Raw genomic sequence first — 72,089 nt, 5'->3', positions numbered from 1 at the left:
TGTCCCTGAATCTTCAATGTGCTCAGTGTTTGGGCTCTCATTTTCCCTTTCATTTCTAGAATGAAGCATGTCAGAAGCATCATGGAATAATTTTTGATTTCTAGGAGTCCCCAGCACCATTTTAGTTCACATAGACATCTCACCCTTCGGTGCATATTCAAACACACCCCCAAACCTTTGTAGATTCACCATCACTGGTCCCATAGAGAAGGCAGGACTTCAAGCAACATAGTTAAAAGTGGTTTTAAGCCTAGTGTTCACATGTGTAATGCAACTTCAGCTGTTGCCAAGGGAATAGTGGATGCTGCTGAGATATGAAACCAGTTGACAAAGAGCCGATGCTGATGTGGCCTGTCCAATGCGATCCACTGCAGACCAGCCTTTCCTCCTCGATGTGATCGCTGAGGCACGGCAAGGTATGTTCCCCTGCGGGCCATGGCACAGTCATCTCCCAAAGGCATCCCCCGGCTGCTCGGCTCGTGCTGCCACCCAAAGAGACTGATGGAGCAACTTGCACGTGGAAAACGGCATCGCACAGACACATGCACACAGGCACATGCACACCCTACAGGCATCTGTGAATTACGAGGTGTTAAACCCCTCACAGAACTCTGGTGACTTCATAAACCACAAAAATGATGAAATTATTACTACATAATAAGAAATGTTCCCATCTTTTAATTTTATACCCTATATGGAGCAGGAGCCCTGATTTGTTCTCATTTCCTCTTCAGAGGCTTCCAGAAGTTTCTCTCCTCTGCTCTCTGATGTGTAGGTTATCTCACACAGTTTCACCTTCTCCTGGTACTTTCACTTGCAGCGAGATCGCTCTCTATTGCCACCAGTACACTCAGATGTACCCTACAGCTGTTCCTGAACAAGTCTCTCCAGGAGAAAGGTTGCAGCCAAGTGAGAATTTGGTTCCCTTATATTGCCTCTGGCATTTCCTCATCTTGTAGTAATCTTCATGCAGAGGAATGGCACGTTAAACTGAAATTAAAACAGAGGAGAAGTAGCACTAACTGTTCAGAAATTTGTCTTAGTGTGGTTCCTTGCTTAGAGCCAGCAGCTGAGAGCTGAGTCACAGCATTTATTTCAGAAAGAGATCCAGTCCTGAGAAGAGAGAATTTACTTCCACCCTCAGGAAACCATTCCAATATCTAATTATGCTCAGTGTCAAAAATTTACATTTTATTTCCTATTCAGCTTTTTCCTGACTTCAGCTTGCAGCCACTGGACCCTGTCATGCTTGTGTTTGTATAATTAAAGAGGACTGAACCTTCACATACCCGTTGCCTTTATAGGCAGCTGTGGTCCGTGACGAAGACACCTCTTAATCTCATCCTGATCAGTGAACTAAAATAATTTAAAATATCCTAGAAATGCATACATTAAATAGAAAAATCAAACCACAGGGAATTTGGAGCTATATTGCTGAGGTAGCTTAATACTGGATCTCAAATATTCAAGCTATACATAAATATGTACATTTTAAAGTTTAAGCAATTAAAATACCATAAAGACAGAAACTGCAAAATAAATTTAACAGCACAGACTTTTGTTTTGTTATGCTATGACTCATTTCACTTAGTTAGGTACTTTTTGCTGCTGTCATTTTGTTTTGCTTGGGCATTTCCTTAAACCTTAAAAATTTAATTTCAGTCAGTGCTGTCAAACAAACCGCAGCCACACACAGGCTGGGTTCTAGATCGACACCCTGCTCTCACATGGCGCAGGACAAGGAAAGGCCTGCAGAAAAAACAAAATTTTCCCTTTCTGCTGGTTATTTCTTCAGGGCAGCGGTCAGTAACTTGAGCATCAGCATATGAAAGCTCTTGGCATGCCACTCCCTCTTTACTGGCGATCCATAATGGCTCATGAAACCTTCATAGAAAGTATGAAGAGCTGTCCATAATGAGTAACTCCGCTTTCATGTAAACTACTCAAAAACAAGATTTCTGTGCCAAGATCAACAGCTTACAAAAGAATGGAGTTTACAGAACATATTGTTTCAAAAAGATAAAGAGACAGAAGAAACACAGACAATGTTTCAGAACTGAAGTCCATTTAGATTTCAGACTTACCCACATTCTCTCCCCTCTTCTTTACTCTTACCAACATCCCTCCATGCTTTTTGCAGTTCACAGTGAGCTTTTCTTCTATCCTAGTTCTGCCTAAAACCACCTATTTCAAAGGTCCAGTTCGAGTTGCACAAAGCAAGGAATGAATCTGAAGGCTAAAGTGCTAAAAGGTCTTCCATTAGCCACAAAAGTGACCAGGCTGCTCCTTAGCAGAAAGTGGTACTCATTAGCTTTGATGGCAGTTCACACATATCAGTTTGCAGCCAAAAAGAAGAAAAATGGCTAGAAATGCAAATATCATGGACAAGTTCTAGATCTACTGCTTTCAGAACTGGAGATTCCCAGAAGTGAACATATTGCTTATACATTACTCCTTAGTATTATCTGGGGTGGGGCTGAGGTTTCTTACATGATTTACCATGCATTCCACACTGTAATTGGTTAATTGCATTTCTTTATTGGTTATTCCGCAAACCACATTTAAAAATCTTAATGCCAGAAGTGGTAAGGTCATTTCCAAGTAAATTCTGGGAAGCAAAAGCCAAAAATGGGATAAAAATACTAGTACCAGTCTAGTACCATATATTTTCAAGTACTACAACTTCCCCTAGAGCCATTGCTGTGTTCTGAAAAATTCATTAGGACATTGTAACACTTCTCTACGTGGCATGATTCCTGTTTGCGACAGCATGGGAATATACAAAAATCAATGAAAGACCTTCATATCCAAGTTACGCAATTTTCAACGTGTTCATATTTTAGTCAAAATTTCCTGAGTGACAGGAATGTGACATCCCTTTTGAACTCATTTCCAGTTATTTTTGTTTGTAAATAGTTCGAGGTCATTAATCAACAGAGCTTCCTTGAACCATTAACAGAACCACTGCTCTGCTTAGTTGTTTCTCTTTGAAGGGGATTGCAAAACCATTTGCTCTAGTTTCAATCCACATGGGTTCCTGCTCTGAATCGCGTGCTAAGTTTTGGGACAGAGCAAATTCTTCATCTGGTTTCATGTCAAAACCATCTGAAGTCACAGAGTTCTGCACAGAACTGATGCAGAGCCATAAATTGTCCAAGTTCACTACGGATTGGCCCAACTGTATTTGTTGGAGAAAGGGTGGGAACTGGAGCAAATCCTTGAGGGAAAATGAGCTAAGTTTCAAACAAAACTCAAGACCAGGCAAATTTTACATCATTTCAGGTTTCACAGCCAACATATTTAGAACTCTTTTCCCTATCTTTTTGTCCAGAAAATGGGACCTGGCCCACAATGTTCTTCAGAAAGGCTAGCAGATCAGATGAGGCAGGAAAATATGCCAAGTTTCTCTTGTAAATGCACGAAGTTCCACATATTTTTAATCCAGAGTAGTCATGGTTCTTTTATGTTCACTTCCCTAAACAGCCACGCATGCAGATTGGTGGACCTGACATTTCATTTCCTGCATTCAAATATTCAAGCTACGTACAATCACAATTAGAGACAGAAAACAAAGGAGGATGCCATCACTTGTTTGGGTAATCACAAAGCTAGCCAGTGTGCATTGGGTGCTGAGGATCAGAGACTGAGAAACAAGTGTTAATTTCTCAAAAATAACTCTGAAAAAACAATTCTGGAAAAAAATCATCTGATATTTGCTAGAAGAGTACATCTGAGGAAACCACAATCTGATTCTGCTAGCAGGAAAAAAAAATATTAAGCATATATCCTTGTTGGATAAATCTACTTTGCCAAATTCTCACTCATCAAACCAGAGTTCAGCCTGGTTGGAGCTAATGTAGTATAAATCTTAAATTATTGTAAAGAAAAATTTATTCTCAATAATTATTTATTTCATGTTCTTTATGAGTTCTTTCTTCTCTTTCAGATGTTTTATTGCAAGGCAAGAGCTGAAAGTTTTAGAGAGGATGTTTAAACCCTGTCTGTCTCATCTTCCTGAGCTGCTTCATGTGGGCAAAGTATCACTGTTTGTCATTTCAACTTACCATGAGAAGAAAAACAAAGTTTTTATTAGTATCTCCTACTAGAATAATTGGTATAACTGGAAAAAATATATAAGCTTTGGGGTGTACAAGCAGGATCTTTAAGTGCCAAAAAAGGCATATTTAGTTGATAAAAGACATTACTCACCAACGTGTCTTCTTTTGCTTCATAAAAAACACCATTAATCTAAAAAAAATCCAGCTAACACTGCCTGAGAACAGATATGTTCAAACACTGTTGCAGCTTGTGCCCTCAAGGATGATAGGGCAACCCTGAAAACTGTGGCCATGATTTGATTTTCCAAACATAGTCATCCAGTGTCATTTGAGACAACTTAGGATCTGTAAGACACCCACAGGGGCTTGCCCAGTGTCACACAGGAGCTACAGGAGTCCATGCTCTTCTGGAGGGGCAGATGGAGGCCAGGCGAACTACAAGAGGTATCTCAAAGACACTAGGTTACCACATTTAAGCAACTGAATTCCACCTGTGTGTGACATGCAAAGGCCTTTGAAGCTGGAGCAAGAGTTTGTAAGAGAAGAGGCATACAAAGGTGGTCATTTACGTATATTTACCCAGATTTATTTCACCTCCCATTAAAATGGCATGAGAGAACTGATATAAAACAAAAACATCTCCCTTTCTCCCAAACTTTTAATAAAGGAAGATGTTACTGAAGTATTGGAAATATGATGTTGAAGGTTGAGCTTCCTAGACAGACACATGTACAGGGCAGTGTGTAAACCTGACTATTGCTGTACCAAAAAAGCTGGAAAGTGATTTGAAAGAAAGCAAATATCTTATAAGTGCTGAGATCCAAACCCAATAGAGTGCTTGGGCTCCCAATGCTTATTTGGGCACCTAACTTTTTACTGAGACCAACAGGAATGAACCGTTGGTCCCATGCCCATGTGATCTCTGGACAGCACGAGTATGTCTGGATGTCTTCACTCAGTAGGAATAACCACGCAACAAGTGACAGTTCCTTTTTTTTTTTTTTTTTCAAAACCTCATCTAAGACCTGACACTTCCAGGAATAGGAAATATGATCAGCGTATTCTCCTACAGTTTATAACTGCTTGTTTTTACTGGTCATGCTACTAGTGCTGATCATCCTAAAGCTTCTCCAGAGCTAATCCATGGCTCTAGGGGACTCCTCCACAGCATGAAATCTCAGGGCTTCTTGTGGATTTGCAACTCTTGAGTTTGGGATGGAGAGTTTGATCTGAAGTGAGCTTCTGCCCAGCTTCAGCTGGTGTCAAAATTGTGCAAGTTTTTGCATGGTATTCATGGATATGAATAAGGTACCTGCTAGAGTCTCAACAAATCTAAGGCATGTTTTGGACTTAGGACAAATTCACTTTTGCAGGGTTTGATTTTCTTTAAACTTCTTCCGCGACCAAATCAGAGCTCCACTCTCCACGCACACCTGTGGGTCTCCTGCTGAGCGACTGTCAGTATTACGCAGTATTAAATTAGTCTTGGCATTTCACAGTGTTCACTAATTATAAGCACATCTGTTGAAGAGCATTTAGAGTCATTTTGTAGAGGGATGAAAATCCAAACGTCAATGTGTTTGATGCATGTGTTTGTTTCCCCTTAGAGTGAGGGTGGGATAAACACTGCTTTAAAAATCTGTAATCTTCATTTCTCTTCCAAACAAATGTAAACGCTCCCTCAGCTCCCCTGGGGAACATAGCTGGAATATAGAAGACTCTGAGGGAAGACGAACAAGCCTAAGGGCAAACTTCTTTGTGAATCTCTTCATGCCTGTTAAAACTGATTTAAAATAAAAATAAAATTCGGAAAAGGCAATCAAACTGAGGTCTGCACAGAGGTCTTGCACCTGGGATCAATGGGAAATGGCTGTCACTACAGCATCAGCAACCTCTGGATGTGCGCATCCCTTCACACTTTCATCAGTCAAGGGCCATGCGTGGCTGTAGATGATGTCTCCTTTCACCTCTTGAACCCTGACTCGGGTCCAGCCTCATGTTTCTGGCATTGCAAGAGAACTGTCTTGCTCAGAAACAAATTCGTGAGACAGAAATATTCTGTTGTTTATCTGTTTTAGCAAAGAAAGCAGTGAGAGTAAAAAGGTTACCATTTCATTTACACAACCTTCCTCACTCACAGTAGACAGTCTTAGCAATAAGATCTCTTATAAGACCGGGTTTCATATTCAAACAAATATCACATTACCACAGACAATGGGATATAACTACTTGGTGGTCTGAAATCCTGTACCCTGAACCTTTTGTATTAATGTGGATAAGGACTAATGATCGTGGAGTCAGTAGGGCTGTGCCGGTGTCACAGTCAACTGAGAAGGGGATGCTTTGTCCTTGAACTTCAGACTCTCATGAGACCTTTGCTGTGCTTCACAGCAGTCCCTCCTTGACCCAAATACTTCTTGTCTCTCTTCACATGTCCCTTGTAGTCAGTTAAAAGCTATCGGCAAAAGAGTGGGTTCTCCAGAGATAATGCTATCTGTTAGCCTTTGGTTCCGTGAGCAACACCAGCCCAAATTTCATTCCACTGATCTGTTATTTATCTTGCATTTAAATGTGTTTAGCCACCAACAGAAACTGCTTCAGCCCCTGGTGTCCAGCAGCTATTTTTGGGGAGAGGGTACAGCTGGTGCAGAGCATGCAGCCGTTTTGCACCACGGATGGGTGAACTGCAAAGGCCCAGCAGCTCATTCAGCAGAGACATCAGCCCACTGATAGCTTCAGTGCAACATTCACCATTAAATCAGATATCCCAGAATCATCCTGTGTGCCTCGCAGTGGTGAGAGTCCTCGCAAGCCAGTTTATCTCCTTGCACAGATACTTGCAGCCCTGCTGGGACTGAAGCTGTGTGCCACTTTGACACATTAGCAGAGCTGAGAAAGAGACCTTAAAACCTTTGATGACTGGAGTCTGGTACTTGGGATGACCAGACCGCTGCATGGGTGGGAGGCAGGGGCAGAGGGGTCTGGCTTTTGTGAGTCGCCACCGCTATCGGCAGCGTGTTGCTTCAGTCCAGGGGATTTTCCCTGGCACTACTCTTATCCCCACCAGCTCTGCAGTGCTCACACTTTTCTGGGAGAGAAACCCAATGACCCTGGGATGCACCTCCTCCGAGCTGGACTGAAGTGTGTTTTAGCCATGCCCCTGGATCACACACAGCTGTGCAAAGCAAAGCCCTGTGCAGTTCAGGGACACAGCTGAAGTGACGTTCAAGCTGATCCATGCTGTGGCTTGCAGGATAACTGCATTGTAACCAAACCTCGGGCACAGTTATCTAATAGTGTAAACAGGCTGGGTGTTAGTACCCTTCCCAGCAAAGGCAGTTTATTTGCAGGGTTGTGACAAGCATGTAGGCAATTGAGAGCAATCCTGGCTGCAGCTGCAGTGGTGGCAGAGGACAAGAAAGAAAACAGGCTGTGAGGCTGGCACTGTTTCATGTGCCACACAAATAGCAGCGTATCCTCCTCTGGGTCGCTGCATTGGGATTAGCAGAGGGACAGACTTGGCCTGCTAATGACTCAGGTGATGACTCTGAACGACGCATGCTCTGCTCCTGTGCTGAGACCATGAAGTTGGATGTGAGAAAAATTGCTGTCTGGTTAAAAAAGGATGGACTAGAGGACAAAGAAACAGGGCTGCTATTATGTAGACCTCCAGATCATATCCTTAGAGGCTGTGATGCAGCTTATTCAGAGGAGGAAATAAAAACTGCTTGGATAAAAGTTTCTTGCACATTCCCATGCTCTACTCTCTTGTGAAAGTGTTTTTAGTATAGAACTACACCACTATAATAATATGCACTTCTTCAATAAAAAAGCATGACTCACGCCTCTGCACAAGAGATAAAAGACGTGTGGAAACCATAAAAACACTAATCCAGCATGCAAAGCCAGCAGAGTCGCTTATCTTCATGGAATATTTTAATGTCTGTCTTTTTCTTCCAGGAAAGCTATGGGACCGTTTACACCTTTAAAAAGCCTCAGCCTGTAAATAGGTATCTAAAATATCTTTCCTAAAGCTGGTTCTGTAAAACAGTTTTAAAAGAACTGATACAGGGTTTAATAGGGTATTCTTGGTTTCAGCATGCTTAGTGTTATATTAGCCATATCTTCCTCACACATAAATATAATTGTAAGGAGACAGAAGTGCCTCTAACAGAGATCGCAAACAGAGAGGTGCTGACAGGGCGTCTTCCTCAGTGTGCATCCTAAGGGATTAGTGGTCCCATAAGTAGTGCAACTAGACCCCAGCTCCCTGCTCCCATCTGCCTTGTCTCACCTCGTATGGAAGTCATGTGTGTTCCTTCGGGCCCTCTTTCCTTCTGGAGTCATAAGTTGCACCCCAGCAAGCCTTGTCCCCTTCCCCAAATGCTGTGGAGCCTCGTGGTTAGGGCCCGGCTTGGCAGACCCATATCTCCTGCCTCCTGGGAAGCCTCTAACCATGAGTCTAGCATGCAAAAGCAAAATACTGTCACCATCTGTCTTTGACCTAAACTGTGCAAAGCCTGAGGACAGTCATAGTCACTTGATCTCATCTTTGGGTTATCTCCCAACGCAAACATCTTCTCCCTCATCCTTAGGTCCTAGTGAGATGGGGCTCCTGGAGCAGACACCTCAGTGGCTGTTGGTACCATCTGACATGATAAAAAACAGCTGGGAAAGTCATCAGAGTCTGTAGTGAACAAAGGGAGGAGTCTTTGGGATCCACCTGACTGGAAACTGTATGGATGGGAGCATTTGGGACTCTAACTGTCCAAAAGCTTGAGCTTCCTGAAGATGCAGGCACACAGCTGGTCACCTACAGATCCTTACACACACACACATGTGCACACACACACACTCGCACACGCGTGCACTCGCAACAGTTGCTACATATTCAGTGATCGACCAGCTTGTGTTGAGGATGACCTCAATTAAAAGGTGTCTTTGTAGGCCTGATGGAAAGCGTGGTGATGCGCAGGGGTCTAGAGGGTGGTGAGAGTTCCTGGACTTTGATGACATTGACTACAGGCATCTGTGCAGCTGATGCAGACTTTGTTATTCATCTTTAGCTGTAGCACTCTTAATTGCATGTCTCACTCCTCAGCTCTAAATTCATGCAAACTGCACTTTAGAGCAGTCTGATCTCAAAGTTGGCTTTTGCAAATACCAAATATGTATATTAGTGCTCAGGAATGTCATCTGCCCATGCAGTGACCTTGGTCACTTATACCCATGGAGCCCCCCATTTTCCACTTTGTCACCATCTCTTCTTCACCCACCAGCCTGAGATTCACTAGATACCATATCATCTAATATTTTTTTAGAAATGCCTAGTATATTTTACTGGTGTCATCCCAAAGCTGACCATGCAGCTGAGTCTGCAGACAAGGAGAGAAGGTGATTTACTGTGATGAGACTCCTGTGGTTCTGGCCAGCAGCAAGTCAGTAGCAGTACGGAGCATGAGCATTTAGTGGGGGCAACCCATATTTCTTGAATGTTCTGCTGAAGCATAAAAATCATATCCAGCCAACCAGGCTTGTGTGCATAAATCTCTGTTGTACACTGTTCTAGTTATGGAGCTGCTCCAGATATGGGACCACTTAAGGTCAGAGATGCCCAATTTGCATGCAAAAGTTAGGATTTTATGCCAAGGCTGAAAAGCAAGCATCTTCTGGAGGTCATTTAGGATGCTGAGTGAGGAGGCTGACTAGGACTGCAGCCAGTGCAGAGAAGTTAGGGCCTCCAGAATTGAGCTAAGCAGCCCCCACGAGGTGCCCACCCAGCTTACAAAAACCCTACAAACCTCTAATCACCAGTGTTTGGTCAGGGCTGTGCAGAGAGGCAAGGTCTATAACCCCACAATTAAAATCACCTTAGGATACTAATTCTAGTTCCTTCCCTGGTTGATCAGCAATGTAAATCCAAGCTAATTTATATTTTGGAATAGCTGAAAAGTGGAGGCTAAAAGACACTTTTAAGAGATTAAAGTAATAAATATCTCTTCAATTTGTCAAAGGTCCACACTCTTCTGTTCTCTCCCTGTCAGTGAGCATGACTTTGCTCAGCTCCCACCCACCACTCCTTTATGGTGCATGGAAAAGGGAATTCAATGAGGTTATTAAATAATTTTCTGCTTAAAAATTGCTTCCATCATCACTTTTGTCTCTCTAGCTGCCAAGCATTTGACCGCTGCTTTATGTATCCCAAGAGATTAAAGCATGTTTCTAACTCCTTTTAAGTAAGGAGCAAGTAATAGTCAGCAGTAAGGACTCCTGTCACTGGCTGTTTTCCTGTTCTTCAAGGTTTGGACAAAATATTCATTGGTCCCCTAGAAACAGTCCACACAGTTGAAGAGGGAGACTCATGTTAACCTTGAAAACAGGGCTGCCCTGTGCTCCTGCAGAGACCTCTTGGAAAAATTAAAATAGGAGCCTCTGCTTAAAGCCCAGTAGACACAGATGGTTGAAGGAGGCACTGTCTCCTAATGGTCTTTGGGGTGGTTTCCTCCCATATTCTGTAACAATGGGACTTTTAAAGTGAAAGACAAATAGTAATTTGAGTACCTTTTAGAGCATGATCCAGTGCTTCCAATGAAAGGAGAGGCCCAGGCTTGGACTTCTATTAAATATGGGGAGCTACTTTCCACACAAGTGTGAGGGTGAGGAGAGAGATTATTGATGCCGTAGCTGAAAGGAAAGGTCTTCAGCTGGTAACACAACCAGAAACAGCATCTCCCAGCTCTGGGTCATGCCACATACCATGTCGAAGTGACTCATGTACATCAAATGGTACATGGAGAAGAATTTGGAAACTCCTCTGTGGAGGCTTTGTAAAAGTGACAAGGAGTAGATTACTATGTGGTTAATAATGTTGTTTGTTGCACTATAATTTATTGATTCTGAAGAGTAATTTCATCAGTCATTACTGTTGTGCAATTTGCAGCATTACATGGAGAAGGAAACCTTAGGCTGTTCAATGGGCAATAATATTTAGCAAGGGTAAATGCAAGAGTAAAATTGTGTAAAATCGTGTAGCAGCCCTTGTCAGCATTAGAGCACAAGTGTGATTAGAGCCATCTCTGCTTGATATGATGCTTGAACATATTAAGAAACTTAAGCACATGTTCTTGATGAGAACGATACTGTCTTGAATTGCACAGTAAAAAGGAAAAAAAATCATATGGGGGGAATCAGAGTCAGGCTATGCAGGGAGGGGAAATTTTTGAAGGCTCTTTCCTGCTTCTTGGTTCTCCAGCAGAAAGCCTGCTATGAAAGTCTCTTCACAAGAATATTAATGGTACTTGTGTTGGGACACTTATTTTAATTAGATGTTTATTCCCTGTTCCCCTCTCCCCCCTCAATAACCTTACTGGCATAACAAACCTTACCTTCTTTTCAAAACCATTTTAAGCTGCTTGAGCTGCAAGCATTACAGAAGAGAGGAGGGTAACTACCCCTCCCTCAGAGGCTGTTGTGTGCTAGAGGATTTTACACTTGGTGCCATAACTCTGAAGAAACTACGTTTAATGCACTCAGGAAATGAATAATCCCTGTCAGACTGCAACACGCACATGCACATGGAGTTGTTCTTCTGCAAATGGTGTCATTGTGCTCAGCACGTGGATTCAGGAGGAGGAGGTGAGACCCACAAATATTGGCCTGGGGGATGGTCTGGCACCTCCCAGAATCTGTCAAAACTTCTAATGCCTTGTCATCATTTTCCGCTCTAACAGATATCTTTCCATCCGTCTTTCTTTCTATCCATCTTTCTTTTATTTTTCTTTGTCTCTTTTTTCTTTTTCTTTCTTTCTTTCCTTCTTTTTCCTGCCTCAGCTCCTTGCCTTGCCTAGCCACCTTCCTAATTCGAAGACACCCAACTTCCAAAGTTTATATCTGTGAACAACATCTTCACATGCACAAATAAAGTCACTTCCAAGCTTTGGCATTTGCAGGAGTTGAGCCTGAAGTGTTAAAGTACAAACACTTTCTGATCAGCCATTCCCTTGAAAACAGATGGCCCAATCTATGCTCCAAGATTGTCTTTAACTCTGTCTGACCCAACATAAAACCAAATGTTCATAAACTGCAGTTCTCCATACCCCAAGATGTCCATTTTTGGCTGTAAATCTGGAGCACATGCTGTTATCCGAGATTTGTAACAGTCATGTGCGATACGGGGAGGCGCGTTAGTTAACTTGGGGGGAATCTGATCAACACAGGCAAATCAGTGCTCCCTCCAACAGCTTCAGCTTCTTCTGAGAAATTTTCTCTGCCAATATTTTCAATGTGATAAAGTTATTTTTTTTATTTCCCTGGATAGTACCTCACTTTATAGCTTAGGTAAATGTACCAAGCCCAAGCCATAGGAATTATATACATTAAAGGCCAGAGGAATCACACTGCACTTGGATGGGAAGGGACTCCCTGTATAACACCAGAATTTGGGTACAAGATCTGCAAGGATGAATGCTGCCTCTTTCCTTTTCCTTTTCCTTTTCCTTTTCCTTTTCCTTTTCCTTTTCCTTTTCCTTTTCCTTTTCCTTTTCCTTTTCCTTTTCCTTTCCTTTTCCTTTCCTTTTCCTTTTCCTTTTCCTTTTCCTTTTCCTTTTTTCCTTTTCCTTTTCCTTTTCCTTTTCCTTCTTCTCCTTCTCCTTCTCCTTTTCCTTTTTTCCTTTTCCTTTTCCTTTTTTCCTTTTCCTTTTCCTTTTCCTTCTTCTCCTTCTCCTTCTCCTTTTCCTTTTTTCCTTTTCCTTTTTTCTTTTTCTTTTTCCTTTTCCTTTTTTCCTTTTTTCCTTTTTTCCTTTTTTCCTTTTCCTTTTCCTTTTTTCATTCTCATTTTCATTTTCCAACGCTAATTGGCATTAGTGTTGCTTCAAGGGCAGGAGAGCACAGAAAAAAAACCAGATGCAGAGCCCATAGAAGCTACTGAAGTAACACCTTGAAGTTAATGAATTATGAGGAATCAAGCCATAGCTCAGATGTCTGGCTGAAACCACTCTTCCCCAGCATTCATTCAACGTGCTCCTAATGGGTTGTGATCACACACTGCTACTGCGAAAGGCACAGGAAGATAGCTGTGACTGGATGCTTGGCACCCATCATTTCAGGAGGAAAAGGGCTGGACCTGCTATTTTTTATAAAGTCGGAAATTCTGTTTATCAAAAGGATGCAAAAAAAAGATTACCTTTCTTATAACCCATGAAACTCTTGTATCAGGCTTCAAAATAAGAAAATAAGAGATAATTTGTTTTTAAGGAGTCCATAAAATAGAAAAATGTTCAGGTTTCATTGATGCGAAAAAATGTCTTTTCACAGGCATTATTTTTTGCAGGGCAGGGGGAAGGGGATCTTCTAATCTGTTTATACTAGGATTAATATTAGGAGTGAGTTAGTTTTTCCAAGGTTCAGCAGAGCATGAGGGGGAAAACAAAACAAAACTTATTTTCAGGAATGTTTACCAATGGGTTCTGGTCATGACTTGTGTTTTGAAACTTGGGAGGCCAGTTTTTGAGCCTCACTGTTAGTGTTTAACTTTAGGATTAGGAATTATTGAGTTAGGTTCATTAAAATAGCTGGGTTTTGTCCTTCGAAAATTTAAGAAAACATGGTGTAAGCCTTGGAAGCAAGGTCTCTTTCTGGGTAACAACAGTCTCATTCAGCTCTAAGCATATGGCTGTCTTTGTTTTAGAAACCTGTGTTAAAATAAGGGTAACGCTCCCCATTCCAGCAGAATCATCAGCTCTGTTCTCAGGGATTTATGTAGCTCTCAATAATGCCAGCTTAAAACCTTGAGAAATCTACTGAGATCCCAGCATATTAAAACTACTGTAAGGGTGATGGGGTCAGTTCTTCCCTAAATTTCATGTTCAGTTCCCAGTTTGAAGGGGGGGGGGGGGGGGGGGAAAGCACCATCATCACAGGCAGGATAAGGCTGGCAAAGGGCATCTCTGGACTCTCTCAGCTGAGTAATGGATGAAGATACTGAAATATTTCCCCAAAAAAACCTTGAGGAGAGACTAGTCCCAAATGACAGCAGGAGGACATCCTCCTGGGAATGCATGAAGAAGCCAAAAGCGGTTGTCCTGCTGCAACGGGTTATTCTGCAAAGGGCAGGCTTCATTCCCATGCCCTGGTGCAGGCAGATGACAAAGGCTCCTTTGGGGGCAAACCTCACTCCTTGAGCTTCCCAAATGACTTGTAGCAGTCTCTGTGGCTTTGTGCCGACTGCATGGTAGGGTCTTTGCATTTCCATCCTCAGCAGGACCAGTTCTGCCTTCAGCCACTTTAATGTAACTGAATTCAAAGCAGCTGCCCCGTTATAGCACAGACTAAGACTAGCCCCAACTTGTCTATGTGTGGTTGCGCTCACAAATGTCCCATTAATTGAGAACAGTCCCTAGTGGGTTTTCATTTCAAGAAGAGTTTTAGAAGTTTGGGTCACTGCAAACAAAATCGTGCTCTCCTCTGTTTTGGGTGTTTTACAGCAACTCAACACTTTTTTTAATCTGCAGCCCAACCAGCTGACTGGAGCTGGCAGGAAGACAATGAATCCATTTTACAACAACTTTCAAGGTTTCAAAATGTGTTTTGGATCTGCCTTGGAGTGAAAACAAAATCTTCTGAACTTTTTCATACAGTGAAGTCATGTCAAGACCATTTTTGCCTGGGAAGGCTCTGAGATTGCCTCTGTGGTGCAGACTGCAAAGACAGCCTCGTTATTGCTGCTGGAGGTCAGGTGGCTGCTTATTACTCCAAAACCAGCAGCTCAGCAATGTATAGATAAACCTGGATGCCTTCAGCCGTGGACACACGACAAGCTAGTTCCTACTCTGGATGTTTTCTTCTAGGTGGGATATCTGCTGTGACTTTTCTCGGGAATCCTCGGGAATAACCCAGTTCCTCCTAACGATGGAAGGTCACAGTGACCTTGGATTTCTGTGACAACAAATGAGCCATGGGCAAAGTGGGTTGGGACCCGGATTCCCAGCCTCACTTTTCACTTTTACAGATATTACCAGCTTTCTGATGTAGATACCACTCATCTCATGTTTCTACACTTACCAGGGGGAGATATTGCACTGTACCATAAATTAAAAAAAAAAAAAAAAAAAAAAGAAATTGCCTTATCAGTCTTGAAAGAACCTCTTTTTCCTTCCTTCTTTTTTACTTCTTCCAACTGCTCTGCTTCATTCATTGTTTAAGACAGATAAGCTCACTGACAAATGCAAGCCCTGGTCCAGAAAATACCAATCCTAAGTAAAGTTTGCCAAGCAGAGACCCTGACTATGCCTTATTTGCACTCAGTGGTATATGTCAACTCTCACATAGTTTCAGACCTGCCAGGAATTACACCAGTGTTGGATTATAGCACACTTGATTTTGAAGAGAGGAGAAGCTATGCTACTCTAATCATTATTTAAACCATATCCCTTTGCTTTATGGAATGGCAGGCTCCCATTCACAGATAGCATATCATGCAGACACAAAGAAAGGGGCTGCCTTTGGGAAGAAAACATTTTTTTTTCAGCTGAATTACTCATTTTTTGCATAAAACCCCATGATTTTAGCTAAAGAGGGGGCAGAAGAAAATTGTGACGTGTATTTATTGATCTTTTGAGCACAGAGGCTTCCTGTGAAACTTGACCCCATGTGTCAGGTGAAAGCACAAAGCTTCTCCCTGAAGAACTTTCAGTTTGAATAGAAAACAGTAAGAAAAAACATATTTTTGGTATGTAACCTTATTTTACTAATGGAGAAATAAACCAGTGAGAGAGTGGGTGTTTTATCAGAAATATGTCTGGTTGAAAAGAAACCCTCTCTGGGAAGGCAGTCAGATTCACTAACTGCAAGATTATCTTTCTTAGTTATTATCTTTCTAAAAGATTTCACATAATAATTTCTGCCAGTCTGGTTGATACCACATTAAATGGAAAAAGCAACCTGCTTGTCACATAAATTACTAGAGCAGACCTGTCACCAATTACCCATAAGGATGCATTGCCTGTTTTTGATTCTTCATGATATTGTGAAGGTCATGAAGTCCACATGGTTTACCCATCCATTACCTCCACACGTCCATTACTAGCTCTTTCTACCTCACATACCGATTATTTCCATACATTGCTGTAGAGCTCATCTTATATGCTAGGATAAGCTAGGTATGCAGAGTTGGATGCAAACCTGGTATCCAATCAACTGGACATCAAGGCATTGTCCAAAGAGCTGTCCTTACAGCAGGCAAACACCAAACGCCCAACAGTCCTTCCATGCATAGGTTAGTTATTTTCCCACTGCCTATCCATCTTCTTTTTTCCCCATCAAACATAACTGGACACCTATGATCTCTTGGCCACAGAATACGTGGTTTGTATTTGAAGAGAGACATTTGTAATAAAGATGACAGATTCATGTAAGCATCCAGTGAACTCACACTGTCTTCTTCAATGTTTATATTGACTCATTGTGCTCTACTGTTCTCAAATAATTACATAACTACCCACAGCCGTTTCAAACAGCCTTTCAGCCCACATCAGCCTCGTGTATAAACATTGGTGCTTTATACAGTCATTTTGTATTAAATTTGTCTGCAGGGCAACAGTTTGCTGTACCATATTCATTTTGTGAGATGATTCATGCAGCAGTTAAGACTCAAAGTGCTTTTGATTTCCTTGCAAACTGTCTGTCTGCCTTCCCTGTTATCTGTAGCCCAAGATCTAAGAAGGGGTTGCCCAGTATGGTCTGTGTCTGGAGTCCTGCTAAGAAATCACTGAGCTGCATATAACAGGCACAAACAGATACCAGGCATCTGGACCTGCATCAGGCTGCCCAGGGAAGTGGTTGAGTCCTCATCCCTGGAGGTATTTAAAAGATGGGTAGATGTAGTGCTTAAGGACATGGTTTAGTGGTGGACTTGGCAGCGCTATGTTAATGGTTGAACTTGATGATCTTAAAGGTCTTTTCCAATCTAAACGATTCTATGATTCTATGACCACTCACTCTGTAACTGCAGGCACAGTGTCTTCGATCATTTATTTTAAACAGGTCCAATTTCAGCTCAAGCACCCACTGCTAATGGGTCAGAGACTGCAAGGCTGCATTAATATGGTTCTGTGCCCAAGCAGCAATAATTTGTGTCTCATTTTGGGTCATTAGCTTGGGCTCAGTCCTGTCCTGATCATAAATGAAGGAAGATTGAGTCTGCCTGCAAAGGCTTGGTGGCTTTCTGCCCTGTGAGGAGCAGTCCCATGCAGTTAAATAAAAAAGAAGTGAAAACCATCCTACTCCAGAAAATTATGCATGGAATCCTAGCTCTGATGGAGAAAAAGCTGCCTCTTTGGAAATACTTCAGGCATTTTTAAAATCAAGAGTGTGTAGGATGAGTCACCATCTGACTCCGCACCCGGCTTTTGGGCAGGAAGGGTAATGAAATGGTCCAGTAGAAAAAAGTGTGTCATCCTGACGAGCCTGTTCACCTCACAAAATAAAAAATGCCTGGGAGGCAATGAATCCCATCACTGTGAGCAATTAGGCACTGTGGGTAAGGACTAGCAGAAGGCCTAAGCATCTTGTAATTCCAATTTCAGCCCTTTTTAAACATTGTTAGAAGAGAAACCTGAGTAAACATCTTTGGCATGGGGAGACATTCATGTCTCTCCACCTTCATCCTGAAGCGGTGCAGTGGTATCGCAAAGGGAAGAGGATATTGCACAGCACCAGCCCGTGTTCTTGCTTGAAAGCAAAGCAAGAAAGAAAAAAATCCCAGGAAATTGTGCAGATTTCTCCCTAAATGTGAAGAAATGGATATTTCTGCCTTTCCTCTTACTGGCAAGAGGAGTTATAATCTTTGTTCTTTGAAAGGAAGAAAGTTGAAAACCTCTGACCTGAATAAAGAACATTTTTTTAGAAGATGTCTCTCTCTCAGTGACACACCCCCTTATTGTGCATACATACAAACACACACACGCGCACCACACACACACACATGTACACACACGTTTTCTATTTCATTAGAAAACATTCTGGTAACAATCAAAGGCAGCTCATAAATGTCATATCTCGAAAAGCATAATGCGCGATTCCCTCTTTAGAGCAGTTTTTATGACAAACAGTATACCAATGTTTGTGTATCATTCCTAGGACTATAAAATAACTTTTTATAGCTCTTAAGCTAATATCTGAAAACTAGAGTACATTTTCGTATGAAATTCTTTCACAGTATTTAAAGCACAATACCCTTTGCCAGTCCACCCTGCCTCTCCTCATTTCTCTTTCTATGCAAAACCACGTGACAAAAAGCAAAGTGCTTTTAAGAAACATACCTCTGGCATAGAGCCAACCCCTCTTTTTCTTTTTTTTTTGGTTTTGCCAGTTGAAGCTGACAGATATCTATAGCAAACAGTTAACATATATAAACATGTCAGATATAAAACAAATACACTTTGAAAGAAAACAGAGAGCTGGAATGGTTCATGCTGCAAGACAATGTTGGTGCAATTAGCGGGAGCAGGGTGTGGGGTCTTCAGGGTGGGTTTGGCAGGTCTATCCAAGGTAGAAGTACCTTTCTTCTTCACTCTGTCAAGGTCTGCATGGATGGCATGGAAAAAAGACAGGCCCCCAGTGTCACAGCCACCATCTGGTATAGATGAAAAGAAAGCATAGCAGTTTTTTATGATGACCAGTGAGGCAGTGTGTATGAGAGATATCTGCAGGCGTGCGTTTCTGGAATACGTTTCATGGCTTGAATAAGCTGGATCGTCACTGAAATGCAACCGCTTAGAGGCTTGATTCTGCAAAGCTTCTGTCAGATGCTGAGCCCTCCTCCCTCCGCTCCAGCAAGGCTTTCCTCTGCTGTTTATTATCACATAGCACTTAATGAGATTATAAACAAATAAAACTGAATTAATTAGAGTTAGGAAAGAAAAAACAAGTAGTAGCGTCATCTGGTGCTGTATACAGTGAGCAGGCTCATAGCACCCCACCAGTGAGGAGTCACCCCAGCACCAGTCACCTATAAGGTCATGGGATGTTGACCCTAGAGGGATGCACAAGGTTGGGGCAAAAATGATGAAAGGATGATGACCATAGAGCAAGGGAAGGGCATCCTGCTTGGGTCTGCTCCCTGCTCTGCTGCAATCCCAGGGCCACATCTCTTCACAAAATCATTTTTCACTGCCTGCTCCCATTTGATGGGGCAGAGGTGTCCCATGGACCCAGACTCATAATTTTTGAGGTTCTTCTTATCAGACTGAATGAGGAAAATAGCCATTTTAGCCTGCCAGTCAAGACAATGGGACTGGCATCCTTAGACAGCAGTTCAGAGTGGGCTTTGGCATCCAAAATGTCACAGGATGAATCCAGGCTCTGCTGTGCCTGTGTCCAGAGGACGTCCTTCTTGGTGGGCCCTATAAAGCAGTCTAGCACAGACCAGACACCAGGGTGGCTCCTGGCCATCAAACCCTAATAGGTCAAGAATAGACTAAACAGATAATTAAACAGATTAATTCAGCTCTCAAATAGACTAGGAGTGCAATTAAATGGGCTCAGATTCTTCAGGCTGGGAAAGACACCGCTGAAGGGGACATGATAGAGATCACAAGTAGGCTGGAAAATATGAATAGAAAATGACTGTTCACTGTCTCTTCTAATAGAAGAGCTAGTCAGATGAAACTAGTTAGTGGCAAGTTCAGAGAAAAAAAGAAACAAAAGAAGGGCCGTTTTCCCCAGTGTGTAGTTAAGAGGGGGAACTCTTTGCCATAGGGCTACCAGGCACATTCACGGAAGAAAAATTATTTAAGGGCTATTGAAGACAAAAATGCCTCCCCTGGCTCAGGGCAGAGCTGATGCTGCCAGCAACTGGCGAGCGCAGAGGGGGACATTGCTGTGTGCTGGCCCTGCTCACACCTTGGCATCTGCAGGGGGAGACAGGCCAGGTCTGCCTTGAGATGGAGGGTCAGACAGGCTTAGGGCCAGCATCTGCATCCCACCAAAACAGTTTAAAATTCATATTTTAAATCACAGTCAAAAAGGCTATTAGCAGCACAGATGCTGCCTTTGTCTGGAAGGGAAGGCACACACCTCCGCGTGCTCAGAGTCATTTAGAAAGTCCAGCCAGCAATACCTGAGCATCTTGGGAGCTGAAACTCCTCAAAAAAATTAAAACCGGGGTAAGGAGGGGGTTCGTCCTTCTGATGCCTCCCAGGGACACAGACCAAACCTTTATTCTTTTGTGAGCAGAAGAAAGGAGGGATTAACAGCAGTGATGGGTGAAATTGAAACACTTTGCAGGTTTCGTTCAATTTGGGTAAGTCTAAAACAGATCTGGATTGGAATTTAACCAGTACACAGATTTCAGAAAATGCATTCTATTGAAATGTATCTCAGCTCACTTTTATTTGATGCAGAAATAAATAAGGATGGATACAAATGTTTTTGACTACAAGAATACTCAAGATGTGATTCACCAATAATGAAATATTTTGCAGAAAACCACTTGTCAATTATGTTGTTAATTTTTACAAAAAAAGGTGAGACTTTTTGAAAAGCTATTTTTAAACGAGTTAAGATTTTTTTTCCCTTTCTTCTTTCCTTCCTCCCTTCCTTCCTTCCTTCCTAATTGCTACATTTTTTCTGCTCATTACTCTCTCACCCTACTCTGCCTGCTGCTGAGAAAAGGGTGCAAGAGATTTCTAAACCCTTAGAGAAAACTGCTGTTAATTTAAACCTACTGAAAAAAATAGAAGAAAGAAATTTAAAGTATGAAACTGCATGGAAAACAAAGCTTCTTTTTTAATGCCTTTCTACCTGAAATATGGGTGGAAAAAACATGTGCAGAAATACTCTGAAAAGTCGGATGCCTCTACTTTTGCCTTCCTCACTGCAGGCACAGGACATTCGATAGGTCTCACCTGGCAACTGAGGCATCATTCGCTAAAGGATAATATTAGAGGTGCCTTGTTCCTTGGTTAGATCTGCTTTTACAGACACACAGGAAGTCTGCAGCAGAAAAGGGATTAAGAGCAAGTCTTAAATTAGTGACCTCTCCCACCCCCAGACCAGCCTCTCTCGTTTCTTTCTCCTTCCCAACAGAAAACACGCACTACCAATGGGGACAGCAAAAGGGAAGGCAATCCCAGAAACCAATGAGCTATTCTGGGGAGATGAAGTAGATGCTGCCATCCAAAGCAGAAGCAGCATTGTGATTTTATTTTTTTTGCCCCTCAAATATTTTCAGCAATAAAAAGTCACCTAACTTCCACCGAGCTCCAGGTCTGGCATGGGACCTGCCAACCCCCCCCCAGCATCTTGGAGGGTCCTTGTGGCAGCAGTGTCTCCTTTTCTGGGTCCTTTTCTGGTCCTCTGCTGCACAATGACCACCCCCATCCCGGGCCCAGATCCTGAGCCAGCACATGTCAAGGTGATGCCGATTGACACCCACTGAAGATTAGTCCTCTGAGATTAACTGTTAACTTTATAGCTCCCGTTTTGGGGTGGGATTTTCCAAAGCACCTGTTTGGTACATATATGTAACAAAGCAGGAGAAATTGCATAGATGGTTTTATCCCCCTCCACAGTGTAACATAAACAAGTTCAGTCATATATTTTAATTCATGAGAAAATCACCCTCCAAATAATAAAAATATCCAGAGAAACTTTCTGTCAGCTGAGCAGAGCAGTCTGCTCTGGCAATGTGCTGCAAGAGCTGCTTGTGCTGGGCTCCTTGAGAAGAGGTTTCAACCCCAAGGCAAACATCTGTGGAAGTTTTATGAGAGCCTAGAGCAAGAGAAAAGCCAGCAGCAGACATCTGTAGGCTTCTTTTGGGCCAAGGACAAGAGATTGTACCTAGTGTATGAAGAAGGATCACTGGACTTTGTGGTCTTTGTGGCTAGCTGCGAGGAAACCCTCATGGCTCCCTTATCTCAAACACAATTGCTTGAGGTTCCTGCGTCTTCCAGATTCATCATTTTCTTGCGTGAAATCTCCTTAAAGAAAAAAAAATAAGGGGATGGTTAATCTATAGACAGATGAACTGGATTGCTCATTTAACACCCACAATAAATCAGGGCACTACTCAGAATTGCATCTCAATTGGTCACAAATTTCCCTGTCTTAATAGCAGCAGGTAATGGCTGTAGGACATGGCATACAGCTTCCGAGTTCTGGGGATCGACAATCCTATTCTTAAACATGTTGTGCTTGTATGGATTTTTTTTTTTCCATAAAATATTGGATTGATTTTGCCTCAGTTGCACGGAAAAAATCTGCTGCCTTTAGGACTGAGCTTTGAGACTCTGAGGTCAGAGTCTCACTTGGGGCCACCAACATATGAATTTGTCCATGAGCTTGTGGGTGACATTGGCTTAACATGCTGTAAGAGATTGGGATGGTTCAGAAAGCAGATGGGTGAATGCAAGGGAGAGAAGAGGGATGTGTGGCTGGGGTGGGACCTCCGGGGCCACCAAGCATCATAGCTCAGGCTGCTGAGGAGCCACGGCTCCCAAGAGACCCTGAAGAAATCGTGCTGACATCTTCTCCCTCGCGCCGGCTGCTGTGCCTGGGCCAAAAAATAAAGTGGTCTAGGAACTGAGCGCAGACCACGCTGTGCTCTTGTTTACTTTACAAGCATAGATGTGACCAATATGTCTCACCACAAGCCTGAACTCTGGTTCAGCTGAACTGGAGCCTGCGACAGCTGGAGGAGAGGAAATGAGCTTGTGCGGGTATTCGGCTGCCGGTGTCTCCTTTCAGCTGAAATTAATGTCAATGGTTGTTGATGCTACAGGTCATTTCCTGTATCCCCCCTTAAATCTGGAACTTCAGTGGATTTCCCAATGGTAAAGAGAGGTCTGGCCAGCTTTCCAGCCAGCTTTTCAGGCTTAGTAGTGTTCTTGTGAGCACTGGAGGGAAATTTTGAAGTAGGCTGCAACCCACATCATGCAAAAGTTCAGAAAATAGATTTACAGGAGTAAGAACGGGCTGCTATTTGCATGGGGTGCTTCCTACATAGCAAGTAGCAAATGTTATCTATGGATAGGCAAATCAGAGTTTGCTGCTGTTATTCTCAAATACACAAACAAAATTCTATTAGCTGGAAATCTTAACGTCAGGGATCATAATGCCAGATTGCTGCAAAAGACAAAGAGTTATTCCAATGCCGTCACCTTTGAGGCTGAACTTGGCCTCTGGATTATCTTCCAAAGCTGTTCAGGCACCCATGGACACAGTCACCACTGCCTGGAAGGTAAGCTATGCCTCCAGTTCATGGCTGTTGACTCTGGCCTTGATGCACACATGTTGTCTCAGTGTAAGGAGCACAACGATGAGTGACTGTGGAAGACTTCATGGGGAGCTTGGCTTCGTTTTGTAATCAAGTACCCATTTTCTGGGAATGTCCCCTCATTCAAAACACATGGTCAACTGAACCAGGACAACGGGAAAAATAGCCATGTCCAGAAAACTCTGGACAGCTCTAGCTGCAGCTGTCCCCCAAGGACCTCCAAATGCTTCATATGTTAATTAACCCAAGATCTCCATGAGGCAGCTATAACGCTGGGGCTGGGAGCTCTCTGCAGTAGTGCCCAGTGTTGCACAGAGGTTGTCTGCTTGTGTGCAGCACAAAGTGGTAGTCTTGGAGTAGGAAGACCAAAGTCTGCATCCCAACACCACCATAAATGTGGAGTGGCCACTCTGTGAGCCACCAAGCAGCCATGGGGCTCTTCACTGTCTGCAGACTTACCTAATCCAGCTGGATACTAATGTTTGTTCAGTTCAATTTTTGTGCTTCTCCCTGCCTTTGCTCCACAAAATATTCTAGGCGTGTTCTCTTCCCACCCATCCTCTACCCATTGCCTTCCCACCATTTTCATTGTTCTTCATAAAGTTTCATCTGTGTTGGGGGAAAGTGCCTGTGGGTGTATTCAGAAACCCAACCTGAGGCACTTAACTGAGGCAGTTGATCCTGTGGCTCCCGAGTTTACTAGGGAGAAGCTCTACCAGGGGGATGAACCATTTCTCTCATTTCTCTAGAGGAGCCCATTTCTCCCAGGTTTCTGTGGAGGAGGCCTCTGGAGAGCAGCTGGCTAAGTTTGGTTCCTAAATTTGGGTGAGGTGAAAACTGCTGCCCCGCAGATGTCAAAGGGAGTTAAGTTTGCATGGGACCGGGAGGCACTTGTGAAAGCACAACCCTTTCTGCTGATTCCTTTGTTTGCTGTGCCATGACCGTACAATGAAGGCTGGGATCTCTCTGTGCCAGGCACCACATAAAAAACAGAGGGAGAAAGTTTTCTCACCCTGGAGTTTGCAGTCTAAACAGACAAAGGAGTACTGCAGAAGAGTGAGCAGAGTTTGGCTTGCAAATATTATGTTAGCTCCCTGATTTCTTCATGGTTGGTTGGGCAGCAGATGTATTGCTTGCTTTGAATGGTTTGGGAGGGGTATCCGTGCACGCCTAGGAGTGGAACAGGATCTTGTCTTTATGGCAAATTTGGCATGAGGAGATGTTCCCAATTAAATGTGGGCATAATCAGATGAGCACTTGCAATCCTAGCAGAATGATTTCAAACTGAATTGGTTTAATTTGCTATATACAAAGGATCGTGTTCTTTGGAAAATGCTTTTATTCCAGAATTAGGGCATCTCCACGTGGAGTTTTTCAGGGATAGCTATTCTTTCTGAAATCCATCCCTTCCCTTAATCTAAATTAACTTCCCGGGATAGAAAAGTGTGTGTGTATATGTAACACAGAAGGGGCCAGGGGAAAAGCAGGAAGGGATTAGCTAAAAGGAAAAACAAAGGAAGGGGCAGAGATACGGAGGGGAGGGAGATAAATTGGCTAGCGAGAAGGAAGGAAAACGAAGAGCAGCTGGAGCAAAGAGCCCATCGGGCCAGGACCTGAGCTGGGGGATCCCCAGCTGACTGCAGCACAAGGCAGCCTGCCCGCTGCCACTGCCCCCTGCACAGCGTGCAGGGACCTTGTGGTCCCCATCAGGCTTTTATCCATGAAGCCCTCAGCTTCTGGAGCCACCATTTGCTAGGGAGCTCAGCTCTGGAGTGGTTGTTTATTTTCTTTAAGAAAAGGAAGTGTCTCAATTGAAGGAAAACATTTTTTCTGTAAAAGTTGTAAACAACCTCAGCGTATTTGATGCACCATTGCAAACTTTTGCTCATTACACTTCTGGAATCAAAGGCAATGACACCCAAAACTAAAACAGAAATAAAATAAAATAAAAAAAAAACAAATCTCTTCCTTGTTAAGCCAAGTTCACCGTTACTATAAATGGGGTGAGGAAAAGCTTGCCCCTAATCCTGGCCCACAACAAGCTGGCAATGCTGCATGTCACCAATACCCCATGAGGAAGAGCCATCCTCCCCCATAATGCTGTGCCACGAGGCTTTCATGGGAGGGACACTCAGCTCTGCTCTCGTTTTGCAGCACTGCTCTTGACCCTGAAACTTTTTCAGGTCTTGTGGCAAATCTGACAACTCAGTGCAACGAACAGGCTACTGTCTTCAACTCAGTCACCCCTCCTTCTATACAGTATATACCTCCTATGTCCAAGGGGAGTGAAGACAGCACCCTATACTTGAGGGTTTAAATCTCTGCTCTGCCACAGACTTTCTAGGTAACCTTGGGCAAGTTCCTTAGCCTCGGGAAACCCAGCCCCTGTGCTTACCTGCTGGTCCTAATGCTTCCTTACCTCGTAGGAGTGTCTCGAGGAGGTCAGCACCAACAACTGTGAGAAGCCCAGTCCCACGCCAATAGGAGCTGCACGTATTCCTCAAGTGGGTCCACACTGTGATGACAATGGTGATATCTTCATTGTTATATTTCCTAAAGTGTGCTCTTTAAAGAAGAAACAGGAAGATGCAGTACTTGCCCTAGACTATATCACCTGCATACCCAGAGCTTTGTTTAAATGAACAATACTGCTTGCCAGATTGTATTTCCTGTGAGCAGAAATTGTGCTTGGTGTGGTACAAAGCACAGCCAAAGTTCAGTAAAAAAAATAAGAGAGGGAAAGGAATAATAACATTTTATGCATGAATTCACAGAGAAATAAAATGAGGCACAGAGTTGTTGAGTGGTTTACACAGCAACAGTGTTGAACATTGAAATATTGAACCCAGGAGTCCAACTCCGACAACCTCATCCTGCTTCAACTGCTAGCAGACTGTTTTTTCATGTTTTTCTGCCACTGCTATATGCAAGGACTTTTATCCAAAGAGCATAATTTTCTCATTAATCTGATTTTGGAAATGTGGAAGATTTGCAAAGGAAAGGAACCAAAAGTTTCAAGATGAGAGCAAGCACCAATAGAGTTCAAAGAGGAGAGCAAGACTGTAATGAAAATACGTCTTTGCTCATGCATCCAGATCACCTGCAGTCAGTAGCCCAGAGAAGGCAGTATTTGCTATTGCTGGTATGCAGAACTCTGGGGATGCTAAAAAGAGATAAGAAACCACATGTATCTTCATTGGTCTGTCTGTCCATCCATCCATCCATCCTTCCTCCCTTCCTCCCCTCCTCTGGGTAGGACATGGTTTAGTGCTGGACTTGACAGTGATAGGTTAACAGTTGGACTCAATGATCTTAAGGGTCTTTTCCAACCTTAACGATTCTATGATTCTATGATTCCTCCCTTCCTTCCTCCCTTCCTTCCTTCTTTCCTTCTGCAAAAAAAAATTAGTGTAGCTCTAGTGTAAATGAGGATTTTGAGTCAGTCCTTTACATCAGGAACCAGAGGTTATTAAGATAATGTAGACACTTGAGAAGCAACTTAAACACTAAAGCAGCACCTACTGCTTTCCTCAGTGCCTACAGAGTAGGGCAATCCAGTACGATGAGGGAAGGCTACATTCAGATCCTTCCATCCTTAGAGGATTCATCCCACACCTCTTGCTTTTCAAGATATCATGATATTGTTTCAAGACATTAAGATAACTCCTTCCCTGATGTTTTGAGTAGGGAAGAAACTTTAGCCCGATCTGTTGAAATTATGTCACCGCCTTCAGAAGGAAGTTTTGCTGGACTAGAAAGCAGGTAGTGAGTGTGGCTGTCCAGACCCAGGTGTGAGCACCTTCCCACAGGACTTCAGAGTCCTGACTTTTTTCCAAGAACTGATCAACACAAAATACTAAAACAGCCCTTGAAAGACAGATACAGCCCATCTTATTTCAGGTGAGTAACATCATTACTCACTAGAAAATCCTATTCTCTCTAGAGCCATGTGTTTTTTTGGCATGGTGGGACAGTCTCCCCCCGAGGCAGGGGTGTCTCCTAGGATGGGCTGTGAGCACCCAGCCCTCCCCAGCAGTGCAAGGAAGCCCAGGAGTGGAGCTTAGACACTGGGCTCTGCTGAGAGGCCAAATGCGCCTGAAATACTGGTTTCTCAATACTAAGTTCTGTGGCTCCTGAATCCCTTAATCTGGATCTGGCATATGCTATACTCTAAGCCTTAAGGGCAAGTCTGAGGTCATCAGTGGGAATTTCACCATTGGTCTTGATAAAAGGAAATTCAAAAAGACAGCAACCAAGCCAGGGTGCATGTCTCACTGTGAGAGCTGTCATACATGTCATACATATAGGATCTGCATTTCTTTAAATGCAGATTAGGTGAGGAAAATCTCGGAGGTGTTTGTGATCCCTCCCGTATGGTTTGACTGGAAGGAGGGGTGATCCTCTAGACCTGCTCCAGGAATGCAGAGGACCTGGCTCCTCCTTGTTGGTGCTGCACATCCAAGGGCAGGAATCGCACCCAGGGCCACAGGAGATGTTACGTCCGATGGACTTCACTTTACACGTAAAGTAGGTTTGTATTCTATGGAGTAGTTCATGTTCCTGCTCTGTCAGGTAGAGCGTGGTCTACTGGAGATCCTAATACGCAGTATATTATGTGCAACCATTCGGACAAGGCTCTTGGAACTTGATCTTACACTCAGCAAACCAGGGTTTGCTCCAGCTCTCCAGCGGGCTTCCTGTGTGGCATTTGGAAATGTGTTTATCCATCCCACACCTCAGTTCTCCCTGCCTAAAAAAATGAGAATCATGTTCTTATCTCCCAAGGAACTGGGAGGTTAAATTGTTATGGACTGGGAAATGCTAAATCTGAGGGCCAGTGAGGTATAGAGATATTATTTCAGTCTCTCTCTCTGTTATTAGAGCATGCTGTATGCAAGGCAGCTGCTCATATCAGCGTAATACAAAAGCAGATGTGTGAGATGCGCAGCTACATTTTTTAATGTTACTTTTTACTGTGCCTGAATTTTTCTTTTCTTTTTGTAAAATTATGACCTTTTAGATATCAAATAGACTATATATTATTACAGAACAGTTGCACAGTTTCTTATGAGAAACAAATATGTTTTCTATTATATTCACCAGGTGCATTCTATAAAGGGGGCGTTTATGGTAGAATCATATATATTTCAATAAAGGCTTAGTAGTTTTATGTCAGAGAGAGGTAGCCCTAAAACCAAAACCATACATTTCAACTTCACTGAAATTGCTTTTTTGTCTGAAATAAGGTAAACCCTCAAATGGGAACAAAACATATTGGGTATTACATAGGTTTTAGAGAGAGTCACTTAAGAGTTAGGGCTGAAAAAAAAATATATTGGTCATTTAGATGGGATTAGGGAAAGTTGGAAAACATAATAAAACCCCACAAAAATAGGCAGAGAGTTACATAATACTACAAAACCTGGAAATTGATATCCATGACCTGCACTTTTACTATTTGGAATCTTCCTTGGGAAAATGGTTAATTAAAACTCAGCCATTGAAATGGTAATTTGCAGCCCTGTTTGGAGCAGAAGCCTGGAACAGCAAATTCTGGAGCAAGGCTGTGCATCACAGAGTTACAGCACAAAACTACTGTACAGACATCGCTGGAAAAACTCAGCTTCTGCTGTCTTGTGTCTCTGTGTACACAACTCAAACCGTTTTACAAATATTTGTCATTTGTAGGAGAAGATGTTGCCAAGACCTATCTTGATACTGCAACCATAAATAAAGTGTCCCGACACAGAGCTCTGAATTTAAAACAAACTGCTTGAAGAAGGTGGGCACAAACTATCTTTTATGAAATATGAACAATCCTTCAATGTTAAGCCAAACACAGAAGGAATCTTTGATACTGAAACAACTAAAGAACAAGAGAAGATTTTGGGTTCTACCCATTTTCTGTGACTCCTGCAAGTGTTTTCTACCATCACTGCTTTATTCAAACGTCTTGTTTCATCACTTTATTAAACCCACCTCATCCTCGGTATCCCAGTGCTTTCCAGAAAAACATTAAAAAAAGTGGTTAAGTTCTGTCAGGAGGTGTTTTGTTATCACATCCTCTCCCCAGCAGGAGAAACAAGTGAAACTGTCTTATTTCATGCAAATTTAAAAAAAAGGTATATCCATTACTTATTGAGAACATCCACAGCAGGTAAGAGCCAAAATATTCCTTTTCGGAGGGGATACAAACTCCTAGAAATCCAAGCGAGAAACTCCCACTAGCAAAGAGAGCTGAAGCTTTTCCTATGCATAAATTATTTCATGAGCATTTGCTGTGCATTTCTTGCGTTTTCCCCTGCAGCTCCTGGAAGGAGCTGCTGTCAGACATAAGATAACTCCACAGATATCAGGATTTGAACTGTCATGGCAGAAGACTTCAGGTTCATTAATGTACTGGACTGGCACTTCAGGCTGATCAAACCAGTAAGCATACAGCATTAGTCTTGAAATAAGTCAAGATACTGTCTTTGACTCATGCCAGGCAGGAGATGTGGTGACCACGGCAGTCGATGCCTTACAGAGTTAGCTCCCTATGGAGAAGAAAAACCTGTGTCCCTGCTGCTTATAAACCAGAGCCAACCCTGGCACATCTGCGCTGTCTGTAAGGAGCAGATCCTGGAATAATTTATTCCCTCAGTCACACTGAGCATTTTTTTTTTTTATTCTGGAAAGTGCTGAGGTCCTCTCCAAACAGGAGCCCAGAAGCAAGCCACAATTCATTCAGTGACAGTCAGAAAGCAGAGACCTAGAAGCAAATGAAACTAAGGGTATAAATGCTTTTTTTTTTTTAGCATGGGTGGACTACATGCTGCCTTCTGATGCTGTTCTGTGCTCCGTCTCTCTGCTGATTTCAATCTCTGCTGAACTGACTGTTGGCTTTCGGAATAGTTTGCTATTCCACATCTGCAGATATCTTGCACAATATTAACTTTAAGCAGCCTTGGGCCAGCGTGCTCTTTGTGTGCCTGGTACATTCTGCTGGCCTTGAACCGTGACTGCAAATAATGAAGCTGTGTTGACTCAATGTTTATTTCTGATAAATCTCAGCCCCCCCCGCCCCGCCCTTTTCTTTATGCCAAATACCTAAATGGTTTCTCAAAGTCTTTAGTGAAATCACATCCAAACAATACGTCTCTTCGCTGGTAAAGGTGTTCCAATCCTGTGTGTATTTCTATGAGAGCAGTTAGCAGCTGGGGAGAGCAGTCCCGACTTTATATCATTGTGGTAGGTAGGAAATTTGGTGTGTTGGATACATTTCAGTGCTGGGCATACAGGTACGTATCTCACCCTTGCCTTTTTCTTGATTTATTAAAATATTGTTAAAATTGGCACAACTTTCACTTCAAAGCCAGGAAAGTTACACCATCCAGTCTCTACTAAATTCACATACTATATACCTCTGAGCGCTGAAAAAGGGTATTTTAGCATAAAAATCTATATTGCTATATGATGATGGAGGTCTTTTGGAGGGAGAGGCTGGGAGTCCTCGTGCTCCCTCGAGGCAGCCGGGGTGGACCGCACAGCGGCAGGGCTGGATGTAGGAGGCCAGGGAGAAACACCCTGAGCTCACACCGCTGTAAGCACTACCTAAACTGGGACCAGTCTGACCACTGGCAACCACTGAGACACAGGAGCAGGGAAGTTCACATCTTATCCCTTGGTACGCTGCATGCTGGGGATGCTGCAAAAACCTGGTGACTCGGTCTCCTGAGGCTGCTTAGAAACTAAGCCTTGAATAAGAAACAAGAAAGGTCTGACCAGAACTGATTCAAATTCCTGCTCTACTTGACCCAGACCAACATCTTCATCCTGGATCACTCCAAATTAGGCAGGGAAAGGATTAAATCTGATTCTCCACATTCCTAGTCAGCCTCTAGCAGTTGAGCCTGTCTCTGTCCGCCTGTCCCAAGCCCTCCCAGCTATGAACTGACATATCTCTGCAAAACGTTTCAGCTTTGACCAAGCCTTCTTTCTGGGAGCAGAGGAGAAAGGGATCATTGCAGCTCTGGCTGCAGCTTCTGACTCACCACAGGACAGATGTTGATACCCTTTCCCCATGTTCTCTACCACCCTCACAAAAATCAGGGTGTGAATCAAGCCTGTGCTGTTTTGGACTCACACCATTGCCTGAAATAGTCAGAGCTATCAAAGTTTCTTGGGTTTCTTTCCTTCCTTTTCCCCCCATGCAAAGGCCTGTTCCTGCCCTGAGATACAGAAGATTGAGTCCAGCACAGCTCTGCATGGCTATGATTTATATCAAGTGCTGCAGATGTGCTTTTTAAAGTAGGCTTAAAAATTATTCCCTCTAATAGAGATTAAATATTGATTACCTAAGTAATAGCTCTGTCTGCAATAGGAAATAGATGTGTAGCAACCCCCACACATCAGTCACTCACATTATCTGAGGAAATAGCATACTAGGGGAAATACAAGATACTTGCAAATCCTTTTCTAAAACTACATAGATGCAAATAAATATATATATACAAAGACACATAAAAATATATATAAATATTAAATATATATATATACACACACACTCACACTTATCCTTTGACTTTCTCTGGAAAGCTAGCTAGCTCCTCACTTTTCATTTAACTTCCTACTGATTATCTAACATTTTTAATAGTAATGTTACTGCATCTTCCCTCATGGCTTGCCATACTGTGTGTGCTTACTGATTTTGAAAACAAGTGAGCCTCTGACATGGACAAGCGGGGCTTGCCCCACAGCATGCCAGTCGCATGATGTGACCATGTCCCCTGCCAGCGGTGTGGCAATGCCATCAGTGTCAGGTCATGCAAGGAAGGGGAGGGATGGAGAGGACATGGTGTGAGATGACCACAGTGACCAGGGACAAATAGTCCTGGGGTGCAGCACAGTGAGCCCTGTGGATGTGTCTGCTATGTGGCATTGAAGAGCTGGAAAGAAAACATCAGCCCCTCAGCGGTGAAGATGAAGACCCTTTCCTTCCCTTTTCTCTTTTGTTCTTTGATTTACAGGTTTTGGGGTCTCCAGTGCTTCAGCTATTCTGCCAGCTGGCCGTGGCTGTCACACTCAGACTGAACCCCAAGGCTAAAGCTCTATAACCACTCACAGCCTGGGCCAAAAGGGACTTTTGCCTCACATGTTTGCCACTACATGGGTCATGGTCTCAGCTCTTATCAGCTCTGCGGCACTCAGAGCTGTTCAGCCCAGACCTCCTCATCAGCTCCGGTGCTTGCAGCATTGCCAATGCGAGTGGCTGACTCTAAAGGGGCAGTCTTCTGTGCCAACTAGTATTGCAGGACGTTGCTTATCTGCTCAATTTGTTGGGAAAAGATAGCAATTTTCCCTGACCTTCCCCTTCTGAGATAGCATCAAAGCAAGGTTAGATGTTAGATAAAGCCCAGGGACATGTGTCCTCCAGTCTGGTTTGCAGCAGCGTGTCCCTGCCTGCAGAGTGCAGAGCATCTTTGAAGCATATGAACATTACAAAGAAACTGGAAAAATGTCTGTAATGGCAGCATCTGTCCAACTACTCTGTTCATCTTTCCTGAATCATGAGACCATAGATTCTTTTTCCCTCCGTAGGACATCTCCTTTGACTGTTGCTGCAGCCAGCTGAACACCTGTCTGCTGGGAAAACTCCAATATTCATGGGAGAACTTCATCGGGCAATAATACCATCCGACAGTGTAGCAGGAGTCTTGGACTCACCAGCGCTGTGCATTCCCATCCTTAGCTCCAGCTTGCTGATGGAGGTTAAAAGGTGACAGTTTTACCCCATACCCTGCACAAATGCTATCGGCTTTATGGTTGATAACAGAGTGTAACATGGGTGTAAACTGATCAAACCAGATTTCTCTCTTGCGGATGCTTTATTTGCAGTTTTCCTTATTTAGATGGAGGGGGTCCAGAAGAAAACTGCAACCCTTGTCCCTGCAGAGATCCCCCTTTGGGTTTCCAAGGCCTAAGCTAGAATCATAGAATCATAGAATCATAGAATTATAGAATCATTAAGGTTGAAAAAGACCTTAAAGATCATCACGTCCAACTGTTAACCTAACACTGCCAAGTCCACCAATAAACCATGTCCCCAAGCACCACGTCTACCTTTCTTTTAAATACCTCCAGGGATGGAGACTCAACCACTTCCCTGGGCAGCCTGTTCCAATGCCTTTCGGTGAAGAAGTTTTTTCTAATATCCAACCTAAACTTCCCCTGGCGCAACTTGAGGCTGTTTCCTCTCCTCCTATCCCTTGTTACTTGGGAAAAGAGACCGACCCCCACCTCGCTACAGCCTCCTTTCAGGTAGTTGCAGAGAGCAATAAGGTCTCCCCTCAGCCTCCTCTTCTCCAGGCTAAACAACCCCAGCTCCCTCAGCCGCTCCTCAGACGACTTTTGCTCTAGACCCTTCACCAGCTTCGTTGCCCTTCTTTGGACACGCTCCAGCACCTCGATGTCCTTCTTACAGCGAGGGGCCCAAAAATGAACACAGTACTCGAGGTGCGGCCTCACCAGTGCCGAGTACAGGGGCACTCTCACCTCCCTGGTCCTGCTGGCCACACTATTCCTGATACAAGCCAGGATGCCATTGGCCCTCTTGGCCACCTGAGCACACTGCTGGCTCACATTCAGGTGGCTGTCAACCAACACCCCCAGGTCCTTTTCTGCCAGGCAGCTCTCCAGCCACTCCTCCCCCAGCCTGTAGCGTTGCATGGGGTTGTTGTGACCCAAGTGCAGGACTCGGCACTCAGCCTTGTTGAACCTCATACAGTTGGCCCTGGCGCATCGATCCAGCCTGTCTAGATCCCTCTGTAGGGCCTTCCTACCCTTCAGCAGATCGACACTTCCACCCAACTTGGTGTCATCTGCAAACTTACTGAGGGTGCACTCAATCCCCTCATCCAGATCATCAATGAAGATGTTGAACAGGACCAGCCTCAACACTGAGCCCTGGGGAACACCACTCGTGACCGGCCACCAACTGGATTTGACTCCATTCACCACCACTCTCTGGGCTTGGCCATCCAGCCAGTTCTTAACCCAGCGTAGAGTGCACTTATCCAAGCTGTGAGCAGCCAGCTTATCCAGGAGAATGCTGTGGGAGACTGTGTCAAAGGCCTTACTGAAGTCCAAGTAGACAACATCCGCAGCCTTCCCCTCATCCACGAAGCAGGTCACCTTGTCATAGAAGGAGACCAGGTTAGTCAAGCAGGACCTCCCTTTCATAAACCCGTGCTGCCTGAGCCTGATCCCCCGGTTGTCCCACACTTGCTGCATAATGGCACTCAAGATGGCTCCATGACCTTCCCCGGCACCGAGGTCAGGCTGACAGGCCTGTAGTTCCCCAGATCCTTCTTCCGACCCTTCTGGTAGAGAGGCGTCACATTTGCTAGCTTCCAGTCATCTGGGACCTCCCCGGTTGACCAGGACTGCTGATAAATGATGGAAAGTGGCTTGGCAAGCTCCTCTGCCAGCTCCCTCAGTATCCTCGGGTGGATCCCATCTGGCCCCATAGACTTGTGAGCATTCAGGTGGAGGAGCAGGTCAGTGACTGCCACCTCTTCGACAACTGGGACTTCATTCTGCATCCTATCTCCATCTCCCAGCTGAGGGGCCTGAAAACCCTGAGGATGACCAGTCTGACTATTAAAGACTGAGGCAAAGAAGGCATTAAGTACCTCTGCCTTCTCCTCATCCTTCATGGCAATGTTTCCCTTCGCATCCAACAAAGGAAGAAGATTAACCCTGGCCCTCCTTTTGTCGCTGATATATTTGTAGAAACATTTTTTGTTACCTTTAACGGCAGTGGCCAGTTTAAGTTCTAGCTGGGCCTTCGCCTTTCTAATCTTTTCCCTGCATAACCTCACAACATCCTTGTAATCCCCCTGAGTCGCCTGCCCCTTCTTCCAAAGGCGGTAGGCTCTCCTTTTTTTCCTGAGTTCCAGCCAAAGCTCTCTGTTCATCCAGGCCGGTCTCCTCGCCTGCCTGCTCGACTTACGGCACATCACTTTTCTGAGGTCAGGGAGTAAGGGACACCCATTGCTGACTCACTGCAAGGTTTCTCATGGCCATCTTCTTACCAAAGAGCTGTGGATCTCAGTTTCCAGAAGCTCACTAATAATGAACTCTTCTGCGTCATTCCCAAAGAGATTAGCATCGTCATGCTGCCCTTCAGGCAAGTGAGCCATAACATGAAAATCATTACAAGTAAAACAAAGAAAGCAGGAGGCTTTCAGAGATGAAACATCTACTTGGTACCTGGCCCTCTTTCATCCTCTACAGGAACGAAGCATCTAGCTGGCACAAACCCATAGGCAGGCAACAGGGTGAGCGTGCTGCCAGGAGATGCTGAATTACACTCAAATTGTGTGAGTCAGGCCAGTGGGCTGAAAATCACTGTGCTGCCAAATGCTTTGGCCGAGGCTGGGGTAGTGACATGGTCCTTTTTAGCACTTGTCTGAAACAAGCTATCTGGCAGCAAGGAGTTCGAAGCAGTTCAGAAATTGGAGTTAAGACTCAGCAAGTCCCTGTGAATTTGAGTGGGACCCAGGCTAAAGAAGCAGTTTGTCAAGGCCGAATAGCAAATACATGTGGTTGCATCAGGAATACTCTTTCTTAGCACTGCTGTACACTGCTGGGGGAAACAGAGATAGGCAAGGCAAGGAAAATAGTGAAGTAATGCAATTAGCTGGGGGTTAGAAATATCCTTCTGCTTTCAGTGCCTGTGACTGCACCTACAAAACTCTCAGAGTGGCCAGAGCTCTTAAAACACCACATTGCCTTTTGTTTGGCTTGCATGTTTGGGACGAAAGTTTTTGAGACTGTTGCTATAAGGGTAGAATGGGACTGCAGCAGTGTCTACTGATTCAAGGGCATTTTATATTACCAAAAGTCATTATTCACAATGCAAGTACCCAAAAATGGGATGAGAGCGTACCTCCATCCTGCAGGCATCCTACAGACTCTGTGTGGAGAACTGTGACTGTGGCCATGAAAGTACAAAGGGTTACAGAGACTGCAAAGTGATGCAAAAATCCATGTATGCACAAACTTGTACATAATGGGTGTGTTTTCAAAAGCCAAGCACAAGAGTGTGAGCTAAAGATGAAGTAACAGCCTTTCAGCTCAGTATGTCTGCGCATATGTTGACTTGCTGTGACTCTAGCAGTTTAATGTTGCACCATTTGTATTAGTGTGCCTTTATGCCTAGTAATTTTTTTTTTTTTCACATCCCTCAGAGCCATTGCATGCCCCTTAGAAGAGCTCTGAACATGTAAAACGACCACCCTTGGAGCATCCAGAGCATGTGCTGAGGTCAGTGGTCTTTGAAGGGCTGCAGGAAAATGTCACTGCTCCAAACAGATGTATGGCAGTAGTGGACCAAGAGATCCTTCTCTTGTTAACTACTTCTCTAAAGTGTGTGATAAACACCTGCAACTCAACTTCGATCCAAATTCTAGCGGGAGAAAAGAACTTCTCTCTGGTCAGATGTCTAAAAACTGATGTTTCATTAACACATTAGCTCTGTCCTAGCTCATTAAAAGCATGTATTCATCTTCATTTTATTAAACCTGTCTGTGGCACCACATCTGGGTTATAAATCTGTCATCTGATCTGCCCATTTCCTTGCTTTTAATATTTCAAAACCATCATTAAAAATGAATATAGGCAGAAATTTCAATCTCGGATAATTATCACTAACTATTAATTGGTTTTCAGCTGGCATATTGTGTGCCAGGTGAAACATTCATAAAAGAGAAATTCCTTGAGCTGTCCTAAAAAACATGCTTACTGGGAAAATCTTGATATTTTTAGCAGGATTCAAACATCAAGTTTGTCAGCTGTTCCAAGTATTAGCTATAATACTTAGTTTTCAATTTTATTTAAATGTATTTATGTTTTTAATTAAAACAGACAATTCTGTGGAAAGCAGGGATCATTGTGAAAAGGTATTCAGTAGAAAACCAGATGTTCTCTTGAGGGAAGTAGATTAATTGCAATGTTTTTAACCAATTCTTTTATCCTTGCAGAGATTACTAACTGCTGTAGCAACTAATGAAAAATTTAAAAATAAAAATAAATAGTTGTATTGTACGTATTTTTTTTAATTGGGGTTTAGTCAGACAGAGAACATTGCTTGAAGAGGAAGCTCAGCACCAGAAAGAAACTGAGTTTGCTTTATATTTTAAGTGCATTTAAATAGTATCAAAAACAAGCAAACATAAACCATAAGGAGTGAACAGAAGTTTGTCTTTTTAGAAGTATGGAAATTAATCAGGAGGAGGAAGATTGAAATTGTGACCAATCCACAATTGCTGAAAATGGGTTTTATTCTCATGTGTGTGTATCAGATGCCCTGATTCTCCTTTCATTGACACAGTTGCAAGTTGGAAGTGAGTTTTGTGGGAGTTCGCCTGTTACAGCCTGAGAATGAGACTCAGAGACCCGAACAGATTGCAACAAATAGATCCTCTTGCATGAACACTGGCAGAAATTTTCTAAACACACTTAGTTCTGAAGCAATCTATATTATCAGAAACCTAGATTAGGCATTACCTAATAAGATCCTATCAAGCACTGAGGACCTGCTCAGCCCTGTGTACCCCTCTGAGGGTCACCCAGTGATAATTGCCCAAACCAGGCAAGACCCAGCGCAACAAATTTCTGCAAGAAGACAGTGAGTGTTCAGCTGAAAACAGCAAAGGAAATAAGGATCAGGGAAATTTAACTTTTGTTCAGGATTTATCAAATTCACAGAGAGAGGGTTTGGCCTCAAGGGAATGTTGAGAGATATAGAGATCTTGTCTGAAAGCAGTGGTCCTGTCTTCATTTATATCCACTGAGAATTTGGCCATTCTACATGTTGATTTTGGGCCCAAAACTCTGAAGGCAATGCTCTACTCTTTAAATTATTGCAGTGACGAGTAGGAGCGGATTAAAGGCATCAGGATTTGGCCCTTTGTAGATTAATAAAAGCGTACTGAAGGGGAATTTTGTCTTTGTGATTTTCTTGGAAGTGGACGAATGAAGTGCTTTGATCTAGAAGGGGAGTGTGAAAGGTCACTGGCTAAGCATGTGTGCTGAAGTGCCCTGAGCCATCCAACATGATCAGCATAAATTAGAATCTGACTGCCCAGCTTTATTCATCTTTATTGATGTCTATATAGTTGCAAAGGCAGAGGGACTATAACAATCCCAGCCAGCACAGAGAACCAACTGGGGCATGCAAAAATCCATAAAATGTTTAGCATTTCCTTATGGAAGTAAATATAGGAATATGTGTTAGTGATGCACAAGCCTTGTAATTTTAGAGTTTGGGTTTTGTTTGGACCCGGATCCAAACCTTTGGAACATTATCTGAAGTTTCCAAAACTACTTGCGCTTGCAAAATTGCAGCCAAGTTTTGAGAGTTTATCATGAGATTTTTTCCATTGTTTCTAGCCCTGACTGAACCAGTAGTAGTTGTTATTGATGCCCAGCTGCAGACCTATCAATATAATAGGAGCATATTCCCCAGGGTAAACTGACACACTGGTTACAGCCCTGGGGAACCAGAAGCTGCATAAAATTGGACAAAACAGGCTTATGACATGTTCAAAATTTCTGCTTCAAGGTCACTTTTGGAAGCAGAGATGTTTTGCCCAAAAAAGCCACTAGATGTGTAGATTTGTGACAGCAGGAAGAGGCAGATGCAGCTTTGCACTTGTTTAGAGCATCCATCTCAGTCCAGCAGTCAGTTACACCAGCAATACAAAATCCTCCATTGCCTCTCCTATGTCCATCAGGGACCTCTGCCTTCCGTACCACCAAGCTACCAGGGCTGCTTCTTCGTTCAGTCCCCAGAAACACAAGCATTTGCGTTTGGTGGTCCTCAGCGTGTTACTCAAGCTGGCAACAGTCATTTCACCACATTGGAAAATGAAGCTTTCCTCTTTTTGAAAATATTGCATAAGTAATAAGAGAGAATCTTTCATTTCTGACTACCTGATTATTTCTCTTGGATGAATAGGAGGCAATATTCAGGACTCAGTGATTTGCAGAAAAATGCAATCTTTTGAAAGCAAAACATACACAGAACACCATCAACATGACATATCTCTGTTAAGGAAGTTCCTACGGTCAAGGCTCAACTATATAAAAACCATATCCCAAATGGCAATCCCTAAGCCAAAAATCTTAAGGTCAAAACCATCATTTTGATCATTTAGCCTGATGTCCTACGAAACAAGCCTTAACAAGTAATTCCTGCCTCAAGCCTGTAATGTTTGGCATATATCCCCTGGAAAAAGCTATGGTCCTGTGTTAAAGATCCCAAATGATGGGAGATTCCAACATTTGTGTTGGCGTTTTCTTCTAACGGCTAATAATTGTCATCACTCATAACAAGAATGTTCTTTTTCTAGTTGTACCATCAGGGAGCAAATATTGTCACCATTGTAAAGAGTTCGACACAAGAACACAGTTAACTCACTCATAGCTGCCAATTCTTCAACAATATTGATTTTCATTTTCCCACTGGAGAAATTTTTCCAAAATGGGCAGTGAAATAGTATAGTTACTATAGGTGCTGAACAGAACCCAAACTGAGCATTCAAATGGACTTTTATTTTTAAAAGTAAAGAAAAAAAGTTTATATTTACAACACATGCCTTTTGTTTCCCTTTAAACTGGAAACACAGTATATAATTTTCAATAACCACAGTGCCTCTATTTTTTCCGACCACAAATTAACCATAGTTCAGTGCAGTGAAATGCAGTAAGACTGATGGAATGCTTCTGCCTAAGGGATGACTTACCCCTAAAAAAAATTATGCTTTGCTTCCTATTTGTTGTGTTCAATAATATTGCCTCTCTAAATACTTTTGGTTCAGTACTGACACCAAATGAAGAGGAAAGCCTCCAGAATGTACAGACGTGCAGGATTATGTTTCGTTTGTCTTTGTTCATTGTCCTAATTCAAACCAGTCACCCAACCACTGACTTATGATTCTAGGAGGCATATTGTGGGGGTTTTCAAATATATTTCACAAAACCACCCAAACTCAAAGAGTAACTTTTTGTCCTCAGCTGCAGCCCTGTAAGAGCAGCAAAATTTATAAGTTTGCACATGTACAACACAGTGTTTTTTTATAAAAACCTCTACATTGCCTTTTTAGTTTGTTATGTTTGAAAATACAAATTATTTATTCCAGACATGCATGACCAGTTTCTGCAAGGGGCCAATAAACAAAATATAGATACTTTGTACAACTATGAGTAGATGAGCATATTTTGTTGGCTATGAGTGGAAATCTACTGTTTGAGAATTCGTTTTCTCATCCACTTGCTTTAGAGACAAAATTTTCTCATTAAACATAGAGAACGGAATAAAATTCAGCTTTTCTCCTCCGCCCTCTGCCCTAAATTGCATATCTGTCATGAGAAATAGTTCAAAATTCTTTCCAGATGTTGATTAAAAATTTAACTCTACATTAGAATTACCCCTTGGTTTATATTTATACCCAGTCTCAGCTGATGGATGTTTGAGAACACACTTATTAACAAAAAGTACTGAAAAAAATCCATATTCTCGTTCAGAAGATCTGTCCTAATTCCCTTTGAAGAATTAGTGGCTGAATGCATCGAACGCCTACCATGTTTCTGAAGGCTGGTGTGAACCTGTAATGCTGCTGCATGTAAATAGCTCCACTGAGATTAATGGGAGTATTCAAGCAAGTAAATATCATGCACACTGGGTGGCAGGATCAGGCCAGCAGTTAGCACGTCCCTCACGGTTACAGTGACTTCTCTTTCAGATTTAGCAGCTGTGACTGCTACAGAATTTCCATTAAATTATATAACTTGTATCCCAAAAGAACAGAGACTTAATAATACAATAATTGTAATTAGGAAGAACTTATGAAAACTAAGTCTTATTACATGCAATACCCGATCATTGGTAAAAAGAATGGTGTCTGTCATCATTTTATCACTTCTGGGTTTTAGCCACTTTATTTAAAATTTGATTGAAACTTGCATAAGGATTTACTCTACAAATCCTTACCCGCTCAAGTCTCTGCTAAGTTAGAACAGTGAACTTTTTTTCCCTTAAACTGTAGAGAAAGGCAAGTTTGCAGGGAAATATTTGAGCTGTCAGCAATAGATTTGAAGCCAGAACTAAAATTCAAGAACTCTCCTGAGGAATTTATCTCATCTAATGTTAATCATCTGAAAGCCTAGTCTAAACTTGTTGTCTCAGATGCCTCAGTGTCCAGAGGATGAACAATTCCATCTCAAAGCAACTGTCAAAGATAAATGAAATAATCACTCCCCAGAAACGCTCCTTGCTGCCTGTAGAAAGCTCCTAGGTGAGCAGCTAGGACCAGGCACCTGAATTTTAGATGGCTAACGTGCGGCAAGAGTAAACTTCTGCTCAGTGTTCGTTCAATATCTTGAGCTTTTCCTGGATTTTTGACCACAGAGACAGCTCTATCAGCAGGCAGTGCAATTTGCATCAATAACTTGGCTTGGCATGCTGGGATGAGCTGTGCTAATACAGATCTTGCTGTATGTATATTGAACATCTGTCCTATGGTAGCTACCCACAAGGTCAAGATCTCAAGCTCTGAGGTCTCAGCCTGTCTCCTTGATTAACCCTAATGAAATGTATGTTTTTGTGATGAAATCCAGACTAACCTCTGTTCGATATTCAGCTTTTATTGTAATCTCAAAGATTCAGGCTGATCTTGCTCACAGGCAGTGCATTTTGATAATGCCTCAGCTGCAAACCTGGCCAATTTCCAAGTAACAACAGTGGTTCTGGTTGAGTTGTGTCTGGAGCATTGGTCCCATCCCAATGATAAGCCAGAGGAGGCTCTGGCTTGTAATTCTCTGTTCTGCATAAATAGCTGGACTCATATCCCTAAAGCAGGTTACAATCTCAGGAACAGTCTTCCACAAAACTTGAGAAGAATCTCCATTTAGAGCTAAGCTCTAAAATTCTCACCCTTCTCAACCTTTTTGCCAGCCCTCAGCTCCCAGACAGCATGGGCATATGCAGTCAGGGTGTCTCACGGCCCTCAGAATTCACTGAATTACTGCTACAGCTGGGCTGCTGCCCTGCAAAAACACGGAGTCACTACCCTGTCTGACAGTACTCACTGGTGCACCTTTGTTGATGTATTCAGGCAGAATGGGTTTTTACTGTGTTTCCCACCAGCCTGGCTCCATTCCCCAGATACCTATTTTTCTGAAACAGAAGCAGTTGACATTGCCTCCATTTTCCTATTCCTTCATACCTGCGTTTTCCCCTACATCCATCACGACTAGAAACTTTTTTTTTTTTTTTTTCTTTTAAAGCTTAAGTCAAGCTCAGATTAAGGCAGAAGTGTCCACTTGTACTGGGAACAAGAGGTGTGACCCCCACTCTGCACAAGGGGTTCTGCAGGTATCCATGGCCTGAAACAAGGACTGTGCTACTGGGTCAAATCAAATATTGATCTGGCAGAGTGTCCTGGACTGGACAAAAAATACCTGGGAATAACCAAAAGAACAGGTGAGAATATAGTGATACTTCAATCCAAACGCTTTCCAAGCAATGAGTGATTTGTGGTTCCTGAACCCAGTGCAAGTTTTTTGGCATTTCATAGTCCTCAATTAATTTCTTTTCCATGGTGCTGCCTAGTAAAATATTGACCAGTGGTCTTGAACCCACATAAACTGTCAGCACCCAGTGTCCTCTAGCACTGCAGAGCTTAACTGCTCCAGAAATGAAGGACCACCATCTCAGCCTGCTTCGAACATGCCCCAGGTGGTTTCATGTGGTCCTCCTGTGGTGGATGGATGACAAACAGTTGTTTCCTTATCTTCTCCATCACACCCTTGACTTCATATCTTCTCTCCATTTTTTTTTCTTTTTTTCTGGATGAAGAGTCCTACTCTAATTATTCTTTGTACAGACACTAGTGCAGAGGTTGACAATATCTGTTGCCCTCTCTGTATCTTCTCCAGCTCTGCTATGTTTTTTTCTGAGACAGGGAAACCAAGACTGTGCAAAGGTGCTGGCACCCTATGAATTGATCAAGGAAAAAGAATATTTTCTTTTCTGTCCTCTATTCCTTCCACAATAATCAAGCACTGAACCGATGTTTCTCATTGAGCTAGCTCTTATAACCCCAGATATCATACCTGTGTTGTAAATCAGCTTTAACATCACTGAATATATGATGATGAGCCTGTGGATGACAGCCCAGACTACACAGGGTTATTTAAGAATGGGAAATGTGAAAAGGACCCTTTCTTGCCTTTAATTGCTCTCCATGAGTACTAAGGACAGCTGCAGCCTTTGTGCTCTGAAGTGCAACCAAAGGAAACCTGTTCTGGAAGAAATACTCCTGGTGGCCAGACAGAGGAGAGAGCAAAAAGTTATTTGGAGTCTCCTCTGCTGTCTTCTACCTCCAGGACTTCCACCTGGAGTTGCATTGCAATGGATCCAGTGAAGGTGTAGGCTGGGACAACCATCTGTCTGGGATAGAAGCTCTCAAAACTTACAGGCTACATAAATGCATCAGCTGTGAAAGAAAGAGAAGCTGAGGTCTGTGTGGAAGGTGGAACACTTCACAGGCCAGCTTTGTTGGAGCACTGCCCTGGGAGAGAGCTGCCTGCCATCTCTGCCAGTGGGGATTCATGCCTCTTTACTGCAGCCAGGTCCTACATAACCCATAACTCACTTTCTTCTCCTCTCTGTGCTGCAGTCTCACTCTTTTTAAGTGCTTCTATGAACTCCCATGCTGCTTTACCAGCAGCCCTACCAGGCTGCTGCATTACGCTTCTGCTCGAGCTGACGGAGGGAGGTGGGAGCTGGGAGGAGAACAGAACAGCAGTGCTTCTCTGTTTTTCCTGGATGTCTTTCCATTCACCCTCGGCTGCGTTTTCTCCCTGTTCAGAATAACTAGCATTCTTTGGGGCACATCTCTCCTCACAAATCTCAAGGAGGCGGAAGCGTTGCAGAGCTTGCCGCTTCACTAAAGAGCACGTTATTCCAAGGCTTAGATCTTATTACAATTCCCTTACTACAGCAACACATTTTTTCCGCTCCTTTTCAAAACCTCAAATGTTGTTATGGCGTCAATGGTAAAGAAGTTTAGGCTTGCTTGGATTTCAGTCTCTTGGCCTTGGGTGGAGGGGAAACATTATTTCTCTAAATGCATGAACCCTTATGTACACACACACTTGCACGCTCCAAGACCCCAGTCTTGCAATAGGATCTGCTCGTGCGTAGCCTTGTGCCCGTCCGAAGTTGTGCTGAATGCAAATCAGGCACATCTGACAGCTCAGGCTCTCGTAACACAGTGCTTTGGTAATGCTGCTACTAATGTCATCCAGGAAAACAGCAGCGTGGTTCAAACCAAGCCAGGCAATTGTCCCAGTATAGTAGCAAACAAGATGAAGTTAATAGAGAGCCAAACAATGCTGCAGGGACTCTGTGCACATCCAGGTCTCTACCTTCAGCTTGGTGGGGGAAAACATGGTTTGTGCTCCCCACTGCAAGGCAGAAGTGGTGGGAGGAGAGACCCTGGAGCTCATCCTGCTGCAGCTCTGGGCAAGCAGGCAGCGCTTCCACCATGGTACAATGACACAGAAAAGCACCTGCTGCCATGGTTCCTCACCCCCCTTGGATTTGTCCCTTCTGCATATGTGAGACGGGAGGGAGTTGAGGGGCACAGAGATCGATATTGGATTTTGGAAGAGGTTCTGGTGCTGCTGTTGTCTCCCTGGTCTCAGTCTTGTGCACTGCGTGCAGCCTACTCACCCCAGCCCCCTTCCATGGGGCACAGACCAGGAAACACAGATGGGTCTGTCCCATCTCTCAGAAGACCAGTGGAGAAAGCCAGCCCTCCTTGATGACCTCCTCACCATCCAAGGCACTTGGTGCTGTCTCTGTCACCAAAGCATCTGAGCACCTTCTGGCCTTCAGCACATTTTTTCCTTCAGCAGCCCCTGGATAGGGTCTTGAAAATGAGGCATGGAGGGAAGCATAGCCAGATTGCTAATGATATTTAGGTGCCTGAAGATGCAGATATGCATCTGGTGGAATTGTGAAGCATGTAGAGGCACTTCCTTCCTGCTGCACTCGAGCCAGGTCCTGCAGCGGGTCTGGGCTGTATGCGGTAGGAATCGGGCAGCATTTATAACAGGCTCTGTCTGTTGATGAGACTGTCAAAACCCCCTATACACTCCAAGAACAGCTTGTTCCCTACCAGTGAAAACTGTTATTCTCGCACTGTTGTTTCACAAGTTCTGTTTCCAGCAATGCCTGATCACAGATAAGACAAATGCAATCTCAATATGTACATTTTGGGCTTTGTTTATCCAGGCCCAGCTAGGGATCCTGGTGGGAAGAATGACATTTCATTTCTTCCTCCAACAACACCTCCCCTTCTCTGCTTCTTAATTTTCTTCCACTCAAACCTGAGTTCAAAACAACATTGAAAATCACTGAAGCGGGGATAGGATAATCCCCTGAGCTGGAATCACTTTCAGTCTTGCCAGATGGACAGGTACAGATCTGATTCAAAAACAAATCTGAGTTTCCTGCAGCCTGCACTTTACTAGTGACTTCCTGCAGGCTCTTGGTACTGTTTAATACCTCTCACAGAAGCAGTGACTGAGCCTAGCACTTGCACCCCAGCTCCAAAGGCACCTTGGATGCCTTGCTCAAGTGCAGATCTTGCCAGGGCAGTGGGGATGAGTGAGATGTTCGGGGCTTGTCCTCCCTGTGACTGCCATGAGGTTGATGATCTCAGCAGGGGATTCAGTGATGTGGCATCAAACCTGTGGCTGGACAAGAGGCCTCTGCTCCTAACAAGTTTGGAGTCCTGAGTGATGGAGCGCCTGCATTTCTGAATCTCAACCAGAATTAGCTTTTTGCAAATTAAAAAAATGAGAATGGCTTGACTCAGGTTCCCCCTCTCTGAACAATAAAGGTTCAGGAAATTGGCTCAAGCCTACAGAGAGGGGGGACTGTCTCACTCAGATCTGGATTTCATCTCACCCAGGATTCTGGGGATACAGTGAAGCTAAATGGAAATCTTGTGTTTTGAGTCAGTCTTCACTTGTCCTTGTTCCTGTGAGCCTCACAGTTGGATATAACACTCCAAAGTAATAACTGGCAGAGTGGTCTTTGCAAGGATGGAAGCTCTCCTTTGAATCAGAAGTCATTTACATACTGTAAAATCTAGATATTTTTTTCTCCCAGTGTTAACCTGAGACGTAAAAACTCAGAGACAGGGTGCCAAGTCAGAGTTAAAACAAATGTGTGAGGCAGGCACAAACTGTCATCCAGTATGGCCAAGCAGCTTCTGTGTCCTCCTCCCCATCATGAAAATTAACCTGAGAAAAGGCAGAGCAGTGCAAAGCAAGAGAGTTAAGTTGCACTTACCTTGGAGGAAAGGCTGGACAGCAACTGTTTAACTCAGACCCTTGACAATAGGAGAAAAAGCCTGTGAAAGCTGATATCCCTTTTATCTTAAAAGACAGAGGCTCATTTTTGCTTCTCTGATTTAAGCATCACAAACAGAAGGAGCTGGGAAGAGAGCAGCCTTTGTTCAGTCGCACGTCACATAGGTCAGCCACAGCGAGCTGCTGTGTGCCTCCCTGGGACCAAAGCGTGGTGGTGACACTGGGACGGAGGTCCCTACCCCATGCCACCACCCTAGGAGGGAAGCATCCCCCCAGCCCAGCTTCTTTTTTCTGATCCTTTATTGTACAGTCTCTGCATCTCCTCTCCCCAGCAGATAGGTCCGTTTTGGTGCCTTGTCCTGTTGGCCAAGGGTCATGGTCTTAGTTCATGTGCCCTGTGACTGCTCCAGGGCCTCCCTCTGGTGGTGATGCTCCCCAGGAGAGGCCCAGGCCACGAAAACATCCCCCAGATATCCACCTCTGTGACAGAGTTTGTATTTAGCCTTGAACTAAACCTTGAACCTCTGTAATTTGGAGAGCCACAATGGTCCTCAGAGGGCAGGACGCCCCTTCTCAAAACCTAAACCCCCTGACTGGGCAAAGTAGGCTACAAGCAAGCCTGAGAAAGGGAGGAAAGTGGAGACCTCAGGAGACAAAATATATTTCAGGGTTCCTGAGTGGTATTCCCCCTTGTCCTCTTATCAATTGACTGCAAAGTCCTCTTAGTAGCCAAATCTCTTCTTCCAGGCTCATGCCCTGACATCAGTATGCAATACCTGGCCATCCACTTTGGCTGAGCTCCTGCCATGCAGAGCGTCCCTCTCCAATCAAAGAAAATGATTTCTGCTGTCCTGCCAGACACATTTCAACAAATCCAGCATATTGGAAGAGAATATCTCCTTATACCATGCAAAATACCCGAGAAGTCTCTGAGACTCAAGGGGCATCACACAGAGGGTGGGGAGAGAGGTTGGTTTTCCCAGCTGAATCTCCAAACTAATCCCCAGAGCAAAGAAAATGCTCTGGAGTCCTCACGAGGGCTGTTGTTGGCAAACTTTACACAAACAGGACTCGGGCAGACACTGCCATAAGGGTCCTCAGTGTTTCCCTCAGCCTGTGTTTCTTGTCTGCTGAGGAGCGATGCAATATTTGAATGTGAATGGCGCACGCTTGTTGGCGGAGAAACTGGCATTAATCAGCAGCCTCTGAACTGGAGCTCCAGCAGCTTCCAGGCTTTTGGCGGGAGCTACTCGAGAGCGAGGAGGGGAAAGTGGACTCAGAGGCCAGCCCTTGGAACAGCGGAGGTGATCAAGGCATGGGGAAATGTCTGGAGCCATCAGCAGAGAGGAATTAGGTTCATAGGATCTCCAAGACCTTTAGGATTCTTCTCTTTCCTGCTATTGCTTGTGACAGGGTTGATAAAGGACCCTAGAAAAACCACCGAGCAGCCATTAGCAGATGTCAATCTTTCTAATCTTGTTTTTGGCCTCGAGTGATTGAGGCCAGGTTGGCCATGAAACATAAACCAAGAACACATGAGTTTTGGAAGGAACTAAATCCAGGCAGCAAGCCGTGTCAGAGGAATAATAACTCTCAGCAAAACCGTTCTGTATCAGACCTGGCTTCCATTGGATAGCCTCAAATTGTGTTTCCAGTAAATATAAATCAGTGCAGCTCCACTTAAACAAGGGGCTTTACACACCAGCTGGAAAGGTAGCCAGGATATTAGAGATGGCTTCACCCACCATTGCATAGTGCTTCTGCCTCTGGCTATAGTCCATGGGCTTCAAATGCTGCTAGGGAGGCAGGCACCCGCCTGATTGATAGTCAGATACCCAAAGCACCTAATTAATAAAACCCTCTGGATCTTGGATACCAGCTAACTTCCAGGTTTCTTTCCCCTCAGAAGAGCTTTCATCATATGGCCCACTTCAGAGAGGACCGCTGGTCTCTCATCTCTGCCTCTTCACTGCGGTCACACTACGGTTTGCCAGTGACTTACTTACATTTGGTCTTCCTGACAGAGACCATAGCTGCTTGGTTTTTAGAAAACTCAGCTAAGCTCATATGCATCATTGAAAAATAAGCAGGTGAGTTAAGAGCTTGAAGTGTTTTATCAGTTCAGTAACAAATGCTACTAACCCTCTCTTAAAAATAGGTGACTCGTGCAGGGTAAGGAAGCCCAACTCCTACCAAAGCAGGTTTTTATTAGAGACAGACTTAAAGTGTAAGTCTTTAATAAGGCTGGATACATAGCTAGGACTAATACAGTCATGTCTCAATGGAGCTGCTTCCCAGATGCGGACAAATCAGACAACTTCTTCTTTGGCTCAGAGATCCTATCTAAGTAGTAGAACTGCTTCCACATGTTCATTATGTAGTGCAGGGTTGCTTTTGTGGTTATTAATGCATAAACTGTGCAGCACAGAGACCCTGGCCTCCTTAAAACATGGGTCTCCTCTCACTGCTCAGTGTCTGTCTCCAGCAGCATGTCCTCTGATGTGGAGAGAGAGAAAAGACCCAATTTTCTACCCCATGAAATGAGTAATAAGTCAGTTTCTTAAATCACTTCCAAGCATTTTATAATCCTTAGATTTAGGGCATACAATATTCTAAGCTAAGCAGAAAAGGTCTGCGAAGGTTAAAAACAATAAATCAAAAGACAGGAAGAAGGATTAAAAATGAAAAAGAAAGATAATATGGGACTTGAAATAACCAATTGACGGCGCTGAGCAGAGAGGATTTGGTGACAGTTTGATAGAAAGAAGCTTTAAGTAAGAATGTGCATCTAAACCCACTCCTCTGTGATTGTTTCTTTTCTTCAGGTGTTGAATTTTGCATTAGAAATGTCGCAGTAACTCACAGGCAAAAGTACCTCTAACAGTGGCAATAATTCAGTCCCAGCTTATGGCAGGCTGGCAGGCTGGCTAACTGTGTTCAGGGCTTGTGATAAAATACTGATATTAAAGCTGACCTCAATTATTCATGTCTTTGGTTGCAACTTCCTTCATCAGCCTGGACAAGTCATGTAACCTCTGCACCTCAGTTTCCTCTTATGCTATGCACCTGTGGCAATAATGCAGTTTTAATCCGGACACTGCTGCACCAAGGTGAAATAAGAGTATGAGAGGTGGGAAAAGCATGGTCTGAGCCCAGGAAGGCTTTACCAGGGTAAAACATGTCGGGCACCTGTAATGCTGGTGGGACCACTTGTCTCACCTGAGCCTGGGAAGAGGGCTGCAGCCATGGCCATGGCTGGGCAAGATGGGAGCCCACCACCTGGGAAGCTGGGTCTGCTGCTGATGGTTTGTATAGCCTCTGTTCAAGCAGTGATTGCTAAGAAAGGTAAAAAGGCAGGTACAGAGGAGTCATGTAAAAAATAAACAAATCAAAGGTCTGAACCCCCGTGCTAGAGAGCAGTGTTTGCATGGAGGTGTGTTTGCATGGAGGTGTGTTTGCACGAGCCGCAGAGATGCACCGTGTTACCATCATGTTTATTAGCAAAGCAAAGGTGCAGCCTCCAAAATAACAGCCTGATGCAGAGTTCACTAAAATCAGTGGAAAGACTCCCACTATATTCAGCAGCATTTGGCTTAAATCATAAAAATGTCATGTTCACAGTGCCCTTTTATTTCTCCATTTGCAGCATTCCCTGGCCAGGAACGGTGTCCTGCTTCACACACCACTGGATGAGAGAGGGAAGGTTGTGCATCGCTGAACAGAGGAATTTGTTAGGAGGGCAGAAAAGTGTTGCTGGCTGTCTTAGGTGACCAAATTTGCAACTTCAGGTCAACGCAGTGTGTTAAGAGTCAATTAATACCTTGGCTGGGAAAAAGAAATTTGAAAAATAGTTGTTCGGATATATTTAAAATAAATATCTCATTTGAAAAATGTCATTTAGATGACTACCTGTATTTCCTTTATTTTAAAGGTTAAATATAATGTCAGGAAATTAACATTTAGTTTGGGATTGGATTTTGAATCACTTTGACTCTGTTTTGAATGAATTTCATCCAAAAATTTTTTTTCAAGTGTTTCATTTCAATCTGAAAACTACAAAGGCAGTTCTGTTTCAGGACAACTCCAACTTATATTTCATATTCTGAGTTTTTAGTTCTGTGGCCACACTAGAAAACCAGCTATTCAAACAATCTCAATTATAGATGTAACCATAGTCATCTCAGTTTTAGTAATGAGCAGACAACTTCTTGGGCCATATTGACTGGCAGTACAGTAGGAAGGCAACGCTGTGTATTTCAGACTTATTTAACATTCCCTTCATAAATCCATTTCTCCTGCACCTCTGCTGTTTTCCCAAACATCGTTATAGTGGAATATAGGAGCAGCACAACAGTACAGAGGAGGACAGTGGGAGTTTTGGGGATAGAACACACAGAGCCCACTTCAGGCACAAAGCAAAAACCAAAGAAACATTGACTGAGCAGATTTATATGCACTTTCTTATTTAAAACCTCTTAATATCTAACTACAGCCTCTCATTTCCCAGCCATCAACTGCTTCTTTCAGGGTTTATATTAACATGCTGATACACACACAAATTCTAGAAGGAAAAAAGATGCAATTGCCTTGCAAACATTATACTCCTGCACTCACCCTTAGTCTCCTAGCATGTGTGCAAAGGTTTTCTGTGCACAGTCATCAGCAGTACTGACAAGCACATTGGGCACCTTCATTCAGAGCTGTCTCCTGAGTCTATGATGCTCCACGTGAAGGCAGGGCCCTGGCAAAGGCACCAGTAATACTGCCCATGAAGGATCAGAGTCACTCATCAGCTGGCATAGGCAGAACAGGTTTTCAGCTCTATTTTTCCATGTAAAAATAGCCATGCTTTTAAAAAAGAAAAGATAAGCACACTGACACAAGGAATGTGAGAACAGACTCTTTGGTAATCTCCATTACACATCTTCCCAGCAGGTGGGTGAGACATAGGTGGGATGGGAGGATGCTCCGAGACCTGTGCTGGGACAAGATGCTAGCACAGGGCTGTGGTGTCACGCACAGGACCTACTTCCCATGAAACATGTACACCTACAAGTTCACACTTAATCTAAACTAGTTGTTGGGGCTACTTCTCTTGGCAGGTGGTGAAAGAAGGCACTTCCAGAGGTGGCTCAGACTAGTCTAAGGTGAATCCTAAAATGGGCGCCAAGTTACTGAAAGCTGCTTGGCCCATGAGGACATTCCCAACTGGTAATCCTCTGTACTGGAAGCCTCCACTCTCCATAAACCCAAGACGTGCTTGCATCTGCCTGATGTGAATGATTGGAGCTGTGGCCTGGGAACACTGCAGGATTTTCACTGTGAGCCAACCCTGCCTGATCAACGGCTCCCCATCCCAGACCTCCCTAGCTCAACTACAAACACGATTACCTCTACAGCTCTGCCCCATGGTGATGCAGATTGCTGCCCACAGCCATGGGGCAGTTTCAAAAAATGGCACAAAAAGTGTTGTCAGAAGTTGGGCGGCTGTACCAAGCTGCGGGTCCCCATCACACTCGAGGGTGGGGAGAAAAGGCAGAGACCCTGATTCCTTGGGAACTGCAAACCTACTCACACACAGTGAAGACTCCGGTACTGGGGAATTTAAGCAAAAACATTGCATGTTTTGGTGCCGAATCTCAAAACCCAAGCTAAATATGTTTTCCTCTGGTTCTAAACTCAAATAGATATGGCAGAATAAAATCTTTTAACTTTCAGGTATGTTTGAGCTTTTTAATAGCTTGATCGGTAACCAATAAAGGTATTATAGAATGACATATATATTTGGCTGTGAAACTGCTGCCATATAAAATCACTGGCAGTGAGATCTATGCACTGTTAAGTTTAAGTCTATTTACCTGTGTTTATGGATATATTGGACATGACTGTTGTCATCCATAACTGCTGGAGCAGTAAGGCCTGGATGCAGAACATATGTTTGAAGAGACACGAAGCTTCAGGCTTAAGATGGCCTAATTACCAAGCTGAGAAGGACATTTTTTCCACAGCAGGTCAGTTCACAATTGCTTTCTTTAGGAGCAGCCAATGCCGGTTGCTGTTGGACCCAATGGCCAGATGACCTGACCACCGGACTAGCACAACCATGTCTGATTCAGTCTGGCGATGTTTCCACTGCAAATGGTCAGGTCTTCTGGAGCAGAGTATCCCTTCTAATAAACTTTTTTCTAAACATTTTATGTGACAATTACTTTGAGGGCAGTATTACTCTTATTTTGGACTTTATAGGAAAAACCCAAATCCTCCTTTTCAGCTGATTTTTCATACTTTATTAAGAACATAATTGGAATCCTTCTATACTGAAAAATATTTTGCCAGAGATTGATAATGGTGTGCAGACTAAGGATGAAGGCAAATTTAATCACTGTTTTTATTATTCTCTTTTACTGAGTAGGGTAATTTCCCATCATCCTAAGTGGCTTGAACAGCCACAGGCTTGAAATAGTGATGATGGAATTTCCTGGGAACAAATTAATGTGGAGGCACTGGGATATTATAGTAATAGTGTGGTAAGGGAATGTGCCTTTTACTATATGCCTCCGTCATATTGATGTATATTTTGGCTAACACCAAATGTCACTTGCAAAATATGTACTACACCGTGGCCCGTGTTTTTCTGGCCTCTCTCAGACCAAAGCAAGGAGCAGAATACCATGTTAGTCACTCGTGGTCCTGCAGTGCTTTCCCATGCAGGCAGAGCTCCCACTGATTTCCAGACGGGCATGTACAAGTTAGGGCTGCTGGATCCATCCCTACCATGGTAAAAATAGACAGTTACTTGGTTGTTTTCATTAAAAGGAGGGGAAGGAGAGCATTATATAACAGGAGTTTTTTTGGGGGGAGCACTCATTTATTTAAAACCTCCAGTGATAGCTGCTTTCCCTGACAGGAATTGGCTCTGCAGCAGGGCACGAAAGCTGGGATCTTGCCATTGCTGGAGAGCAGCACTCTCTTCTTTATTAGCAGACAATAAGCCACATTCAAGACATGCTAAAGAGTTGGAAGACAAGCAGCCAAAGCAGAGAAATTCAAAGTGAGGGCTGGTGCTTGGGAGCCTGGTGTTTGCATTTGCCTGCAAGGGAGAGGCAGACGCAACTGAAGATGCGGCAGTTCTTTGCCAACACTGTCGGTGCTAATGGGGATCTGGAGGCAGAGGGTTTTAACTGACACCTGTGCTAATTGCTTGCCCTTAGCAGGCAGAAGTCCTGCAGGACTGGAGCAACTAGGCAAGTGCTAAAGGCAGGGCACACCTGGGAGGAGACAGCATTTTTTATGGTGATGAGGGAAGTTTAGGGACCACTTGCATGCAGTGAGCAAGGAGAAGGGCTGCTTGGGGGCTGGAGGGTCGTTAGCAGAAGAGTTTGGCCCCTGTGTCATGTGGGGAAGAGGAATTTCGATGATCATAACCCTGCTGGTGTTTACTCTCTGTCCTGGCTCTGCGCACCATCAGCTGTCCCCTCGTGACCCACAGCCAGGTCTCACCTACTCAAAGGATACAGCCACAGCTCTGCTGAAAAAAACATGACCAGCCACTCAGGGTGAGCCCAAAGGCTGGTTTCTTGTCTCTGGCAGAGGCCAAGAGAAAATGCCTGAAGAGAATGAGAGCAGGACTTGTCTAGTGTCCCCATCCCTAGATGTTCTCCTGGTTGGTTCCTCTCTGGATCCACATCTCCTCGAGAGAGGCATGGCTCACCAAAGCCCTGGAGGCCAAGTGGCCTCACACCAGAGCTCCATGTGCCATGGGACAAGGTAGCGGGTCTGTGGGGTGGCTGCGGAGGGGTGCTGGCATAGCCCGAGCTGGCTGCGGGCCTCCTGTAGGATGCCAGTGCTCTGATGGCACCACGCTGGGTGTCCTCAAAAGCCCTCAGACCAAAGTATTTTGCATTGTGCGTGCGTTGATCCAAAGCCCAGTTTTCCTATTGTTTTCAGTGGCATTTGGTTTGGGCCACAAGGCCCTGAATCAACACAGTGCTGAGCCTGGCAAGTCAAAGGGACTAAAACACCTGATTAGAACAAGGCTTTTTTTAAAAATTATTCCCTGCCTGGGGACTTACGTGTAGAGTCAGGTTTAGAAGGACAAAACAGTGTCACTTCCGTGAGACTTCAGCAAATCCTGATGTGCTTTGCAGAGCACCTGGTTGTGGGCTCTAAAAGTAGATCCTCTTCCAAATAAAATACAGAATATTCTCATTGGAAACAACAGGCTGTGTTCATTCCTTGAACCAGCTTTATTGGGATACTGGGGTTCACAACATGCAAAGGCAAGGTGAGGTAGCAGAGTCCTGGTGACGGCCATTTGAAAAGCCTCATTTCAGAATGGCCGCTGAATAAAAAAATACAGCAACCTTACAAAAATGTATTTCAGCGCTGAGACGTTAATTGTCAACATTGAGCCAAGGGGCATTTCTCACATGTAGTTTCAAATGAAAAAAAAAATGTTGGCACAGCCTTTGCTGCAGTGGTTCCAGAGGAGTAATTAAACAGGAGCCACTCGGAGCCAGCTCCAGGGAAAAAGTACGCCTGCGATCTCGGAGGGGGAAGGACTGTGTGCCTGCATGCATGTGTGTGTGCGCGCATTGTTTTTTTATTTTTCTTAGTCATATTTGTGCGTTATTTTCCTGTGTGTCCATGGCACCTTACTTCAATGAACAGTTTGAAAGGCATATGCTGTTGAGCAAAGGGGAGAGAAATTCTCCTGATCTTTTTTTCTCTTGTCTCAGTGAACATGACATTTTTTGATGCTTTTCCTAGGGCTTCTGTGGCCTATGCTTTACACCACCTGGCTGGTTTAATTCATGAATCTTCTATTAATATGACAGGCTCTGCAAAGGTGACCAAAATGTTAAGGAGACAGATGCCATCAGTATCTCTCAAGGGTAAATACTTGAAATTTGTTCCCTTTTGTTGTGGCTGGTCTCTGTTCCAGATCTTGGCACTGCGGCTGAGCCACTGAGACTAATTGATTTTTGCTCCTCCTTCAGATGCTCTGGATGAACGTTAACCGTAAGTTTAACAGTTTCCTGTGTTTTCCTCAAATGTCAAAGCCTTTCTCTCCTGCTGGAGAAACCCCATCTTACACAGATGAGCGATGTGGCTGAAAGAGTCCTTATAACTCATAAGAAGTCACAGGGCACTTTCCACCACCAGCAGAGCATATTTTGCCCTTCAGGCAAGAAAACAGGTCTTTGCTAAGGGTATAGCTAGCTCCACCTTGAATCAGCTCAGCATCTCGTTCTCATAGAGATCTCACCTGAAAAACTATCTCAGGATCTGCTGTGGCTGTCCCAGAGATGACTAACATGGAGGCAGGACTAAGCAGAATTAGGTCTGGTGCAGATACCTGGCCCTGGTATTGGAGAAGGTGGCTTGTTTCTCTTTGCCCCACCATGAGACCTATCCAATGCCACACAACATGAGGAAAGGGGAGCAATGTCTATTCTCAGAGAGCAGAACATTTGGGATTTGGAGCTCATGCATGTGGGTCTGCTTTGAGTGGAAAAACACAGGCGTGGACCTAAAGCATATAAAAGCATAGAAAAGTGTATAGAAGCACCTCTAGAACTACCGAGACATCTTGGGGACTTATTTTCCATTCTGATTTTCTACAGTTCACAGTGCAGGAAAGGGTCCCAATGTCACAACCAGAATGTTTAGACAACAAATGATCATCACCACAGAGTGGAAAAAGAGAGGATGATGGTCTCTGGGGTGGTCTCAGAATGGATGGGAGATACCATGAGTGAACTCTAAACTCTGCTTGTGCTTAGAAAGCAGCAAAAGCAAGGAGATGAGGAAATCTGTTCACTTCCTTGCAAGCTGCTTAGTGCTTTGGATCCCAGTGAAACTGCCCAGATCCAGCCCACGTAAGAGACCGAACATCAAGCCCAGATCCAGCCACGCTCTTGGCTCTGGGACACAATTCATATCTGTGTCCAAGCTGCACATTGTGGGCCTGCTCTGGGCTGAGCACACTGCACTTCTCCTCTGAGACAAAGCCCCATATCCATGCTGTCCACATCATATTTCTCCTTACGAGACTGTCCCAGGAAGATTGTTTCATCTTTGGCAAAACCCTCTTTTGCAAACCAGCATTGTGTTGGGCTCATCTCTCCTTTCACACTCCTTCCCAAGGCAGTTACTTGTCTGCTGTAATTTACTCTTTAATGCAGCACTTTCCTATTCTGTGAGACAACAATCATGAAGCATTTAAATTCCAATTGAGTAGGGCTGGAGTGCAGAGGGGCTGCGGCTTGCCCAGCGAGGATAATGGGAACCTGAGACAGGGGACACCAGTTCAAGGCCCCCCAGGAAGGAAGGCTACAAGCTTCTCCCTCACATTCCCATCTCCCTAGAGATGTAAATCAAGAAAATGAAGGGAGGGGAAGAGGAGGAGGGGGGTGTTTATAGAAAGAAAAGGGAAAATGGATTGAGTTGTGCTGAATTCTAAGACAAGGATCAGCTACACAAGAGAACTATTGAATAGCTGTGAAATCTGGAATTGAGCCATCAAAAAAGCTGCTGAGCTGCATGTGAATCAGGTTGATTGTTTTTGAGAAGCACCTGATTTTTTTTTTTTTTCTTCCCCCCTCTCTCTCTCCCAGGCTGCGTGCTTAGCCTTGGAATTTGAACATGACTGCCGATGTGCTAAACTGCTTTTCCTTGAGATAGAGACATTTTAGAGAGCGGGAGAGGAGGGAGGGCGGGGGAGCGTCTCTCTGAATGTGAAGGCCCTGGTATCCGGGCCGGGAGCTGACAGGTTCCCCACCACTCCCAGCAATCGCAGCGAGGAATTTACACTGCTGGCAGAAAGCGAGCAGGAAAAGTAAAGAGCTGTAACTCCCTGGGATGCAGAGGAGAGTGCTGCTCAAAGGGCTGCGTGCTGCTCCGTAGCTCGGCTGCAAGTACTTTTCGCTCGCTCCTCACCAGCTTTGTGCTCCCAGGAACTCACATTTCTTACCTTGTCTCCCAGGACAGAGCTGGCGCCTATTTCCTGCTGAGTGGTCCCTGCTGGACCTTGGGAAAATGAATTGCAAAGCCCCAATTTAATATTACACTTACCATTATAGTGTCTGATTCTCCCATGTGCATTGGTGGAGTTATAATTCCCTCTGCAGCCTTCACTAGTGAGGGAAGCAAAGCACAGGGATGCTAAGATGCTGTTTTCCCGAAGAGCACTGTGATTCCAGAGTGCCTTAAAAAAGCACACTGAAATAAAAAAAAAAATAGCAAGACTGCTTTTAAAAATCTAGCAATTTGCCTAGGATTATGGAATGAGTTGGGATTGCAAGAGTGAAACCTTGCCTTTCCTCATTTGGTATGGCTGAGAACCATCTCTGTTCTAATTTATTATTATTGTATTGCATTATTGTGTAATTTTATTGCATTAAAAATCATGTGAATAGCACCATGGTGCTCTACAAACAGAGAGCAACACAGAGCCACTGCTCCAAGGAGCCTTGTTAAACTGCCTCCAGATTTGACTCAAGAGACCTATACTCTATTACCTTATGCAGAAAACATCTACATTGTTTTATTGTTGTTTATTTACTGAGCACTGAGGGTAAGCACTGTGCTGAGCAAACTTGTGCAGTCTGGACAGATCTATCAAACTTCAGTTCTTCTGCAACGGGATGTGCTCATCTGGCCTCTTCCTTCTTCCCTCTATTGTGGTACCATAACCACAGCCCAACACCACAGCCTCTCTGCCTCTCCAGAGAACTAGCTGATGAGAGTCAGGTCCCCCCAGCCCTTGGAGGGGTGTTCAGACCCTGTAGACCATCTCTGCCCATAGACCATCCTCCCCCCACCCATGGAGGGTCACGCTAAGGGCTGAGGGGCCCCTGGTATGTCAAAGCAGCCCTGGGGTCACTCTCAGTGCCACCTTCACTCCACAAGAGTGTCCGGCTGTTTTGAGCCTCTGTAGCACCCACACATCAGGCCAGTGTTAGGACAAGCTTTAATAGCTGTTGGCTGCCACAGCAAACCAAAGGAACTGGGGTGCTGCCATGCTGGGGTCTGCAGTGACACCGGAGATAGATACCCGAATGAGCCATGGCTCAGGGCTGGAGGCAGGGAAGGCTTCATGGCAGGAGGGAACCCAGCACACGCTGCTCCCACAGCCCCGACCTCATCAGGCACCAGATGGGAAAAGGCTTGGTCCTCAGGGGGTTATTTATTTCCTTTCAGTGGAGAGGACCCTCTCATGGGATGAGACACACTCACCGCAGGTAGGGGGGAAAGGAAATGCCCCACTCTCCCCTCTCAGCTCCCGACCTGCTTTTGTGCTTTTGGTCCCTGAGCAGACCCCAGCATCCCAGCACCGGTTACGTACAAGGTGCTGCCCTGAGAAAAAAAATAACAGCAATTACTGGCTAACCATCCCGCCAGGCAGAGGGGACTCTGAAATCGCCGGGTCGGCAGTGACTCAGCTGCCGCAGGAGGTCAGGGGCAGCGGGAGGGCAGCGGGAGGGCAGGCATTGTGCACCGGCCACTGCTGCCCGCTGCAGACCTCGGCCATTCACACGGAGCCCAACTCAGGGCCCCTTGAAGTTAATGAAAAGACTCTCCAGGATGTTCAGTGAGCCCTCGATGTGCAAAAGCAGCTCCACATCCTCTATAACTCAGCATCACCGTGAGCTCCACATTGACACCCAGGCTGAGTGGCTTTTGGGTAGGTGCAGGCAGCATCTCCCTGTGGCAGTTGCTAAAGCACCTCAGAGGTTGGCAACCAGTTTTTTTCTTCTCTCTTTTTTTTTTAAAGGGGAAAAAAATAATTAACCTTCACCTCAGGTCCCGACTCGCATAACCACAGATCAGATTCTACTAATAATTTTCTTGCTTAAGTGACGCATAATAAACACTGTGAGTTTACTTTTGCTTTGCGAGCAGCTGATCTTTGGAACAAACCGCCCACAGGCATAAAATCATGTCACCCATTTGCTGATTTAACCCTCTGAGTGCTCAGGCATCTCTGGACCTTGCTAAACTGCTGCTTGCAGGAAAGCCTGGTGTCTGGGAAATTTTCTCATCAAATGTGAAATAATATCCAGAGAGGGTGTGATCTCTTCTTCACCTGCTTCAGACTGGGACGCCTTTGCTCAGGTCAGTGGCCCCCACATATGGGCCCAAGGATGTGTGTGAAGGCAGGGACTGCCTGCCCCATCCAAAATTGCTGACTAGCTACTTATGCATATTTTCTGTGGTGGCATTTTTTCTTTGTTACAAATTCTTCTGAGGATCCTTTTACCATTAAATATAGATGAGCACGCTCAGCCGTGGCTTCCCCTCAGGCCAGCCTGAGCCTCAGCAGTGCTAATACGGGGTTTGGAGGGCACCAAGACCCAGCGCCATGACCTCAGGCTGAGCAGAGGATCTTGACGGGACACCATGGGACACATGGGCTGCTGCCAGTCTCAGAAGGACGCATTGCTGCCGTAAACAAAAGGAGCCAGGGCTTGTTTTCATAGAGATAACCTCTTTTCCCTTCCAAAGCACAGGGTGCTCACCCTCACTGCCTACATAGTGAGCCCTGGCTTTGCTTTGCCTGGACACTGTTGAGGTGCATGGACTGTGCCCGGGAGTCCCACTGCAATACCATGACCCCTTGTGCAAAGGCAGAGACGACACATGCATGCTGACCCGGGTGTGCAGCTGCTTGTGCTAGCAATGACACCCTGAAACACCCTCCCATCTGCAAAATGTGAACAGGGCATGCCTCGTATCACACCCATAACTTCAGAGTGACTGTGCCCTGTTTTGCAGGTGGGGATAACTGAGTCTGCACCAACGGAAGGGCTTCCCCAAGGTCATACAGGAAAGCCCTGCCAGAGCATGCCCTGTAATTTAAGCATCAAAACACAGCTCATGGAGGAGGCAATTGCTCCTATATTGTTCATGTGCTTTCTCCCCTGCCCTGTGCATTCCGTGCTCAAAGCATGCAAGGTTTGCAAGTGCAGCAAGTTGGCTGCAGGCTGCTGAACAGCAGCTTTCTGTGGAGTCCTCAGGCTAACACATTTTTGGAAGAGAATTTTATTTCTGTCCATCCCCAGCTTATGTTTTCATCCAAGTAAAAACCTGCTTGACCTAATTTCTCCACCTTGCTGATCAAAGGTCATGTTTTACCAGGATTATTTCTGTCTTCATTGTAGGCACAGCTGGTAAACAACATGGAGATTTTACAGTATTTAACTTTCTGATAGATTTATGGAGGCTCCCTGCCTGACTTCCTTTGCTTCTTTCAAAGCTTTTGCACTCACCCTTCAGATGATACCATGCGTTGTGCACCTTCAGGCCCAAAACTCAAAGCTGAGCCAGAGAAAAGAGCTGTGTCTCAGCTATTAGCCACCCACCCTCCCCACAGCCAGCCCCAAACCTCCGCTCTGGATTGCTTGCTTTCAGCAGAGCGGTCACGTTAGATCAGCAACAGCTCAGACCTGCTCAGGTGCAGTGATGGGCATCGCCAGGCTGCCAACCACGATCAAAACAGAGGGAAGGTGCTAACCCCCTTCCCTGGGCTAGAAGAGCGTATAGCCTGGTCCACAGTTAGGGCTGGGGCTGTCTCACCTACTGGCCTTTTGGCCTCGGTCTCATAGGCTTAAGGAAAAAAAAAAAGAGGTTTAGTGGTCCAGCAGCCATCTAAAGAATTTTGCAACCTTGGCAGCAGTAGCACACTGCTTGGGAGAGGATACGAAGGTATCTCCATCCAACACCTGGCCTTCTTGCAGTGCAGTGGTGGTGGTAGGAAGGGTCCATGCTGGATTCCCCAAATTGCAAAGCCTGCCACCATTTGGGTTTGAGGGAAAATTTCTGCGGTTCCCCATTTAAGCAGCTCTAGTAGAGATAACAGAGGGCAACTATCCAGGCCTGAGGCTTCAGCCCTGCATGTGCCGTGGTAACACTTGGTGGCAAAAGGAGCAGAGGGTGTCCCTGTGAGCACCAGGTGTGCTCCCGGGTCCCTGAGCAGAGGACAGGGACCCTACGACTTCCTAGATAAGGATGCTCTTCCCATTCTCCCCGTTCACAGCCCCTTCCCCAAACTAAAACCCTGGTTTCTGCTACACCTTCCTCAAAGCAGCGTTTGCATCACCAGTGAATCAGGGAGCATAGTCTGAGAGTTCCTGCTTTTGCCAGCGCATTCGTGCCAGCAAAGAGATTATTCAAATCCTCTCTCCTGAGGAGTCAACCAAGGGGAAGCTGCGCTACGTGCAAAGTTATAGCCTCTGTACTGCGGTATTGATCCACAAGCAAAGTCAGTGACTCACAAGGAAATATTATTTCACCTACCAAACAATAGTCTAAATATATAGTATTCAGCATATTTTATCTTCTTTCCATCAGCCTCCACTGGGTAACATATCTTATTCAAACACCATGAAGTCATACTTCCCTGGTACAACCATTTTCAATTATTTATTAAACAATGGAGGTTGGAATGGGTTGAGTCCTGCAATGGTCAATCATTTCTTCTTTTTCTAATTGAGTCAGCAAAAGGTGGCATAGGTGTCCAGAGGTAACAACTTGCTCTCTGGCACTGGCTGCTGCTTTGGAAAAGTTTCAGACCAGGATCCCAAAATAAGGGCATTGCTCCTTCTTCAGAGGCATTACCCTTGCTAAAAGTACCAGACACGAGGTTTTGTTTGCACTCCTGCCCTCGGGAAAAGATGCATGCTTGCACTTTTTCATCTATTTTAAGTGTGAGTTGGTTTATTTCATTTATAACATGAGGTGGTCAAAGACGATGCAGAAAGGCTCTGGAAATATCAGCTTATCGACCTGAGGTTTCCAGGAACCTCAAAGCAAGCTCTAATCGGAGCACAAAGCAAAGCCCGAACCCACTTGTGAATCTTGTAACTCTGGCTTTCCCAAAAGTGTTGCCACACATAAGTTGGGTGTAACCCTGGCACTACCTAGGACAACCCTGTCACCCTCCCATGTCCCCATGCATCTCCCAGAAGCTGGGGAGTAGCTGCATTGGCAGTGCAGGTAGGAGATGTGTGCAAGGACCCGTTTTCTGGCTTCAGAGAAAGAGCTTAAATGAGGCAGGTTAAAAAAATGGAAATTTTTTAAAAATTCCCCTTTGAAAATTCTATCCACTGATGATGAAAACAGGTTTCTTATTAGAAAACTCTGAAGCTTTCTGAAGCGCGTAGCAGCCAAAAAGCATTGGCATCACTGCGAGATAGGAGCAAAGTGTCTTAAAGCAAAGATATTTGTAAGTGTGGGTTAAATTCTCCTCAGCTATCAATAATCTACTGATTGCAATGGTATGACAGGAGATGGGGCCTATTGGCTCTGGGAAACTGCCCTGATTTTTACCAGGAAATGGTGTAAATGAAGTTAAGCTCTAATTTGTGGATAATTGAGTGATCAGTGACAAATGTTCCTGTGACACACAACAAGCTGTCATGGAAAAAGTATGCTGCTACAGCTACGTGTCACATGTGGTTTTAAACTGATTATTCTAAATCATCCAGTGTCTCTGCTTAGTGTTTGTTAAAAAAAAATCCCCCAAATTTGACCTTTACAAAGTTTAAATAAAAATAAAAAAAATGCAATGGAAGATAAGTCAGAGGAGATTTTGCTGCCGACTCGAGTGGACTCTGGCCAGGCTGCCGAGTGGAGTACTTATGTGGGTAAAATGAGATGCTCACCCTCTTCACTTAAAGAAATGTCATGCAAACAAACATTTTCGGGTCAAAAATCCCAGATGTGCTGGTTTCCCAAGTGTAAAATAATAACCCAGTGTGGAGAGCTGGTGTCGCAGCTCCAATTTGCACAAATAGGCTAAGGGTAGCCTAGAATCACAAACCTGAGCCTCCCCAAATATGCTCTGTTTGGAACATTGTGCCATAGAAAATTAATTGCATTCCAGCTCCAGGGAGCATTAGCGCTTTTCTGAATTCAGGGCCAGCCTGAGGAGCAGCCGTGCCCTAGGCAAAGAATCCAGCCCCCTCCTGGCCTTTGCCCCTTCCTCCGCAGGACTGAAAAGGAAAAATTGTAATAAATCACAGCCTTTAGAGACACCTACTAAACACTGCTTGGAATATAAATTTATAAATAAAATAGGAACTGAACGTACTCATCTCAGCACTCAACTGTGGCTTTTCTTCCTTTCCCACTTTCATTTCTTCTTTCCTTTCTTCCAGCTTTGTTTCACACATTCTCCTCTCCCCATCCCCTCCCCCTCGCTTTCCTCTGTTTTTCCCCCCCTTTGTTGTCTTTTACTTTCTAGCCCCTTTCCAAGACTGTCCTTTCTCACCCTTTCTGTTCATCATTCCCTATTGGCTGTTAGGTCTCTTTCCTTCCTCAGCATTTTTTTTTTACTCTTTTCTCTTACCCAAGAATGTCCTGAAGATAAGAGAATGGCCCTCTGCAGAACAATCTGTATCTTTCAGAGATTGCATCCTTATCACTCTTGTCCTTACAAATAGCAGTTCCCATTTAAGATACCATATAAATTTTCTCAGGACTGGCATTTAGGTATAAAGGAATCCAGAATCACTGTTTTCCTTTGGAAAGTTTGGCATATATGTGGTGCTTGCAATAGATGATACATTACTTAGGAACAAACCTGTTATCCTTGTACAAGATTTCTGTGGTTGTGGAAGGTTTGAGCATGCAGGTAGTTAAAAACTGATCTGTACCAGCAAAGAGGCTTATTCCTGGCCAATTTATACTCTGTTATTCTTACAAGCTTGGGTTACTGTGAGTCATGTAGAGTGCAAGGAGTAAAAAAACTAATTCAAGTTCCTACGAGCTTCTCTATTCACAAGTTTTATCACAGTAACCATCTAAATCTCTCTAACATGATATAACACCCCCAATGGGGGTGAAATATGTCAATCTGAAGTTGCTTATATTGCTCTAGTTACTCTGTCAGGGGAAGGGAATGAAATATGTACATAAGGTGCTTTTATGTCAGGATACTTGATTCTGCCTGAGCAGCTGCAGCTACAAGAAGTCTCACACTGCTAGTCAGTGGAGATCTAGCAGTACAGAAACTATCTGTAATAACCTGATAATGAGGAAGAAAAACTATTTTGTGAATGAACAGTTCTGCAACAGAGAAGCTGTGCAGTTTTTCCAGGATCCCGTGGTATCCTGTTGACATCTGAAACACTGTGTCTTCATTATCACGGCAGTTACGACACCTTTCCAAGGGAAGCATTATGCTTGCACTGTTTCCCATGAACTCCCTCCCCTCACTCTCCTTTTCTCGCCTGCTGACTCCAGCTTGCTCCGTATGTCCTCAGTACTCGCATTGTGGAGGCACTGCTGAAAATGAAGAGGCAATTTCTGCTTGCAATTGGTGCCTGCTTTGCCACTGGGCTGCAATGTCCCGCTCCTGCCCACCTGCACTTGTTGAGAGGGGGGCTCCATGGAGGAGTCCATGGAGGTCTGGGATATCTGACTTTGGTGTTTCCCCTCCATCCATAACCAACATTGACACTGCTGATTTTCCTGCTCCAACTCTCCAGCAGAGTCCCCAGGATGATGGCTGGGATGAGAGTAAGGTATTATCCTGCAGCCATGAATCCCATAGCCACATGTCTCATAGCCATGACCCCCAAATGCCAGCTCAGGGATCTGGCCAGTGTACACCAGGGCTCCTTCCAGCCCCATGGATAGACCAGAGTATGGTGGTGGACATTGGTGCATGGCCATGTCTCATCCCACCAGGCAGTAAGCCAAGTGTGGGCACTCCTGGACATGGAAGCTGAGAAGCATTTCCAGGTCCTGCTGCAGGGACATCTCAGAAGTCCGAAGAGAAGAAATGAAGGCTTCAGACTTCAGACTCAAATATCAGTCAGGGCTACACTACCACTGTCATGGCGATGTGTGGAAGTGTCTGGGCTGGCCTTGCACTGGCAGGACGAGGCATGGTAAGTGTCCAAGCACAGTGTCATGGAGCTCAGTGCAAGCTAACTGACCCTGCCAGGAAGGGGGTTGTGATTGAGCTATAGACATACTTCTGTAGCTCCAATGAGCTGTAGTCAACCACCCCTGAAGGGCTGATGAAGACCCATTCCCTCATTTACTCATTTTTATGGATAGTGTATCATCAGTTGTCTGTTCCTGACAGGTTGCAGGCATGCAGACAAAGACCCAGTGTGATATGCTGTGCCTTGGGAGGAGGAGTGTGCTCTATAATTCAGATAATGACTGACCATATGTTCCTCCTTCCTTAAATTGCTCTACAGGACCTGCTCGCTGGCTCCAGCTGAACTTCTTGAGGGTGGTGGTGGTGCACCTGCAAACACTCGCCACAGACAGATTAGTAGAGCATTCAGACAAAACACAGTGCAAAAACACCTTGCACACATAAATGGTAGGTGATTCAGACATATCAGGGATAAAAAGCTTGATCTTATCAACTTAATCTTTCTGGGTTGCCCTGTTGTCTTTGATCCCTGCTCCATTAGAATCAACAGGATGCTTTGCCATCACTTTCAATGAGCAGAGCTGGGAGTGAGACTTCTCACCAGAGTAAAAGTCCAAATACAGCATTGCTATTGAAAACAGGGAGTCTTGTTTAAAATATTGAAAGCATATTTATTCCTCATCTCTGCTCCTCAGATGGAATTTAATGTTCTGAGCAAATGTGCATTTTTTCTCACAAGAAGAATAAACTTAATTGATCCTTTCATTTTTAACTCTGTGCCCAGTGGCAATCGGTCACCTCTTTGCAATAATATCTGCAAAGAAAATAATCTTTGCTGGATCAGATGAAAAGGCAGAGAAAGAGTCACAGAATTAACTGGCAAAGCAATCTGGTTGTTGCCCTAACATATGGGAATAATAAGTGCCAGCCAGATAAAGCCTGAACACTGAGCTTTCATTTTGTTATTCTAAGCACAAAAATAAATATTTTTATGACTACATGTAAAGAGTAAAAGCAAATAGAGTTAATATGTAAAAATATACATTTGCTTCATTATGTGTAATAATACATATTGATTTCATTACAATATTGTTTTAAAGATCAGTTTTCCTGGGAATAGTGGTCTATTCCTAAAGTGCGGTCTGCCTTTTTCATCCCATCTTTCTAAGGTGTTGTGCTAGTATAGAATGAAAGGGAAATATTAGCTAGGCTGTATTATAAAGAGTTATACACTGTTTTGGGGAAAAAAAGGCATTTTCAAAAATGTGAACTAAAAATATTTTTATTTTACAGTTGAACATGTCTACCTGATTTTCAGTCATGGACTGCTATGGGCATGAAAGAAAAAATACAGAGAGAGGGAAATGGCAGTATCTCTCCAACTGTAAAACATTTCAAGCATTAATGCACCAGGCTGCTTCCTGCATCTTTGTGCTTCAGTCTCTACAGCCCCACTAAGAGGAGGGGAAGAGCAATTCCATACACTTGGAGCTCAGACCCAGCAGAAACTCAGAGCCAGGACAATCAGAGCATAGAAAGGCACAATGTTTTGCAGCACTGTCCAGGTACAAGGAGGAGTGAAGTTGCCCTTCGCTGGGGTTGGCATTACATGGGCTTTGACGGTCCCTCCAAGCACCTCCACTTACCCAAACACTGGGGCTCCCATCTTCACCCTGTGTATCTCTCACAATGCTTGAGGAACTCAAAGACCTGAATTTTGGCAAGCAGGTACCTTCTGCAGCCAAACACTGGTGTATGGCCTCATGTGCAGCTGTGTCATTGGGAGCCCCATTTTATGTCACCTCCACCCACCTATCATTGGAGTTAATCCAGCGTATAACTGCCCCATCCTGGTCTGCAAGGCTGGCAAGCAAGCAGCTGCCAGGCTCTGAATGTCTAACCACATTTCATACACTGCAGAGGGAAAGCTGGGAGAAAATGGTCACAGTCCCTTAGGACAAGGACAAGGAATTTTACAGGGACCATGGAAGGTAACTGCTGTTTTCTTTTATTATTCGTGAGCTAGTTTAGTCCAAGAGAGAAAGTGATATTTATGTGGAACTTGGGGGAATTTGTCCAATAAAAAGACAGGAAACAGCAAAGCCCAAAGGCAGGCAGCCTTCTTGCCATGCCTCAAGGTGCAAAGATGACAGAACCTGCAGTGGTTTTGCTGACACTGAAGCTGAACCCACCTCCTTCTGCGTTCAGTTTCTGGGAGCTTCATTTCACACTCCAAAAAAATAAAACCCCCTTGACCAACTCCAACTTTCTTTGGCCCCACGCTCATACAACAGCCCATCTGGCTGTTTGAACTACTATGGGCAAATGGTCCCACCAGTGTCATATCCCTCTATTGATTTTGGTCTGGGTGATGACACAGAGGTTAAAGATCAGCGTATATGTACATTATGCAGACTCCAAGGAATGCTGACATGAGGTGCTTGCAACAGCGAGAAAGTCAAACTAGAGAGCACATTCAAAATGTTAAACAGCAAATCTTGGCTTTGCAAACATTAGTGCTGGCTGCATATGAGAAACTTAAGCTTTTTTATCCAGCTAGTCTGTTCTATCAAGTATCACTTAGTCTGTGGGCTGATTTACCGCACTGCTGTACAAGTGATTTAGCAGATATGGATTCTTTTTAAGAAATGTGCTTATTTGTTTAAAAGCCTGTTATCATGTTGTGGATTTGGACTGAAATGGACTTTTTTTTTATCTAGTGAGTGGGTGAGTTTGGCGAAATTTTTTAAAATCTAATGAGGAGGTGTATGTATTGCAAAATATTTCTGAAAGCGGGCAAAAGAAATAGTTACCACAGATTTCAGCGTTCCAAACTCTGGATAAATGAAGTGATATGTCAACATTTGTTTTCTTAAGGAAGTGAATAAATTGTGCCTCCTAAAAGAGTAAAATGACATGTAGGCTGCCATTTGTTACAGTCCTATAACTAGTCAGAGAAACTCTCCATAAGCAATGCATGCCCCTGAGAAAAAGTATGATATTCCCAAAGAGGGCTGACGTGCTTAGACGGAGAGCCAGAATGGGAATAGGTTGACTCTGAAAGTGGGGGAATTAGGGTTAACCCTAAGAAGAGAAATCCAGGGCTGAAGTGCTGGGCCCATGGGGCTGAGAAGAGATTCAGTACTGCATTCATTGCAGCTTTAGTTTCATATCAGATTTTTTTCCAGAGATGTCTCTCAATGCCTTGAATCTGCCAAATTGGGTTGAAAACCATGAATGGGGCAGTCTGGTCCCTGTGTTTTTGTCTCAGCTAGAATTCCACTTGCATTGCACTGTTTTTTCTTCCAATTTGAGAGTAAACAAAGCATAACCAAGCATCTCAAGTATTTCCAAAAGGGCTGGTTCAAAGACGATTTTAAGAACAGGCAAAGATGTGATATGGTTATTTTGGGAAAAGGATACTCTCACAATCTCTAAACAGCTGATGGCCTCAAGGAGACTTTGTTTTCAGTTGGATCCCAGAGTGGTGAACTTTGGCCTTCATTTTTTTGGCAATAGTTGGTCGAATTGGATTTTAATTCAACAGGTGAGGAGAGCTGCTCACAAAATGCATTGTCGAAAAGTACATTTCTTTGATTTTACTCCTGAAAACACTGTAGAAGCTTTCTGATCACTCCTATTGCTAAAAGCAGGTACAATAAGGGGACATAGAAGAGGACAGTGGCAATGCAGGTCTCCGCTGGGCTCCACGCACCCTTCCTCCTGACTAAAATACGCATTTTTTTAAAGTTTCCCTCTCTTTGGAAGCTTTGTTGCTTTTTGCTCCTTCTTGGCTTCTTTTTGCAGCTTCTTCCCGACCTCTCTGCTGTGACTAGCTCTTCTCTGAGCCACACACAGGTACTCCATGTTCTTTGTTTCCACCATGGCCTGGCTCATTTCATATTTCATGTTGTTCTCAAAGGTCTGCCCTGAAGGCACATCATTGTGCAAGATACAGGTTTTGTTTAAGAATAGGCTACAGACAAACAACAGAAAATATCATCTCAGAAAGATGAAGAACCTGGATTATTTTTAATCTCATGAACTTCAAACTGACTCCATCATTTCCAAATGTCTGCTTGAAATAATGGGAGTAAATCAAGGCAGAATTTTGGCTCCTCTTCCTTATTCTGCTCTAGTTTTATGTCTTCTTTCATATAATCTTATTTCATGTCTCCCCACAAAGATAACCTCTTTTGGAAACATTCAGCTCTATGGCCTCATGCCATGCATTGTTTACCCTGTATTATACTACTCTTGTGCAAACTTATTTTGGTGCAGGGATTTGCTAGACACTGGCAAAGCTCTGCTTCTACACAAGACTTCCATGATAGGGAAGCTTTGTAAATAAATAATCACGAACACCTTTGAAAATTGTGAGATGGATAATGCCCTCAAATGCATTTGATGTAAGGGCTCCAGTTCTCTGCCAGAGAAAACTGAAATTAGTGGAGATGCATCCATTAATAGCACCCAAGAGACTGGCCTGTCTGTGTAGTTACTAAGTCTTCTCTCAGATGGTCAGAGGATGGGCCAACTAAAGGCAATCTCCCTTTGCCTGGGTTTTTCTAAAGTTGCCTAATAAACCACATCATTTATTGGCTTCTGTGAGCCTTCTTTGAGGAGACTTCAAGGGTCGTACCCTTGAGTTTTGCTAGTGCACATATGCATTTTTGCCAGAGAATATGGTGTTCAGCAGACCATATTCTCAACTGGAATTAATCAGTGAAGCCCAGTAAATGCAGGGAAGATTTTACACCAGCTGAGACATTGGCCCACGGTCACCAGAAGAGCGATGCAGTAATGGACAAGAAGGGCTTTGTGGGAGCCCATGGCAAATCTCCCCTTGGCTTTCCCAGAGCCAAGACTTCACCCAAGTGGGTGTGTGCCCTCCTTTTAGGGCCACATGTACCCTGCAGCCTTTAGTAGGTTAACGAAAGCACCATCCTCGAGCTGCCATAAAACACATTTGTGGTCATGCATGAAGCTCTGGGGACAGGCTTTATCTCTTCTCATTGTTTGCTCTGTGTGTTTTAACACAGAGCCTCAGGACACAACTTGGCTGCGGTACAGCATTTTGTATAAAGCCGACCCTTAAGCCAACCACAGCTAAGACGCTGTAATTTTCATAGAGACATCATGTACTTTTTATGCTCCTTAACTCAACTGCAGTCACAAATCCCTCTTTGTATTGGCAGATCCTGTGAAAATAAGCTTTAGGAGCTACTTGAAAAAAATGTACCTCTGTGACGTTTAGTTGCGTTGCCTGGTCTTGCCTGCCTGCTAAGTGTAACCCTGCATAGTTTGCCTTAAAAAAAAAAACCAAAAACATTTCAGAACTTGCAATTCACATTATGTGGCATACTGTGGAGCCTGTAATTCCAATGAAAGAGACATCAACCTATTAAAAAACAACTTTGCAATGATTTTCTGAGTGCAATCTGCCTGTATGCCAGTAGCTGGTCATCCTTGCCACTTCTACAGCTCTTTAGCATGACATTAGTAACCACCATGTAAAAAAGGCGCTTTAAAGCTGCTTACTGAGACCAGCGATGGGGCTAAACACACTATTCACCCTGTATTAAATTTCAGTAAAATTGATTACTTTCATGAAGGCCCCAAACTTTGTGCTAGGAGGATCTAAGCCACTTCAAAGACATGATCCCTGCCCAAAGGAGCTTTCAACCAGACAGAAGCCCCGAAGGTGGGGCATTGGGGCGGCCAGGGAGACAAAGGGCAGCCGAATGGCATCAAGAGCTCCCAACAGCACAGGGCAGGTTTTTATGCATGCAGTTGTTGGAGCTCACTGAATAGTTTTACAGTCCTGCTTGGGTAATTTATTGTTGGCTAATTAGATATAAGATTCATTAACTAGCTTGCTGGCCCTTAATTACAAATTTGGTACCTTAATTTATTGCCATTTCTTCCAAATAATGACTATGATCAAATAATGCTAATTTATACTATAGTGGATGCAAATATAATGAACCTGACTCCAGGTTGTACAAAGGCCTCTTCACACTGTTCCCAGGGCGTAATAGGGTCTTAAAGTGAGCACAAACTTAATTTCTGCCCTCCAAGGTGGCTGTATAGTACCAGTGTGCAGTGATTCACCGTGAGTCAGCAGCAAGCGACGTAAAGGCCATGACTTGCACAGCTGCTGAGAAATTGGGATCAAAGGAGCCGGCCCCATTGACTCCTGTTGGCCTGCCATTATACAGAAGAGCCCTGAGGCCGGGCAGTTGGTGTTTGTGTAGGACAACCAACTTGAGCAAGTGGGGGTTGCTCCAGTCTTAATTATTGACCTGATTTTGCCTGCCAGCTCCCTTTCCCAGTTATTGCTCTGTTTCGTGTTGCCCTCTGCGAGCCTGGAGCAGAGCAACCCGAGTGTAAATCAGAGCTGAGTCTGGGGCTTAGAAAAAGGGTTATG

The sequence above is a fragment of the Platalea leucorodia genome (genome assembly GCF_965183815.1).
Source record: "Platalea leucorodia genome assembly, chromosome: 6".
Taxonomy (NCBI): domain Eukaryota; kingdom Metazoa; phylum Chordata; class Aves; order Pelecaniformes; family Threskiornithidae; genus Platalea; species Platalea leucorodia.
Note: the sequence above shows the minus strand (reverse complement) of the source record.